The sequence below is a fragment of the Idiotropiscis lumnitzeri genome, chromosome 16 (genome assembly GCF_059441095.1).
Source record: "Idiotropiscis lumnitzeri isolate Australia: NSW breed Sydney's pygmy pipehorse chromosome 16, RoL_Ilum_1.0, whole genome shotgun sequence".
Taxonomy (NCBI): domain Eukaryota; kingdom Metazoa; phylum Chordata; class Actinopteri; order Syngnathiformes; family Syngnathidae; genus Idiotropiscis; species Idiotropiscis lumnitzeri.
The window spans coordinates 5,065,778-5,137,866 of record NC_142406.1 but is presented as its reverse complement, the minus strand read 5'-3'; the positions used below and the strand labels follow the sequence as shown (position 1 = coordinate 5,137,866).

Genomic DNA, 72,089 nt, shown 5'->3' with positions numbered 1-72,089 from the left:
TTTAATTATTAGATCAGACCTGTTTTGCCCCAAAATTGTGTTATTTTTTAACCCAACTGTTTTTAGAGTGTAAGTAAATCCCCTTTAAGCAATGTTTCAGATCTTTGGTGATACCTTGTAGAGTTGGGGGATCTCATGTGATCTTTGCATGCATATATTTCTGCTTCTTATGTTAATCCATTGCAAGAAACCACAGTACTGGTGAGAAGTGAGCAATTATCACAAAGCAAAGAGGGACTTTTTGCTGTCACAGGTTTTGCATGTGTTAATAAGACACCAGGGATCAACCAGATGAGTCCTTACTTTCTAATTTATTTTAATTAAAACACAGTTTGGCACTCGCTTTCGAAAAAAATTACAAAATGAATATTACATTTACATGGTCATTATAAATGTGAGGACACTCAAATATTGACTGGTTAGCCAGCATTAAGAACAGTCCAATAATGTCAGAGAATTTATATACTTTTATCTGAATAGTTCAATTCCAGACAGCGAAAAGTATGGCTAATTTTCTTAACTCGCTCACTGCCCTTGACGGTTATCAAAGCCAAAAAGTACATTCATTGAGTTAAGAAACAAAGTAGGTTGTTATGTCCGAAATGTGTGGTTGCCACATTTCCATTGGTATGGCTCATTTCTTGAAACACAAAGCTCATTCTCAAGCTAAGATTATTTGGCAAAACAAACTAATAGAAGCAAAGCGAGCGAAACACATGGCAAGCGCAAGACTGAACCGAAAAGTTTGGCCTGGAGGATACATTGCAGCTCCATTACGAATTGATCACGCGACGTAACGATGGAAACATGAAACATGAGCGAAATAACGCTAACGTTTAAAAGTAGAAAATGTACGGTGCGATGTTTTGCGTACACAAAAGTCGTCTTCCTCTGCTGCTATTTCCGCTAAAGTTGATCAATCTGCGCATGTCAAAATAATTTGTCATAATAAAATGTGACGCATGAACATGCATGCCCAAATCGGACCAATATTTTTAGTGTCCATGAAAACAGTGCATCTGATCATAATTTTAGTTTTTTAATTTTTTATGTTGTGGCCATTGACAATGATTATTGTACCATTTTTTGTCTGGCTACCAGAATATAATTGTGTACAAAAAAAAAAACTAAAAAGTGAAAAATTGGAAATGATGTAAATGTAGGCTCACTCTAGTTTACCTCTACTTAAATACTGAGACATTGAGACTAAGAAATACATGAGAAATTGTGAAGAATTGCCAAGTGGTTTGGAAGTTTGTTTGTTATTTTTGGAATGGAATTTCCTTTTCAAGAAAAGTGCCATACAACAGCGAAAAACTCTTTCTATCCTTCTTATTCTATATATACCTGAGGATATTTTCATCTATTTTTTTCTCAAGTCATTGAATCGATTACAACCGGACTGACTGCTCCGTTAATACTATATATAATGCATGACAATCAAAGAACCCAGGAGAGAAAATACATTTCTGGAGTAAATCCTTCAGATGCCGACAAAGCTGAAGTGTGGGTGTTTTTTAAATGCATTAAAATAAGGCAACACAGAACAAATGGAAAGCGCATGAAAATACTAACTCACCATAATGCTAAATCACAGCCGCTCGCCGAATATTGAGCAGAACTGGCTTAGAGCCTAGACTGTTTTTTACTAATTTTTATAGTCAAGAGTCCATCATAGGATGTCACGGAGACAAATCCTGTCATTTTTCTAAAATAAAATGACAGGATTTTCAAAATATTTTTCAGCCTTGTATCACAATATACGGGAAGTACGGTAAGTTTTTTAATATTTCATCTGCACGGTTCGGTCCAAAGTAGCCCACTGCCCGGTACCTGTCCTCGGCCCAGTGGTTGGAGACCATTGGTGTGTAGTGCATTTTCACATGAAGTGATTTTCTGCGCATGTGCACTGACCCAGAAAGTATGGTTGGGCTGGGCTGAAATGGGTCCTCAAGTAATTCCTGCTGTGTTTCCGTTTAAAACAAATCTGATTAGCGTCTCCATTCTACACAATCGCGCCGTCTCCAACACTTGAGACATGACACTCGCAAGGGTTATTGGCCTGTAGTTTGCAGAGCTGTTCAGCTTTATCTTTGATTGGTAATAGCACTACAGAGAATATTGATTCAGCGAACTCCCCATGAACCGAGAACCCTGTGGAACACAAAGGGCACACTTTCTCACTGGCATATTGAATATGCTCAACTGAAATATTGTCCAAAGCACAGGCCTTTTTATCTCTTATCTTCAGGATTGCTTTATGCAGTTCGTCAGGAGTAACAACAGCATCGTCAGTAAAGTCAATACTATCCACTGGAAACAAATGACTTTTTACTCAATTAGTAATGATTCCCAGATGGCAGTTCAATTTTATCAGGACCACTCACACCATCAATATTAGATGGAATGGATACTTTGCATTTGCTAATAGTTTTTATTTCTTTCCAAAAGTCATTGACGTGATTTTTATTTATTTTTATTTTTTTTTGCAGCTTCCTTGCCACAGAGTCTGCCCTAATAATATTTTCGTTTCTTTTGTGCAGAGTGCAGATTTTTTTCGCCTTCCTCAGTACATTTTTGAAAAGCATATCGGTCCTCTGCATGCAATCTTCAACATGATCCTTCCAACCTGGCTTCACATTTGATACTTTTTGTCCCATGCCACCGTAGTTTCAGACAGGAATTCAAATTCCAGTAAAGCATCTCTTGGGACCTGAATACAAATATAAATATGTTTTGGCAATAGCACTTTACTGCACAAAAATCAATCTATTGTCTGTATAAAACTGAATTAGAGAGTTGGCATCACATACGTCAGCATTCATATCACCATCAACAACGCTGCAGGTAGAAAGATTGTCATGAATAAATGCAAGTCCATTGAGGAAGTAGTCATCCTTCATTTTGAGAGCGCACATATTCAGCTCAATCCCAGTTGCCCAACCAAGTTCCAATATTAAAATATGAATCAACTGGTCCTACTTTTTATTCCACATCATGTCAATCCTCCCGCAGACAATTTTAGTATTTAAATCAGTAGTTGATTCACCTGCGCCATGAAATTCCCAATGAAGATCGTCTTCAATCCTGTTCCTCGAGGGCCGGTGTCCTGCCCGTTTTCCATCTCTCCCTGGTGCAACACACCTGACCGATCGTTAGCTAGCTTTTGCAGACCTTGCTGATTATCTGATCATTTGAATCAGCTGTGTTGCAGTAGGGAGAGTTGGAAAACCTGCAGGACACCGGCCCTCGAGGAACAGGTTTGAGGACCCCTAATTTAGACCTTCAAAGTCCTGTTTAGCCTGGACACAGAAAATGTCACATTTGTTCCTCAATTTGTCCACTATGACGCAATGTGATTTATCAGCTACACGATAGCCAGCACGCAGATTGTAAAACACGAAACAGATGTTTACATTGAGTAGGGTGACCAGACATGTCCATGTTTTAACACCGTGTCCACCAATTAGCATGTTATTAATTTGGCTATTGTTTTGCACGACAAATGAGAGGCAGATTGATTTAAAAAAATAAATAAATAAAATTATGAGAGGCGCAGTGCACCGTTACCGGCGTGTAGCATGTGTGACGCTGATACTGACGGTGGTGCGGGGTGGGCCGGGTTGAGAACCGGCAAGAGAAGGCAGTCACCGCCATGACGCCACAATAGTTTCTGACACTTACTATTATTTCGTGTTCGCCTTATGTCAGCCAACAATGCTCATGGCCAATGTTCAAGCCAAAGAACACAGCTCCACAGACCCGTCCACATCCAACTTCATATAAACACAATTCTATATAGGGAATTAATCTGTCAAATCCAAAACAAATCCATCGTGATAGACCCTTTATACCATTTCACACAAATTCTAATGACTTCCGCAATCCGATGTCCGTGTGTATGTCACTGCGTCAATTGCCTTCACACTCTTGCGCACCAACACGCGTTGTTTTGAAAATGCGCTGCAGTTTCACTCAGCCTCTTGATATGGGGAAGACAACCATGACATAAAATAATACAATGCAGAAATCCACCGCGCGCCGGCGTCTCCACCCTTCTCGCCAATTCTTTCATTTGAACTTCCACCTTCGCTGGCACTCCGACAATGGAGTTGGCTGCGATTTGGCCATCTTTATAAATGCTGGAGCTGGCATCATTGATGAATATATTGGCGCACCTCCTCGTACAGTCGCTCATCTACTTGGTCCATGTTTTCTTTGATCATGCCGTGTCTGTCGCATGGCCCACTGAAATATACAATGGATTAGCAAACATGGTGAAACTCAGACACGGCATAGAAACTCCCTTATGGGGTGAGGAGGAAGCGGACTACATTATAAGTGTACTCAAAGACATCAATATAATGTCTTTCACTGACGGTAAAGAGTAAAAAGCGGAAATGACATATTTGCATCATGACACTGTCCACGTGTCCTGGATTAGATTGGGATATTCCAATCAATAACGATTACCATGCATACAGGATTAACAGTCTGCTCACGCATGCAAATGAGAAATTAGTTATTTCGAATGTTTCAGAAACTGGAATTTTGACCTTCACTAATACTGATGGCGGGGCGGAATGGTTGGCAACTGGTTGGCACGATGACCTCACAGTGCAGAGGTCGTGGGTTAGATTCCAGCTCCAGACTTCCTGTGTGGAGTTTGCATGTTCTCCCTGTCCCTGCGTGGGTTTTCTCCGGTTTCCTTCCACATTCCAAAAACATGCATGGCAGGTTGATAGAACACACTAAATTGCCCCTTGGTATGAGTATGGTTGTTCCGTCTATGTGTGTCCCGCAATTGGCTGGCTACCAGTTCAGGATGTCTCCCACCTACTGCCCGAAGACACCTCCCACGACCCTTCTGAGGAGAAGCGGTACAGATAATGGCTGGATAATACTGATGGAAATGTAATCACAGTTAATTGAAGATTCTAAATTATCCAAAGGATCTGAGTGTGAATGGTTTGGTGTTGTATGTGCCCTGCCGAAAAGTCCTCTTGTCCGAAGTTATGAGACTCTACAACCCTAAAGAGGACAAGCAGTATAGAAAAAGGATGGAAAAATGTAACCAATATGATGAGCATGCAAATCTATGATTTTGTTGGCGGACACCCTTTAGTACAGTTTATGGCGCACTACTAATACAGAACAACCAATACAAATTTTCATTGGTGGATGACGGGAAATGGAATTCAAACAACAATAACCGGATCATGTTAATTTTGTATTGAGCTTTACTTGTGCACAGCTGTCGGTCCGTGAACAAACAAATAAGAATGTCTTTGGTGTTGTGCGTACAAGTATAATGTTTGCTGTGTGACAACATGACCTGCTTTCTGTGATAATTTGTTATGAAACCTCCTCCATCCGCATTATAAGTTCCCATCAAGGGTGTGAATGAGTAATCAACGTGAGTAACAATCATATCAACGCAATCATTTTGACTCAAGTAGGAAGAAAAAAAACACTAACATGTTTTGTCATAGTTTTGAGAATGTACTATAACACTTGAAACAGTGTGAGGCTTTGTTTATCTGTAATGTGGGTTGCTGGAGGGTGAACTGTGGCGTGAGCACCATGTCAATCTTGTGGCGACATGTTGAGATGAAATGTCATCCTCTTTTATGAGGGTGTCACTCAGCGTATTCTCTCTGCCGCCTCTTCATATTTGCCCTTATTCTGATCAATCCCTCCTTGTCTTGAGATAAAAATAAAACACTTATTGTCTGATGAGATGAAGAGGATTTACATAAATCAATCGAAATAAAAAACTATAACCATAAAACTAGGTCTCAATATCAAAAACCTATGCCAAGGTTGAATCACAATCTGTTCCGTGACGCTGGTCAGCCTCTCAGTTTGTTAGAATAGCAAAACAAATGTTCCCCTTACAACTAAGTGCGTCCCATTGATGGAAACCTTGAGTATACTATTGATTTATAGTGCCGCTTGACACTGCATTTTAACTGTCACAGAGAGTGTATGTGCAAGAACACAAATCAGTGTTTTATTTCAATTGCATGTCAATATGTTTATTTTTTTAACCGTATGGGTCTGGAGACAAGTTTGGGGCGTAAACTGCAGAGGGCAGATTCCGCAGCCATGGTGGCAGGCCCAACTTCAGTGGCACATCAATGTCCACATGAGTATGCTTGAAGTGGTCCATCATAATTCACTCTGGTTTATCTCCAATATCCACCACAAAGCCCCTTCCATTATGTCGGTGGTGACATCAAGAGACGAGTGAGGCAATGGCATTGTGTTCATCATTAAACATGGTGTCCTCTAGATTCAGTCTAGTTGCGGCCGTAAGCTTAAATGTCAGAGTCGGCAACCTAGTAGGGAGCCATGGCAGTTAATAATACTAAAAATATTAAAACTAATATTTTTTCCCGATTAATCGATCAACTATTTTTTACGATTAATCGAACGATTAATTTATTTGACGAATCTCGCAATTTTTTTTGGTTGACAATAATTACAGTCATTGACAAAACACTTCTGAATACTTGTTTGAAATCTTTGTTTATTAATGTAAAAAAAAAAAAAAAACTTTTGAAATTGAATGATCAGTCACATCTTATAGACAAGCATCATGACGTGGAACATGAACGATATCTATGCATTCCTGTGAAACAAACGTGCGAGCATATGATCAGTGGCCCAATTGAAAGACTACGAATAAATGACTAATAAAATAAATAACTCTCAAATCAACACAAAGTCCAATGAAGTCAAATACTGAAAACCAGTGCAAGTCAATACAAACTCAACTGTTTTCCAATAGGATTTAACACAATTTCACTTCTCTCATCTCTATATATTATTCTCTCTAGGTGTTGAAGTGAAGGAATGGGAGGATGTCTACATGGTCAGGTGTCAGGCTTACTCGTTTATTATTTATTTATTTACTTATTTTGGGTAACATTGTTCCCAGCAGCTGGGAAGAGAAGCTCAGATGGTGTTGAAGGTGCCGGGACAGTCAGGTATGAGCAGAGCCAGGTTGGGGAAGTAACTGTTGTCCTAAGTACATTTTTACCTCCTTCCACAACATTTCACCCTCATATTCTTGGCTATCTTCATTGCTGCTGTTATCTGAGTCAAAGTCCATCAGTGTGTCCAACAGAGACTTCTTAACCTTGATTGGCATCATTCCTCAAGGTTTATCACTTGCTGAGCTTGAGGCACCATGCCTCCCTGAAGCTGTTCCTTCCTTCTTCTTGCTTCACAAGCAAGAACCAAAAGCGCATCTTGCATTTTACTTGATGGCAGAAAACTAAGCTTGTAGTACCTTTGATTAAAAACAAATAACACAACATTCGTGGCCCATCCACAAAAAAAATGGGTTTGACACCCTTGCTTTAAAGGATATCCCCATCATCTCATTTTCGAGGGGATCTTTGCAAAACACACAATTTACAACATGTAAAATATCCATTCAAAATTAATCCAGAACACAATACAAAACATTAAAACACAAGACACTCACACCCAATCACTTCCACAAGCTCCCCAAAGCCTAGCCTCCTATAGTCCTTACAAGCACGTTTGTTGTTTCTCCTTGCTCTCTTTCCTCTCTCCCTCCCCTCTGTGCTGCACCTAGTCGGATAGTGCATTTAATTTTGGGTGGCGATTAATCATCATTTCAGACACTAAGTGACATCAGAATGTGACAAACCAAGCCAGGAAACATTACGCATGACAACGCTTGCTTCCCCGATATGACGTGGAAAGGCTGAGATGGAGATAAAAATAAATAGCTACGCACCAAAATGGGCAATGTCAATTTGTGGCTTTAGTCATCACATAAAATGTCCTAAAGTCACTATATCTCTTTTAGGGGAGGGGGGGTTAGAGCATAAATTATTTTTACATACAGACCTATTATATAGATACCAATGTTCAGCCCAGTCAAGAGTCCAGTGCAGTCCCAGAAGACAACAAGGTATCCTCCATATTTTACAATAGATTTACAGTATGTAGTTTTCTATTCTTTGTATAGATAATTATAGCAGTTGTACACAGAGAGCTGACGCGATGTAAAGTGCTCCAGTTTGGTCCTATCCATTGGATAATCTCCCAGGTGGTTTGTAGATTGTCAATTACATTATCATCATTTTAATAGATTTTTTTTTTTAAATCGCTCAACACAAGGTTTTTTATTTCCAATTGTTTTCATATCATCCAATATCATATGAAGAGTTTAAACGCAGAAGTCGTCAAGCGCCATTTAACAATAAACAGGTCCACCACGCACTACCTACTAACCCCGCTTTGTTTGATGGTGCATTTCCTAAGCGTATAAAACCAAACAATTACGACTAAAATTCTGACAATTATGTATTAATTACAGAAACCGCCAAGCGTGAAAGTGAATGCCAAATATGATATTTGCTTGAATAAGTCCACAACACATGTTGTCATAAAATTGAGTGGTGTAATGATTTTTTGGGTTGCTAACAACCCCATTGCGTGTCTTTACTTCAAATAGCGGAGTTTTTAATTTCCTCTTTCTCGTCTACAAACAACTTCACGCAAGTGTGGACTGTACAAGGGGGATCAAAACTCTGGAATTTCTGTTTTTTAACAGATAGAAGTTCTTTTAATAAAACGAAGCGCCGCAAATTAAGCCCGAAGTTCGTCCTCAGGATCTTTCCAAGTTGGATGCAGAATCTTCCATAGCAATGCCTACGACAAAGTCAGATCTTATCCTGTTCATTCGGTGCAGAGTCCCAAACAGCAGCCTCAAATTCTGTCATTGCCTCCAATTAGGAGAGAAGGTAGGGAGGGAAGAGAAGTGGTAGTAAAACAAGCACATGTGTAACTTAATCCTAAAGTTTTAAGTTAAAGTTTTATGTCTGGATTCACACGGCCATGGTTTACGGGGGTGAGTTTCCTCAGAGATCTCGACCAAGAAAGTGCTGAGCTTGTAATACACGTTTCGAGGTGATCTAGTACAATTTTATGAGTGACAGTATCATAGGCAACGCAGAGCGCGATTTATAATAAAATTGATTAGGTGTCGGGATCCATAGATAGTAAAAGAGGATGACTCACTTTTGCAAGGGTCGTTAAGGAGAGTAAAATGCCCTGAAACCTACTGAAAAAAAAGTTTGAATAGATTGCTAGAGGCCATGTAATAATTAACTCATTCAATCCATAAAACGTATATATGCGTTTTCAAAATTGTAGTCCCCGCCTCCCAAAGACGTATTTATACGTCTTAGCCTTTTGCGTCATAGCTCCGTGTTTTTATAGGATTGGAACACAATATTCTGTTGCAAAATGAGTCAACATCCAGAAAAACACTGGAATTGAAGGGTTTCCTCCAGTGAAAATGTCTGGGATTAAATGAGTTAAAGGTTCAAATCCGAGCTCCGGCCTTTCTGTGTGGAGTTTGTATGTTCTCCCCTCGTGCCTGCATGGGTTTTCTCCTGCATTCCAAAAACGTGCAAGGTAGGTTTATTGAACGCTTTAAATTGTCCCTTAGTGTGATTGTGAGTGTGAATGGTTGTTTGTCGAGGTGTGCCCCGCGATTGGCTGACGACCAAGACAGGCTCCAGCACTCCCGCAACCCTCGTGAGGCTACGCGGTTTACACGATAGATGGATGTTTGTGCTTATGTACATGATATCACAGCATTGTTTTCAGTGCTCTGTTAATAAAATTGAGTTGTATTTTACATTTTATTTATGATAACATTCCAACTATGTGAATGAATAAAGTAATATAAATAATGCATATATATATATATATATATATATATATATATATATATATATATATATATGTGTGTGTATATATAAAAATATATAATAATTTTTATTTATTTACATAAATATATATATATATATATATATAATTTTTATTATTATTATTTTTATTTATTTTGAAGCAACAAATAAATTGTGGTGCTTTTTAGCCCCTCCTGGAGAAAATGCCACCAGCCATCAGTGGTCACATAATGTTTCAAATCAAGTTTTTGTGAGGCCATTGATTTTCTTTCCCCTCGTGATTTACACACCAGCTGGATTATGGCAGAAGAAGCATTAAGGAGACTTGACCAGCTCCCGGTGTGGTGCTTTGACTTGTCCTGCTGTAACACCATTTCTCCTCACTTTCAGTGAGAATTCTCAGCAAGGTGATATAATTTGCCCTGGTTGTGTAACATTGATCTGGTTAACAAAAAAAAAATCAATGCTGAGTTCAACCTACTTTATATCTTGTGCATATTATTTGACAACTGATAAAATAATGTGTGACCATTGTCGGAGTACAGGTGTGCTCTGGAAACATTTTCTTGTATTAATAAAATACCATTAAAACAACCTTTACTGACATAACCTACAAAGATGCGGTCTTGGCAATATGATTACTGGTTAAAGTAGGGGGGGGGGGCGTTGAAAGCTGAGACTGCTGGTGCAATGCCGCCCCCCCCCCAGAAAAAAAAATTTACATTTGCCCCCAACACTCATTCAATGAGAAGAAGGGAAAGGAATGCTAAAAGTTAAAACTTGAAGTTTGTGTTAAAGTTCTGGGCTGTCAAGAGGTGACATGGACCATGTTATAATTTGACCTCGGTCCCCTCAGCCATTTTGCGTGTTATATCAGTCTTTCAAGTAAATCAGCATGGTGATTGCATTGTGACTTCTAGGGCAAGGAAATGACACCTCTACGGAATTTGCAGTACCCAAAAGAAAAGTACAATTTATTCTGTCTCGGTCCTTACAAATGAATTAGGAAAATTTGAGTTGGCATTCATCACAGTGGTCCTTGTGTAGAACACATCTGCATCTGGAATACGGGAATCGTTTTAAACATATCTACCAATCATCAACCCCATCCATTTTCGGCACATTTAGTTTAATCATTAAAACAATACCACCCCACCGACAAAATATTTTTCCATTCGCCACCACTAATTTCGTCATTCAGGAAACACACTGCAAAATTGAAGTAGTTGTTGAATTAATGTTATTTTCCTTCATTTTAATGGGGAAATGATTTGAGATAGGCGTGATTTGAGCATCAAGCATGGTCATGGAACAGTTAAACTCATATCTCAAGGCGCTACTGTATAATTAAAAAAAAAAAGTTAGCTAAACACCTTCAGTTTTCGTTTACTGCCATTTTAATGCATCAAATAGGTAATTTATTTACAATATGTATCTTTTTGTGCGCACGCAATTAGTCATGGATTTATTCACTGTTCAACATTCGCAAATTTGCCAACACGGAAGTGAGTATAGAGGTTTCATTTAGACCTAAGCGGTGCTTTGCATTTTGATACATCTCTAAAGGGATCATTCTGCCGTGATGGTCCATTTTTCAAGATTCAAGATTCTTTATTATCCCCCATTGGACAATTAGTGGTGCGTCCATCCAGACAGAGACTAACAGCAATCCTCAAATACAATCCATAATAATGATATAAAACCTCAAATGCAAGACATAATAGCTCCAATTAATTTGCAAAAATAAACAAGAAAACAGACTAAAACGATAACGTGAATGCAGTAAGTGCATTATGCCTTGAAAAATGCCGAAGTCCAAAGTAATTTATGGAGCTTAAAAAGGAAAGTTGCCCAACCACCGGGCCGTGGCCCAATACCGGTCCGCGGGAAGCGTTAGACTGGGCCGCACCGATGAAAGAAAAATAAATGAAGTACTTCCAGTTTATTTATTATTCAAGGCTGAAAAAATATTGTAATGTCTTCTTTAGATACAACATCTGACGTCAGTTTAATTATCTATTATTATCTATTCAGTACATGATATCTTTTTGGGAAAGTGACCGGCTTCTCTCTGTTACATCGGACACTTGATGCATGTCAAGATGCTAATTTCCTCAGTCGCATTATGCTAATATTAAACTCACAAGCTAGCAAAATCAGCACAAAACACACAATGTGCAGCAAACTCCCACACACCAAATCAAAAGCTGAGTAGTTTCTTTTTGGACAGGGGCTTTACAGCGATTATTTGAAGCCCCTGAGAAAATCACTCTTCAATTTGGTTGTCGCTCAGAGGAAAAGTTCCCTCAGCAAACCAGCATTTTACGAAGAGCAGTTCATTTTTGGAACACCATTCCTCCCATACACATTGACACTCCCATGCGTTTTTAAAAAAAAATGTTAAAATCGTGGTTATTTGAGAATCAAGTTTGCACCTGTGTGTACACTTTTCTGTGTTTCTGTAATAACTGATGATGTCATTTTGTTTTCAGCCGCCTGCTTTTGACACCTTGCACAGGAAACGAGCTTTTTCGCTAAAACTGACGCATTAACATGTATGTTGATTAATGTGCACAGTCCCTGTTTATAAATTAAAAAATAAAGTCAGTGAGTGTCGGCTAAGCAGTGCAAAAAAAGTGGTGTCACTCAATTTCAAAATAAGAGCATCATAAGAAAGTGCAGTGCAGATTACCTGAATGCCTTATCTTGTAAAGTGATTGTCTTGTTTTTGCCCATTTTAACTATTTATGTACTCATACTTGTTCAAATAAACGCCGATCTTGTATGCGCATTCAATTGTAAATTAGACTTTTGATCAAATGCAATATTATTATCGTTGGAGGGAAAAGTGGCTCAGATAATGGATGGAATTGTAAGCAATTTTATTTTAAAACACTAATAATTGTACATTAATTCATTAAAACGTGAACTTAAGCCTGCAGCTGTTGTGACAGCACTATACAAATAAAGTTGAGTTGAGAATATGAGTCGCACTCCAGCACTGGTCATGGTTTTCAGATGCGAGATGAGAGACGAATGCGACAAAGTAAGCCATGAAACAATTTTACAATGCCTGCCTCCTTCCTTCAATGACACAATCAGGCTGAGACGTACAACAAGCCTTTCCCACCCATAAATAATTGGCATCATTAAGACATGCAAATGTAGCTAGAAACGATGCATTAAATCACTATTGAGTGTTTCGGAGGGGGGATTTTTGGTGTTGAAATCCTTGTTGCAAACATATCTTATAGTGTGTATGATAGTCAGACAATTAGTCAAGGATAACGAGGCAGTTCATTGTGTTCAATTTGTTTTTCTTCAAAGTTTTGAGTCGCTTTTCATAGCAACTTCCACAAGAGGACAACCTTAAAAGGATGCCTCCTCAGTCATTTCCCGGGTGATAAAAAAAAAAAAAAGGAACATCAGCTGCAGTCCGGGATACTCTGGAGATAGTAGGCGTATAATTGCGTCTAAATAATCAAGTGGCATCTTCATTAAGTAAATACATAGAGCCATGGGTGTCCATTGTTTGACGATTGAACATGAACAATAAAAAAAAAATAGCCCTACACCTGAAGCTTTCAGGCTTTATCAAGAATAAACGCTGGGTAGTCATCAGACAATTGAAAGCACAACAAAAGATGAGTCAAGTCACAACTGAGGCAGCCAAGTCAGTGGGAGGTAGGACTCAAAGCGATTTCAGAGATGCAGAACAAATGCATTTGGTGACCATATGTACATTGGTTTGTTGCGCGGCTATTCATTTCGAGAATAATTATCATAATGTTTGAGCTCTGAAAATTATCAGTGCATAAACAATCATCACTTGACTTGGTAGAAGTGCTTGAGAACACTCATCTCTGTGGACAAAACAAATTCTTACTTCCACGTGAATAATCAGGGCTTTACTGGAAAAAAAAAAAAAAATGACATTCACCACTGAGGCTGAAAAGAAGCACTGCTATTATTTGTGACTTGACCAAACATAAGATTTCGGTGTATTTTCTTCACGTCCGTGACCTCCGAACCAAGATTAATTAGTGCCATCTTCATGCCTCTAATGGCTGCAAAAAAACATGAAGTACCTCCTATTTGTCACATATGAGTAAAAGAAAACTGAGAGCAATTTAATATAATTATAATATATTATATAATAATTATATAATATATATAATTATAATATATTCTTAAAAGCCTCTCAACTTGAGGTAATGTATATTTGGCAGTGAAAGACGATACAAATATTCTATATGACTATCAGACTTGGAACACACATATCATTGAATAAATTGGTACGGAGTAATCTTTGTTTTTTTTTTTTAATGTTTTTGTCTTTTCACACCAAATTGAGTTTAAATAAAGCAATCAAGATGTATAATATTGGTGTGGACTTCCAGCTTTAAAGATATTTACATAGGATGGCATTTACCATTGAGAAATGAAAACCCATTTTATGCAATGTGCATCCACTTTAGGAAATGCGCTATACAAATAGTTGAATTGTATTCTATTGTATTGTACTTGATTGAAAATATGCTAATTAATTATGGTCAACAACTCGGAAGTAATGGATCTGAAACTTCCACGTGGGGCGGCCTTTCCAGGGTCGAATTGACTGATTGCATCTCTTAACTCCGGATATTTTCATCAACACTGGGAGGAATTTAACTCAGTTTGTTGTTATAATAGCTCTGTGAGAGTCAATAATATTTGACACTGCATATTTAACACTGCAAAATTTGCTGTGTCGTTGCGTAGAAAGGAAAAAAAATGGCATTATTGAGTGCCCTTTTAAAAGTTCTTTGTCAAACAATCACATTACAGACACTCCAGTAAAGTTGTGACTTCATGCTTTTTTTTAAATTTTTTTTTTTATTGGTAAGCATTTGTCTGATGAAAATGCCAGCGCGCATGCTAAGTGAACCAGAACCAAAATTGTGTGTGAAGCGCAAGAGCTTTGGTCCAGATCAGAGCACTAAAAGCGTGAACAAATCTTTGGCGCTTGTTGGAATATAAAAATATAAAAATGGGCATGTGTACAGTATACACATAGATACAATTCTGGGGGGGAAAAAAAGTAAGACACCATCTCCCCGTCAACTCTAACTACAACAAAAAGCAGCCCCACACCATGATGCTGCCACCACCAAGATTACGTAACAGAAGGGATGGTGTTTTCAGGGTGATGTGCAGTGTCACTTTTACGCCAAACATAACGTTTTGAATTTAACACAAAAAGTTCCGTTTTAGTCTCATCTGACCAAGGGACCTTCTTCCTCATTATCCACATTGTTTTAATATTTTCAGAGATTGATGTGGGCATAGGTAGAGGCGTTCACATGCATTTTGGTGGTGATTAGTCTGAGTTTTCTAAAATTAATCGGAAAGTCTACTCAAAAATAAGTTCTATATGGCTCCATTAATCCTAACATTTTTTGCGTTTGAGGAATATAAGCAGCAAAATACACACACAAAAATTACAAGTTGGCTGATGTCAATACAGCTCTAAAACCTGCTTCTCTTTCTGGACGCTCCATTTTCTGGGAGCAGTCGAGTTTTCGCCGGTGTTTCCTCCTCATTCAGGACACTCTTGTGATCACTGAATTTCCTAATTATGGCTTTGTTAGAGTTCATCTCTTGGTTGTCGGTTGTGTCACGTCACAGTATAGATTGAAAAACTTACAATTCAAGACAAGGTAAAGACTGATGCCTCCTGTTCCCAATGACTGCAATGAAATTGTTGTCCCACGTTTTAATTTCACCACACACTTGGGGTGTGTGTGTGTGTGTTTGTTTAAAAACTTTGTTTGGCCCCGTGTCTGCTTATACATGCACATGAGTGTGACGTAATAAGTACGTTCTCAAAACCAATTGGCTGTCACCAAATGCAAAGTGGTCCAAAAGTTCACTTTATCTTACGCGGGCGCAATGGATGAAGGAGATAAATTCCTGCTGCAAACGTGCCGCCGGTGGCGCAACCGAGTGAACTGCATTGACTGTATATGGAAACGTATCGCCACCAACCCCGAGACGAGGGTCACGATTGGCTGACCACTGGAGACCTCTCATTCAAGTGAATGGGACATGGCGAGGAAGAATGCACTCCCTCACAATTTTTTTACCATTAATCATCGCAAATGAATTTATTATGCATAGATTTCCTGTATCTACTATATTTTTAGGACTTATGGGTGTGTGCGGCGGAGTTGCCGGGCTCGGCCCCGCTCGGCCACTGACAGCTGACGTTTTGGCACCACCTATGAAAAGGTCCTGTTGCCCTGAAAAAGTCTAATGCAAAAGCGAACATTCGGGGGCAAGCGAGGCTGCCTCGGTGTGGAGCGGGGCTAATTAAAAAGTGCCTTATGATAACCGGAACATTTCTGTTGCGATCGCGTCAATTCCCTGACAATTGAATGATTTGATGAATGAGAATTTTCAGAGGCATAAAACTCTCATTATGATGAAGTATAGTTCTACACAAATGCAAATTATGAATGTAATAATGAACTTATTATTAAAAGAATAAAAGAGGTGGTTCTGTCATTGTGACCGAGCAAACAAATCTTTGAATAATTTCACAATCTCAAGCGTGACGACATGTTGGAGGAATTTATTTACAATGAAGAGGTCAGCCCCGGGCGAGATGTTTTTGTCCTTGATAAAATGTTTAACATAATCACATTATGTGCTGAACAAAGCTTCATGGATATATGGCTCATTTGCGGCAATGGAGGGAGCATTCTTAGGCTGGATGACACAGCATGGTTCAAGTGACACAATTCAGATTTTTTTCCCCCTCAAGTGAGTTCAAGGGATGACAACATACAGTGAAATACAGTATAAGGATTCTCCTGCCTTTGGATTGGCATTTGCAAATGTGGGAAAAAAATCAGAGATCTATCAGATAATATTTGCATCATAAACGGCTTGACCGGATACACCCCGTCATCAGATTTCCTTTTTTTGTATTCCTTGGGCTGGCAAGTTTTATGCGTGTCACATGGTAAGGACCGTTGGACACAGTCCTTATAGAGATGAGAAAGACGAGCTAGCAAGCAAAAGATGTGTTTGCTTATTATGACGTGATTGTTCCTCAGTCAACTATACAGACATGCAATTGCTGTGTTTTGTTGAAAATAAACGTGAGTGTACTGACTTATCACACTCCCACAATCAGACAATGTATTTTTTTTCCAATTATAATATAATATTACTCAGGAAAATAAGTTATTAAAAGATATATTTGGTCCATTTAGGTATTTAGTTCCAAATAAAATACATTACAAATATTAAAAAAAAAAATAGTCAATTTAGGTATTTTGTTCCAAATAAGATACATTACTAATAATTTAAATTGGAACGTACATTAAACAGAAAAAAACTTTCTTACTCAAAGTAAGACACTCAAAATAGAGAGCCATACTAATTTGAGTGTACTGACTTATCACACTCCCACAATCAGACAATGTATTTTTTTCCAATTATAATATAATATCATTACTCAGGAAAATAAGTTATTAAAAGATATATTTGGTCCATTTAGGTATTTAGTTCCAAATAAAATACATTACAAATATTTAAAAAAAAAAATAGTCAATTTAGGTATTTTGTTCCAAATAAGATACATTACTAATAATTTAAATTGGAACGTACATTAAACAGAAAAAAACTTTCTTACTCAAAGTAAGACACTCAAAATAGAGAGCCATACTAATTTGACAGTTTCCTCCCTGATGATTCCTCAACTACCACAATGGCAAAGAGTCCCCATTGGGTCACAGTTGCAATCTATTTCATTAGAGTAACGACCTGCAGATGAGTGATTTTCCATTCATCAGCAGGATCTGATTGCGTTTGAAAACAGACTTTATGACCTGTTTATGAGTTCTCCTGGTATTGGAACAAGTTGTCAATAAACTGACAACACACACCGTTGATGCAGGTATGGGATTCCAATTCAGTCAACATAAAACCTCGGATCTGATCATATTACAGGTAAACTCATGTCTGCTGACTTGGTAATCCAAAGATTTACTTTACAGCCACTAACACACAAAGCTGATCACCACACTCATTTAAAAAGATGCAGCTCCTAAAACACTCAAGGATTGATGAAACCTACGAAAGGCAAGATAAATGATTAATTGTTTGTTGTCGAAGCTATACCTTTTCTATCCTCGAAAGCAGGGTTGTCAAACTCAGTTTTGTTGCGGGCAACATCGTAGCTGTGGTTTGCTACGGAGGGCCGTTATGACGGGGACCCCCCAAAAATGTGCTATTGCTGCATATTACATACGCACAACAAATTGCTGAATAGCTACTTTTGAAATCAGAGGGCAGTAAAACAGTCTATTCAAATATTACTGCGAATTTTAAAAGGGGGCTTGGTAACGAAAAAAAATGTGCAATACCTAAACATGACAATTTGTATTTTGGGTATCTTGGCAAGAAACATGAAGTCAATTACATAATTTGCTTTAGCGGGCCACATGGAATGATGTGACGGGCCAGATCTGGCCCTTGAGCCTTGAGTTTGACACTTGTGCTCAAAAGGCTTGTATACACTAGCTTTTATTTGCCTCCCTTTCTTACACTGGTGTTGCTAAAGCAGGACATCTGGCTTTAGCAGCTAAAGCGACATGACAGATGATTTATTTAAAAAAAATCCATAAGGGAAAGAGCCAATAATATGATGGAAAATAATGTCCTTTTTTTACCTTAAATTATGCTAAATTTATATTCAAGACGGTCTTGTGTGTTTGATTGCAGGGCGTTGAAAATATAAGGAAATATTTTTCACTTCCTGTACAGTAAGTGGCAGTATGCACAAAGAGCGTTTATCCGCCCATGAACCAAGAAGTAGAAGATAAAGATAAAGATGTCCTTTATTAGTCCCACAATGGGGAAATTTGAGGTGTTACAGCAGCAAAGATATAGATCACACAGAGTCGGCGGCGTAATGTCGCCGTTAATGTATAACATTAGCAGCAGACATTCATAAAAAGCATGCAAATATACACAGTATAAACGTATCTAAGTGTAAGGAAACACTCCTAATGCCTGTCCATTATACAGAGGGGGAAACGCTGTCATGATAAAAACTACTGAATGATTGAAAATACTGCAATCATAAAAATATTGCAATGATAAAAGTACTGAAATGGTAAAAAGTACTGCCCTCCCGTTTGTAGGCCTGACCCAATGTTCTCGTTAAAAAGTCTGACAGCAGTCGCTGCTCCTTCCTGCCGACTGCTGTCAGACTTTTTAACAAGAACATTGGGTCAGGCCTACAAACGGGAGGGCATTAGTGCAATTGTGCAGTCCTAGGATGCTATATACACTACTACTGTACTTTCAGCCAATGGTGTATTTAAATATTGACCAATGATGTATTTTGTTTACCATTACAGTATTCTTATAACAGTACTTCTATCACTGCAGCATTTCTACCATTGCAGGACGTTCACTAGACGTTCACAAGAAGAAGAAGAAGGAGAAGAAGCATTGATAAACAGAATTGAAGTCAGCTTCTTGGATCGAATTTGATTCTCCTTTCGTCATTTTGTAGCTTTAATCATGTAAGAAGTGCAACATGAAGTTCCTACAAGCATTTTGCGGCAAGCATCACAAAGGATCACTTCATCAAATGAATCATCATCAATGTTTGGAAAATTAATTAATCAAGTCCTGCCTATGTTGCAGTGAATGCCCACGATCCCAGCCACATTTGATCTGTTTCCATTTTATTTACTTTTACTTGATACTTCCTATTATTTGTAGTATTTTTTTCTTTTTCATCATACCCATATCAACTACACCTTCCAATGTCACAGCTGTCCACCAAGGACAGAAATGGCAACGGAGAACAGACCATTTATTCTACCTGATGTCCTTCAACATATTATTAAAGTGACTTTGGCCTAACATAACGTATAAAGTATTTAGTAGCGCCCTAGCGTCGTTTATGTCCTATTTGGTTGACTCCTCCATTGTCTTAAGGTGTTCCACAGGGTTCAATTTTGTGCTTCTGCTGCTTTCATTGTATCTGCGCCCTTTGGGTTCTATCATCAGGAAACATGGTATTTCCTGCCAGTGCAATGTGGATGACTGTCAAATCTATGTCCCGCTGAGCAAAAAAAGACACTTTCTAGTTGTGGCCCCTTTTGTCCTTTCTGGAGGAAATCAATAGCTGGATGGCACTGAATTTCTTGAATTTCAATGAAAAGAAAACACGTGTGATAATGTTTAGTCCCAGTTAGCCTTGTACATCTCATCCTGCTGACTTGGGTCCCATGGCTCCTTATCTAAAACAACAGTCTCGAACCTGGGTCCTTTGTGCTTTTGTTCATTCCAGCTTCTTTCATCTTGGGCAGCCGACTAAGGTAAAGTATCTATTTTCCGCAGCAGCACTTTGAAGCAGTAATTCATGCCTTTGTCACATCTCGGCTGGATTATTGGAATGTACTTTATTTTGGAGTCAATCAACCCTCCATCAAGAGTCTCCAGTTGGTCCAAAATGCTGCTGCCCGCCTCTTTACTGGCGCATTACTCCAACTCTGGCATTCCTTGCTCCCTGTGCATTTTAGAAATGTTTTTAAGATTCTATTATTCTTCTCAAATATTAAAATGGCCTCACCCGAGTTTACCCATCATCCCTATGCACCTGCCCCGGTGCCTTAGGTCTGTGAATCAAATGCTATTTGAGGTACAGAGGACTAAGCAAAGGCTCAGAGGGGATTAAGCCTTTCCCGGAATGACCTAAAATTTAGGCAAGCCTCCTCGCTTCCTGTCTTCTTCATTGTCCAAAAACTCAATTTTATTATTTGTCTTTTGACTCATCATGAGACTTCGTTTTGATTTTATGTATAGTGCTTTTTACTGTCTTCTGTCAGGTTCGACCGGTCGGCGAGGAGGAGGTGGACCCAGAATGCGAGGAAGCAGGGCAAAGGGTAAACTAAAGGGAATTTATTAAAGTAATCAAACGAGGACAAACAACGTGGCGTGAACAAACAAACGTGGCCGGGTGCAAAATAACAAAGACAAACTAAACGTGACTAAACAGAACAAAAACGACAAGGAACGAGGACAGGAACAAATACTAGGGATCAGGGCATGAACTAGAGCTAGAGCTAGAGCGAGAGCGAGAACATGAGCGTGAGCGGGATCAGGGAGCGGTCGTGACAGTCCGAATGGAGTAATGTTCCGACGCTGAGCTGTCGGCAAGGGGTGGTTAAATGGTCCATTGATTAGGGGAGCAGATGGGAGTCAGGTGTGTGCAGCTAACGGGGAACAGGTGTGTGGCTGGTGGGAATGAGTGCTGAGGGGAAACGCCCTACACAGCTGACAAAATAAACAAAGAGCACATGGCAGGAAGGTGACGAAAACAATAACAAAACCCTGCCATTACCGACACGGGTCATGACAGTACCCCCCCCTAAAGGGACGGATCCCAGACGTCCCAAAACAACCAAAAAAAATTGTCCAAAAACGAGGGTGGGCGGAAGGGGGCCGGAAGGCGGGACCACGACCCGCAATCAAAAGACTGGTCAGGCGGGCGTCCGGGAGGCCAGACCAGCGAGTCCAGTTGTGGTCATTCAGGCGGCCGACCGGGGGGCCAGACCAGCGAGTCCAGCTGTGGCCTTTCAGGCGGCCGACCGGGGGGCCAGACCAGCGAGTCCAGTTGTGGCCATTCAGGCGGCCGGCCGGGGCGCCAGACCAGGGAGTCCAGCTGTGGCCATTCAGGCGGACGTCCGGGAGGCCCTGGTCGCCATCTGGACTACGTCGCCGAGGCTGAGACGAGACGCGGCGACGGGTCACCAGGTGCAGCCGAGGCAGGAACTTGGAGCGGCGGCTGGTCGTCGAGCGTCGCCGAGACAGGGACGTGGGACGCCGCCGAGACGGCGACGAGACACGGTGGATCGCCGGACGCTGCCGGAGCAGGGACGAGACGCGGCGGTGGGTCGTCGGCCATCGTCGAATCAGGCACTTGGAGCGGCGGCCGATCGTCGAGCCCCGCCGAGACAGGAACGTGGAGCGGCGGCTGGTCGTCGAACCCCGCCGAGACTGGAACGTGGAGCGGCGGCCGGTCGTCGAACCCCGCCGAGACAGGAACGTGGAACGGCGGCTGGTCGTCGAACCCCGCCGAGACAGGAACGTGGAGCGGCGGCCGGTCGTCGAACGCCGCCGAGACTGGAACGTGGAGCGGTGGCCGGTCGTCGAACGCCGCCGAGACTGGAACGTGGAGCGGCGGCTGGTCGTCGAACCCCGCCGAGACAGGCACCGGGAGCGGCGGCGCTTCGTCGGGCGCCGCTGTGGCAGAGACGAGAAGCGACGGCGGGTCGTCGTCCACCGCCCAGACAGGAAACTGGAGCGCCGGCGGATCGTCGAGTCCCGCCGAAAAAGGAGCTTGGGGCGACGGCGGATCGTCGAGCACCGCCGAGGCAGCGACGGGAAGCAATGGCGTGTCCGCGGGCGCCGCCGAGGCAGGGATTTGGAACGGCGGCGGGCCGGGCGCACCAGAGACAGGGACTGGTGGCGGACGCAGAACGTGCTCCGCCGGAACAGGGACTTGTGGCGGACGCAGAACGTGCTCCGCCGGAACAGGGACTGGTGACGGACGCAGGGCGTGCTCCGCCGGAACAGGGACTGGTGGCGGACGTAGGGCGTGCTCCGCCGGAACAGGGACTTGTGGCGGACGCAGGGCGTGCTCCGCCGGAACAGGGACTTGTGGCGGACGCAGGGCGTGCTCCGCCGGAACAGGGACTTGTGGCGGACGCAGGGCGTGCTCCGCCGGAACAGGGACTTGTGGCGGACGCAGGGCGTGCTCCGCCGGAACAGGGACTCGTGGCGGACGCAGGGCGTGCTCCGCCGGAACAGGGACTCGTGGCGGACGCAGGGCGTGCTCCGCCGGAACAGGGACTCGTGGCGGACGCAGGGCGTGCTCCGCCGGAACAGGGACTCGTGGCGGACGCAGGGCGTGCTCCGCCGGAACAGGGACTCGTGGCGGACGCAGGGCGTGCTCCGCCGGAACAGGGACTCGTGGCGGACGCAGGGCGTGCTCCGCCGGAACAGGGACTCGTGGCGGACGCAGGGCGTGCTCCGCCGGAACAGGGACTCGTGGCGGACGCAGGGCGTGCTCCGCCGGAACAGGGACTCGTGGCGGACGCAGGGCGTGCTCCGCCGGAACAGGGACTCGTGGCGGACTCAGGGCGTGCTCCGCCGGAACAGGGACTCGTGGCGGTCGCAGGGCGTGCTCCGCCGGAACAGGGACTCGTGGCGGACGCAGGGCGTGCTCCGCCGGAACAGGGACTCGTGGCGGACGCAGGGCGTGCTCCGCCGGAACAGGGACTCGTGGCGGACGCAGGGCGTGCTCCGCCGGAACAGGGACTCGTGGCGGACGCAGGGCGTGCTCCGCCGGAACAGGGACTCGTGGCGGACGCAGGGCGTGCCCCGCCGGAACAGGGACTCGTGGCGGACGCAGGGCGTGCTCCGCCGGAACAGGGACTCGTGGCGGACGCAGGGCGTGCTCCGCCGGAACAGGGACTGGTGGCGGACGCAGGGCGTGTTCCGCCGGAACAGGGACTTGTGGCGCCGGAACGGGGCTCAGCAGCTGGCGGGGAGCCGGGACGGGGCTCAGCAGCTGGCGCGGAGCCGGGACGGGAGGCTGCAGCTGGCGCGGAGCCGGGACGGGACGCTGCAGCTGGCGAGGAGCCGGGACGGGACGCTGCAGCTGGCGAGGAGCCGGGACGGGACGCTGGAGCTGGCGAGGAGCCGGGACGGGACGCTGCAGCTCGCGAGGATCCGGGACGGGACGTTGCAGCTGGCGAGGAGCCGGGACGGGACGCTGCAGCTGGCGAGGAGCCGGGACGGGACGCTGCAGCTGGCGAGAAGCCGGAACAGGAGGCTGCAGCTGGCGAGGAGCCGGGACAGGAGGCTGCAGCTTGCAAGCAGCTGGGTCGGGAGGCTGCAGCTCGTGAGGAGCCGGGTCGGGGACCTGATCCCTATCAGCCTGCCGCCATAGGGATTCAGGGGAACGGGAGACGCGACGGACACGAGGGACCGGGACTACAGGGGCTGGTGAACGTGACCTATGAGATGCAAGGGGGACGTGACAAGGTGCGGAAACCGACAGTGGACGAGGTGAACGACGTGGCCGTGATTTACGTGACTTTCGGGATTTAGGGCGAGGTGAACAACGCGAGGTAACGTGGGAGGTGGTCTCAAAAGGGTCAAAAGAAAAAGGGGACAGAAATTGTTCGGGGGGAGGAAAGTGACTGGACCTAACAGAAACCGGGCCGCGCTGGGCGTCTAAAAGGTTGTATATATATTCAAAATCATACTCATGATCCGAGTCAACTAACACGTGAGGGGGTGAAATAGCAGGGTGCTCAAAATCATCTTCAAAATCAGAATCTAAGATATGGTGGGGAGGTTCGACAGGTGGGTAGTCATTATCGTGATCGTGGAACGAAGGGGGAAAAACAGACATAGAACGAAAAAAGGAACCTACGTGAAGGGGGCGGTGTTGGTCGGCAGGCTGAGGAGGGTGGTAGCTGGAGCGGCGACGTCAATGACGCCGCCGTGAGCTTCCCGCAGGGTCCGGATGTGGTCGGAACATTCTGTCAGGTTCGACCGGTCGGCGAGGAGGAGGTGGACCCAGAATGCGAGGAAGCAGGGCAAAGGGTAAACTAAAGGGAATTTATTAAAGTAATCAAACGAGGACAAACAACGTGGCGTGAACAAACAAACGTGGCCGGGTGCAAAATAACAAAGACAAACTAAACGTGACTAAACAGAACAAAAACGACGAGGAACGAGGACAGGAACAAATACTAGGGATCAGGGCATGAACTAGAGCGAGAGCGAGAGCGAGAGCGTGAGCGTGAGCGGGAGCGGGAGCGGGAGCGTGAGCGGGAGCGGGAGCGGGAGCGGGATCAGGGAGCGGTCGTGACAGTCCGAATGGAGTAATGTTCCGACGCTGAGCTCTCGGCAAGGGGTGGTTAAATGGTCCATTGATTAGGGGAGCAGATGGGAGTCAGGTGTGTGCAGCTAACGGGGAACAGGTGTGTGGCTGGTGGGAATGAGTGCTGAGGGGAAACGCCCTACACAGCTGACAAAATAAACAAAGAGCACATGGCAGGAAGGTGACGAAAACAATAACAAAACCCTGCCATGACCGAGACGGGTCATGACAGTCTTCATTGTTATTATTATTATCCATCCATCCATTATCTGTACCGCTTCTCCCACACAGGCAGGGGGAATACATGCAAGCTCCACACAGGAAGGCCGGAGCCGGAATCGAACCCACGACCTCTGCACTGTGAGGCCATTGTGCTAACCAGTCGTCCACCGTGCCGCCATATTATTAATATTATTTCTATTGTTTGTTGTTTTATGATTTACTTATGCTTCATGTACAGTCTTAAATGATTTTAATATATTGGTAATGAATTGACACCAGATGTACACTAGCTATTAATTCTCCATGTCGGATATTCTCCCCCCCCCAACAAAAGACATGATGTTGCACAGGAAAAAGGACAATTTGATAATATTCATACTTACTTGATGATAAACAAATATTTTGCAGGATGTTGATGTGCATAATTAAGTCTGGTTTTGCACTGGGTCAAATTCCAAATGAGTAAATACACCCTTTTGTACATTGGGTTGGAAATAGTCTCAGAGTGCGCAGTGGTTCACTGACCGTTGGGACACTAACGCCCGTTGCTCCACTTTGTTTATTCAGAATTAACTGAAAAAGGAGTGATGATGCATGCATGAGGCGCGCCAACTGGAGACACAGTACGCCAGTGCACATTTGGAAATGGAAGGTTTGCACTCTTTCACTCCGAACAACACCAATCCAGATTAGTGCATGGGTGTCAGAGAGAATTTATAAACGCGCCCTTTATTAAACCATCCAAACAGGAACACCCATGTGAGACAGAAGCTGGACAATATTGCAGCCAACGACACTTATGATCCCGACGCCTTCTAGCACATCACTGGAGACTGCAGTTTCGCTCTTTTGTGTCCTCTGCGCATTGACACATTTCTAATCTCACACAACATGCGCAACAAGAGGGAATAAAATAAACAATTACACGCCTGCATTAAATTTGTCAACGTAAAAGGAGCTCTTGAATATTTTCATTAGAAATTATTTAGAAATGTATTTATGTGTATGGGTATTATAATTATAATGTACAATTTTGTTTCGTGTTCATTATTTAAGTGCCGCATACAGTTAATATAAATATAAAATGTGTGAACTAAAATAAATGATAATTATTAGCAATTGTTTTAAATAATTAAAATGTATTTAAATACATCACAGAAATGCTTTATAACGTTTCCAGTACTATGAAATGTTCAAGGAGTCATATCACTTTTATTTATTTATTCTTTTTTTTTTAATTAAATAATTAAAATGCTATCAATGCTATGCTAATAAACATGCTACTGTCTAAATACACTTCTTGAATTCTACTTCTTAAATCAAATTAAACATCTGTGGAAGGCATGTGTCAGTGTCACTCTCTTTCTTTTATAATTCTGTTGCAAAATTTCGAATACATTCATTCAGCAAGAAAAAAAACTTTTTATCATTGAAGTTTTTTGTTGGGAGCGTGGTACTAGGGCAGCAGCAGTAGTATTGCGTCCGACTAGTTTCAGGATGAACAAACCGATGAAGAGAAAAACTCCACACAACCATTTATTCTTATTTGACAGTGTGGAGTAAGTGGAAATTTTAATACAAAGGAACACTCTCATGAAACAAACATACACGCAATGCTATAGCAAAACATCTGAGAGCACATCTTTCACAGTTTGGCTTTATTTTACAGAAATAACCAACAGGAAAACACGAAGGTGAACCAATTCCAAACCAATAGTCCAACAGACATTCATGACTGTATATTGTTTTTGTAATGATTTGCTGGAGCTGCTCTGCCATCTTGTGGCAACTACCGTGCACACTGCTGGCCACGCAGAAGATTTCAGCAAATTCTGTCTGAAGTGGAAACACACCAGAGAGCTACTCCTGAAAGGAGGTTATATAAAAACCCACATAAAGTTAACCTTGACGCGACTAAATTATTAAAACGTCCCGGTACTTGGACGGCCATTATGTTTGTGAACCCATAAAAATGTAAATTACTTAAAAACAACAAATTGATGGAAAATTCAGTTTTGAAATCACAAGGCAGTAAGTAATTGTTTGTTCAACAATTTTTGAATTTATTTTAAAAGGGGAGGATTAGTAACAAATAAATGTCAATATCTCATATCTCAATGTTGTTAAAAGTGAAGAAAATGCCCTAGAAAGAAGATGTTGATGCACATGATTTGCCCTTCACGGACCACATAAAATTAGGTCATGGGCCAGATCTGGCCCCGGGCCTTGAGTTTGACACCGGTGTACTAGAGGGCGACACTTTAGTGGAATTAATGTAAACAGAAGAAAATCCTGCCCTGAACCATAGGTAAAAAACAAGCACAAAAAAATCCTGTCCTAACCTGGTAAAAACAACTCCCAACCACAGCAGCATTAATAAATAACTAAGTTAGTTAGTAAAGATTGTTGGAAACGTAATAGGAACACACTTAACAAATGTGTGACCGTTAATTAGCAAGACTTGCAGCGGTCAGTGCAGGCTACAAAATAAATGTAAAATTTGTGACAGTATAACTGTATACCCCGGTATGAAGAGATTTTGTTTCATTATATTTTTACCTGAATTTGTTGTTTAGTTTCAATAAGTTGATAAATTACATATTTATTATGTTCGGTTTCAATGTGTTTCTGTTTCACATTTGCGCTGGTTCTGTACTGATTCCCGAGAATTTGGAATTGGTAATGGTAATCAGCGTTACCAATTTTTGGGTACCTTTTTGTGGGTGTTTGTTGTAACATGTGTTAATTTATTTAACAATAAACTTTCAACATTTTTCAATTGAACATTTATTTTTCAATGTATAAGCTCTGACACATAACAATGCAACATCATGGAGTCAAACTTAGGGGTGGGCCGAAAAACCCATTCAACCAGATAACCGTTCGTAAAGGCGAGCGATTCGAATGCGTCTGTAGTATACTCCTCTATCAATGCAAAATTCGCCAGGAGCCATCAATTGTAGAGCTGTTGTCCGGGTATTGTAAGGCTCGGAATCGGTTGTCTTAGGCATTACCCTGTTCTCAAATTTAAAACAATACGAGAGCTCACATAATGACCGAATAAATCAGCCGTTGCTATGGTTACTCAGTACTTGAGTAGTTTTTCACCAAGTACATACATTTTACTTTTACTGGTAATTATTTGGATGACTACTTTTTATTTCTACTTGAGTCATATTACACTGAAGTAACAGTACTTTTACTTTAGTACAATTTTTGTCTGCTCTACCCACCTCTGATTAAGGACAAGCGTGTTTAAACAATCTCACACTGGAAAAAATATAAGTACTCTGCTGGAAGAGGCTCGCATTGATTGGAACTTTTTTGATAACCATCCAGCTCTTATTACTAAAAAAAACTGAATATGGCGGTAGCTGGGGAGGAAGCCGAGATGACCCCTCACCTCATGTGCTTTGCACACACCATCAATCTTGCCACACAAAAATCTTTTCAAGTGAACACAGTTGCAAGGTTGTTGGAGCGAGTGAGGAGATTGTTTTTTTTCACCACACTGGTAGCTCAGCAGATATTCTACAAGAAAAACAAAAACAAATGGCCTTGCCTACCCACAAGCTCATTCAGGATGTTTCAACCCGATGGAAACAGCTCCTAGGATATGTCGGAACGCTTTTTGGAGGAACAGCCAGCCATTTCTGCTGCACTCTTGTCCAGAGATCTCAGAAAAGGAGACGTAATGGTGAAGACATTGTCAAACTGGCTCCGGTCAAATTGCTGACCACGACTAACCAAGTAAAATTTGTTTAAAAAAATTGTACTAAAATTAATCAAATTAATTGTAAAATCCACTTCCGGCCTTGCTTAGTTGAGCCCCTTTTTTAATTTGTCACCCTTCTTTCTTTATATCACCAATATACGTGTTTTACGTACATGTATTGCACATGCTGACAGTCTAATATAATATAATTAATGAATGTCTGTGACATATTCTTTTTGATCAGCGAGAAAAGCGTGAAAAGCGTGTCAAAGGGCACGGTGGAGCCCTGTAAGTACCCCGCCACAGCCTTCAGGTGGCAGTGCTACGCTTCATTGGCGCAATGTGTAGAACAGGAATGGGGAACTGAAACGATACAGGGGGCCACAATTTTTCATCAGGTCCCTCAGTTCGGCTGGCGACCTGTTCAGGGTGTGGCGTTCCTTTCGCCTGTAGTCAGGTGGGATAGGCTCCAGCACCCTCCCGCGACCCTATACAGGAGGCGTCCTCTATCCTGTTCCTCGAGGGCCAGTATCCTGCAGGTTTTCCATCTCACCCTGCTGCAACACAGCTGATTCAAATGATCAGATAATCACCAAGGTCGGCAAGAACTAGATCGTTCAGGTGTTGAAATATGGAAAACGGGCAGGACACCGGCACTCGAGGAACAGGAATGAAGACCCCTGTGGCAGTGGTCTTCAATCCTATTCCTCGAGGGCCGGTGTCCTGCCCGTTTTCCAGCTTTCCCTGCTGCAACACACCTGAACGATCGTTATCTACCTTTTGTAGACCTTGCTGATTATCTGATCATTTGAATCAGCTGTGTTGCAGTTGGGAGAATTGGAAAACCTACAGGATACCGGCCCTCGAGGAACAAGATTGAGGACCTCTGCAGCGGTGTGAATGACATGACACAGACGTCATCTCAAACAAAATCATTACGTGGTCTCTAGCGCCACCTGATGGATTATGGCTGTTAACACTCTCAGCATTAATTTGATATGTTCACAGTGTGACGTCATTGGTTTAGGAACGATTAATTGACTATTCATTGAAAATGGAACTATGCTCATCAGGTTTACAGTGTATCAAAAATCATGTTTATAATGGGAGTTAATGTGACAATATATGTTAAAAAAATATCTTTCAGTGTCTTTTATGTTGCGACCTGCTACCAGCCTTCACTCATGACAGTAATAATTTAGACTGAAACCATGGTGCCATTTTGATTTTGACATGTTCTAAACCATCTGGGTGACATATGAGCTCTCTAAGTGCTATTTTTTATGGTCGTTGATGTAAAGCCTTTATGATGTGAAATTGCAAAAAATGTGCCAATCTGGCATGAGGGTTAACCTGCTTCACAACAACACTGATACAGGAGGTTCTTGGGAAAGGGCGTTTTTTTTTTGCTTTCACATCTTCTACCGTGGTCATGACTTGCACAGGACTTGCACATGCCGTCAGAACTACATTTATAACGCAATAAAACAGTACACGCACAGCTTTGACAAAGTAAACAAGAAGCGTATCAAATAAATACCTCATTGGCTGCTTGCCGTGGTTAAATGTGCGGCAATCCACGAGGGAGCTCCTTTTGGTCTTCATTAGCGTCCTAACTTCAAGCATTAGCATTAGCATTAACAGGTTGGCATGTGCAGTTGCATTGCAGTTAATGTTCTTGACTCTAAATTTTTTCGTAATGCAAACATAAAAAAAATAAAAGTTTCGAACATGAAAACAATATAACTGTAATTAACATATTGACACGTTCCACTCATTCACTGCCCGCTCCAGGTAAAACGAATGGACTTTTATATCCGTCAATGGCAGTAAATGAGTTAAGTAACACATCACCTATAAATGCATAAAATTATGTAGTCATTTCCAACATAAAATTACGCAAGTTCTGACTTAACAAACTATGAATTATTATTTTCAAATCTAAGAGTTGCGAGCAACACTTACACTTACCATAGGCACACACCTGAAAGGGGTGTGTCGTTTTCACCCTTCATATCTGTGCTCAAGCACTTGTTGAGAGGTAAGTGAAGGAGGAGGCAGAGGTGCAAGGGGGAGGAGGAGAAGGAGTGGGAGGCAAAGTGGGCGCTTACTATGTGCGACGGCCATAGTCATAGTCACAGGAACTAACATATAGCAAAGCACACTCCACCGAGAGGATTTAAAAAAAAAAATCTTGATAAGTGAAGAAATAAATTGAGCTTGAACAGAAAGGGCACTTTTTTTTTCATCCAGGGCAAGAGGGCAAGTGCACTGTCTGTGCACGTGCCGGGACTCTTGGTTGAAAAATGAGATTGAGGTCAAATTCATTCTTCGTCACTGGATTGTTGATAGGATTTTTGTCCTGCGATTTCTTTTGGGAGTCAGACTTGCCCAAGAGCCAAGCACACGATGTCTGGCAAGAAGAACAATTTGAACGTAAAGGTAACCAGACATTTACTAATTGTTTAAATATTTGTTGGGTTGGGGCCGCTATTCTGACAAAGTGGCTCTTAGCACCGCTCTGTGCGTGTGCTTTTATGCATGATTTGTGGTTTTAAGTGTGTCTCTTTGAATATGGATTGCTTCAATGAACAGCTAAAAAAATAGCTTTGCTTGGCTTCTGGGTTGTTTTATTGTTTTAGGACAGGAAACAGACTTTTCGCCACAGCAGTTTAGCACCACCACACGTAGGCTCACGTAGGGCTGTGGAATTAATCGAAATTCAATTACGATTACGATTATTACACTCAACGATTACAAAATTGGCATAATTGTAAAACAAGATTATTATATGCAGTATATACTGTAACGTTGTATAATAAATCAGGCCAATTTGTCCGTCAGCGAACACTTTTATTTTTAAGCCAAAAACGGCTGCTGTTGGCCGCAACCACACGATCAAAACACAACGACAACAACATAACGTTCACTCCAGTCGCTCCCCCACTGCCTTCACAGCCTCCCCAGAAAACACAGAACCCTTGAACTATTTACAAAGTCGCTACAATACTATACATAAAACATTTGCTCATTTAAGAATGTCTAATACTATAGAGCACAGGTGTCAAACTCAAGGCCCCGGGGGCCAGATGTGGCCCGTGTCCTCATTTTATGTGGCTTGCGAAGAGCAAATTGTGTGTGTCAACTTCCTGTTTCTAGCACATTTTCTTCACTTTTAACAACATTGAGATATAAGAGATTGCCACTTATTTGTTACCAATCCTCCGCCTTTAAAATTAATGAAACAATTGTTGAGCAAACAATTACCAGTGCTTACTGGGTTCTGATTTCAAAACTGGCTCTTCATCAATTTGTTGTGTATATTTGATAATGTAAGGTGAATGCATTTATAGGGATTCACACGTCACAGTTATAAAGGCCCTCTGATGGAAACCATAACTGTGATGTGGCCCATCCGCAAAAATGAGTTTGATGCCCCATCTATACAGCATCAGGTGGGCATTAGTGGTTGCGTTCTAGAGTAGTTTGGATCCTATTTGGCTGGCAGGACCTTTTGTGTTTGCCGAGATTGCTCTGAGTCCCACTATGCCCCTTTGTCATATGGTGTTCCACAAGGTTCTGATTTGGGGACTTTGCCTTTTTTTTTTTTTCTCAAACATGACTGCCTCGTCATCTGCATTCAGTGGTTGGTTTTTACTTAGTTTTATGAGCATTAGCACTACTTGTTGATCAGACATGTACATTGCTTTGTCTTCGGTAGTAAGCAAAGTAATTAAGAGCGAGTTCCGCGTGCTGAACTTTATGAGACACATCTTGACTGAACTGAAAGAGTTGAATCAAAAGTTTTAAAGTAGTTTGAGTCCCTTAGCTAAAAATGTGCTATACAAGAAAAAGCCCATTTATCATTATAAATGTGACTGGCATTTAGACTGGTAATGATTGACAGCTTTTATTAATATAACAATATATAATTAATTAATATATCAAAAGAATCATTTTGATTATCTCTCCAGTACATTCATGATTTATTATTTGTTTTTACATCCAGATGTCAACTTGAGCACTACAACAAATTCTTCAAAAACAACCCGAATCTTGTGTTGGATCGCAACAGGGCCGATGAATATGGAGTCCCGGACCAAGCACATTAAGGAAACTTGGGCAAAACGCTGCAGCATAATGTTGTACATGAGTTCTGTTAATAGTGACTTCCCAACAGTAAAACTGAATGTCAGTGAAGGACGAGATCAATTATATTGGAAGACCATCCGTGCCTTTGAGCACATCCACCAACACCACCTGGACAATGCAGATTGGTTCCTAAAAGCAGATGATGACACATATATGATTGTAGAAAATCTACTCTACATGTTGTCTCACCTTGATCCCGAGAAGCCTTTGTACCTGGGAAGAAGATTTAAACAATTTATCAACCAAGGCTATATGAGTGGTGGGGCAGGATACGTCCTTAGTAAGGAAGCACTAAGGAGATTTATTCAAGGTTTCACCACAGGTGCATGCACCCACTTGTCTTCTATCGAGGACTTGGCTATGGGGAAGTGTTTGGAGACTATGAAAGTGGTGCCAGTAGATACCAGAGATGTGAAAGCAAGACAAACATTCCACCCTTTTCCTCCAGAGCGTCATTTGGTCAAACAGTTCCAAAGGAAACCTTCGCATCTGACTTATGATCACTATCCTCCAATTCAAGTAAGAACACACTGAATTGTAGGTGCCAGTTTTGCAACCATGGGACTGAGGCAAAGGTGTTTAACAGAGGCATGTTATGCATTTATCAGTGCAGAGTTGTCAGGGCTGCCTTTATCTACTCTTGGGCCCCAGGGAAAACGATCAAATACATGCTATTCTCCCCAACACAAAAGCCCCTATCCTACTCGGAGGGCGAACACTTCCAACTGTTGGTGAAGGTAGAAAAATGTGCATTTACGTCAGGGTTGGCTCAAGGACGCAAATGATCGCCAAATTGTCGTCAGATGTTTGTTCGCCTGTACTTTTCTTGTCACAAAGGAATTTTGAAAGTGCTTCAAATTTTCTTACAACAAGAGAAATCACTAAAACTGTTGGGCAAACGATGCAGCATTCGCTACCTTCGACACACTCGCAAGTGTTCGACGTTCAGCAAGATAGGGGCTTAACTGAGAAGCTCAACTAATTTTTTGAAAAACAGATCAGCACACATATTGTATTTCATAAAATTTAATAAATAGAACAGCTAACAAATCTAATGGTTCAACCGTTTTTCCCGTATATACAGGAAAATAATTTTAATGTTACTCAATATCAGTTCCGAGCTTTGTAAAAATTGCAATTGAAAAACACGATTAATTGTGATCAATTCTGTAAACTTTTGCGATTAATTAGGAAAACATTTTTAGTCGCTTGACAGCACTATTAAAAATACATAGAATAAATTGGTCATATACCGTATTTTACGGACGATAAGTCGTTACTGTTTTCCTAAATTTTGAACCATGCGGCTAAGACAGCGTTGCGGCTTTTCTGAGGATTTTTCTTTCATCGGTATAGTTCAGAAAATATGCTAAATAAATCGAGATTTTTTTTCTGTTGGATCTGTTCTGTTGTAATTAGTTAGCCTGGTGTGGCTTGTATATGTTTTTCTTTTTTAAAAAGGAGTTTCTGCAGCTAATATACAGGTGCGCTTTATAGTCCGGAAATTATGGTAATTAGAACAAACACAGAGTGCTTCACAAATAAATTTCACAGAATCTGGTGCACCTAATGGTATATATATATATATATATATATACCATTAAAAGTGCCACTAATTTAAATGTACTTGAACTTTTGCCATCGACTTTGAGGCTTCAAACTATGGAGCACTGAAAATTAAATAATTAAATAAATACACCATGAAATATTTCATTAAAATTGTCATTCATTAATTCATTATTTCATTTCATTTCATGAAATAAATCAGATCAATAAATACATATACCATTAAAAATTAAATAAAAGCGTCATTCATTCAATGTTTCATTTATTAATTAAATATGAAATTAAATAAATAAATGTGTCTTTCATTAAATTACCAATGATAATATTTGAAAAAAAAATCAGTGTCATTATTTCTGTATTTAATTCATTATCGACCCACGGTGCAGTGTTTCATAAATTGATTTTACATGTCAAACTCGTCTATCAAAGTTTGGTGGGAAAATCCTAACACCTGATTGCTTGGGCTGCTCATCATGTCAAGGCAAATCAATTCCAGAATAATGGATTGATGCCAACCGAGTGTCTAGTGACTCCGATACACTGACTGACGCTATTCACCTCTACTTTGGTTTGAATACTCAAGCAAAACAACTAAATACAAGCCTCGACCGCTCAGTCAAGGTCGCTCATGAAAGTCCTCCATCATAGCCGCCATATTTGAAACCACTTCAGGGCAAAGCAACTGTATAGACAAGATTTGAGAAAGTCAGTGTTTAGCACCGCCCACTAACTTTGATGGGCGAACTTGACATATAAAATAAACTCATGAAACACTGCAACGTGCTACCATGAAATAAATAATCCATCCATCCATTATCTATACCGCTTCTCCTCACTAGGGTCGCGGGGGGCGCTGGAGCCTATCCCAGCTATCTTCGGGCAGTAGACGGGGGACATCCTGAACTGGTTGCCAGCCAATTGAAAGGCACACAGAGACGAACTACCATTCGCGCTCACACTCATACCTAGCGGCAATTTAGAGTGTTCAATTGACCTGCCATGCATGTTTTTGGAATGTGGGAGGAAATTGGACTACCATGCTACATGCAAACTCCACACAGGAAGGCCGGAGCCGGGATTGAACCGACGACCGATGCTATCGCTCACTGTGAGGCCATCGTGCTAACCATTCGGGCCACTGTGCCGCCCTGAAATAAATAATTAAATGCAGAAATAATTATATCGATTTTATTACATATCGTTGGTAATTTAAAAGCAATTACAAGAATTATGTAATTCCGTATTTAATTAATAAATGAAACATTTAATGAATTACAATTAACCATTTCATGGAGTATTTATTTATATAATTTTGGCACCTTCAATCCTCCTTACCAAATATGTGGCACACGTCTGTGTGATATGCTCATCAAATAATTACACATTAATTGTCAGGATTTGTTGTATTTTCCCACAGATGTTATGCGTGCTTTATTTACCTGGTACTGCTGTCATTTTTTTTCGTTTCTCTCTACAGTGTAGTCTTTGAGGCTATTTTTGCAGTACTCGGAACTGCCACAGAACAAAATTTCTATCTTGTATGAGTCGCTTCACAGATATACAATACAACCAGTGGGCATTCCTGAGAAAGTCCCCAACACAGAATCTGACCTGAAACCTAAATAAAACCGTTGTGACAAAATGGCACAAGAATAAGGGAACGATTTTGATTTATAATTATTCTTTATACTGATATCACCATTTTTTTATATTTAAAATGTCTAGAGCATGTTTATATTTGAAATTTGTAAAACGTTTGACAGATATTTTCATATGAAGCAGCATGTTTTTATTAATTTATTTATTTTATTTTTGTGTCAATTGTTTTATTTTGAAGTTATGTCCTGCCTGTTTCGATTCACAAAAATATTTAGTTTTAGCACAAAAATATTTGTGATTTTTATGTGCGATTCAGTTTGCTACCCTTCTTAACAGGCGAGTTGGACTGTTCTCTCAACTGGTTGAGAAATTGAAATAACACATTTCTAATTCTCTTTCTCCAGGGTCCGGGATGCTGTTCAGATTTTGCTGTGTCCTTTCACTACATTTACAATGTCCAACTCTATGTTCTGGAGTATCTGGCGTACCATCTGCGGCCATATGGATATAAATACAGATTTAATTCCAGTGAACATAAATATTTTATGGGAACAACAAAACAATTGTGAAACATGCGATTTTGGTAACAGCCGCTCATTAATTTGCAAAAAACACGTTGTAGTAACAATCAAATCTGAAAACCGGTTCATTTATTTACCGTTTCACGACCATAGGGCACACCTAAAAGTCCCAAATTTTCTTCAAAACGTACATGACAACCTAAAATGCGGACGTAACCTCTTTAAAAGGCTGAAAATTAGACGGAATTTGAAAGAAAGATCAAAGCAGTTGACTTCCTGTTAGATTGAGCCACATGGCTTGAAAATACTGTTTTTTGGACTGTTACAATGAAACCTACAACTACAAGAAATTTTTAGGAGGCGCTAAGGACCCATTTGTGGCATAAACTAATAAAATATTGACTACTTTTCCATGCCTGATGTATGCGCGAAATCTTTAGACGTTCAAAATCAATGTTGTTTTCTTGACAAACGAAAATGTATCGAGAGCTATTTCTAAGAAACTGCACAATAAACCTCAAGAAATGGATGGATCTCTTGTGTGGCTTGAAAAAATAAAACGATATGAACTATGCCAGCCAGGATCATGTTTTGAAGCGGCCAGTACAATATGTTGCATTGTATGGCTTTTCAATGTTAAAATCGTGAATGTTAATATCTCAATAACAATACGATAAATCACTCTGCCCGAATCCCAATCATTAGCACACACATTCTTTGAATATGTAAGTTTCTGTACTGTATGTGTGATTCAAAAGGGCTCATAAGTATTGTAGCCAAATTTCTACAAGCACGAGTGTCTCCTCTTCCACTGCCGCTTTTTATGTATTAATTTTATCATCTGTAATTTGTGTCGAAAATTAGTGCTGTCAAGCGATTAAACATTTTCAACTAATTAATCACAAATAATTTCAGAATTTAACATGATTAGTCGTGTTTTTCAATTACCTGTTTTTTTTTTTTACAAATATTTACATGTATATTATATTTACTTCAGTAAAATCTTGGATTAGCGTGGAAAAAATAAAAAAGTATATTTGCACTCATACTATACTAATAGCTTTCATTGATCTTTGAATATGATTCTTTTCCTGTAAATTACAAGAAAAACAGTTGAACGATACATCAAAGGCATACAAATAATATGGCGTTTGAATTTGGCTTCGCAAAGTGTGCAAATTAATTTGGATTTCTCCAATGAGCCATCGAGCAATTTTTTAAAGTACAAATTATCTTTGCGACAGTCACTCTCGTCTAAGTTTGACTGCACAGTGAGCAGAGGTCAGCTGCTACAGGAAGTAAAAACAACTGAGTTAACTGAGTTCATTATTCTTAGTGCGTTATCAAATTGAAATTAATCTTCATAGTTAATGCTTTAACTTTGACAGCCCTAGTTAAATGATCTTACGTTCAAAACCACCTTAGTTGCTTCAGAAAAAGATATGACCTCACCAACCCAAATATCGGACATGATAAGAAACAAGGTCACAACCACGCAAAATACACACCATCTTCCGCTTTACTAGAGCGAGGGAATTGTCCTAAGGTGTGGCTTTGGTGCCTGGTTTCCAGCTGTTCAGAATGTTTACTTGCAACAGGTGAGCCACCACTGAGGTCATTGTTATTCTCTGTTCAAACATTATGCTAGGAGAGGCAACAATCCCATCTGGATATTTTTTTTTTACTATTTGGGAAACAAGGCTACAGTATAAAACAAAAAACTAGTTGAAAGGTGTTAGAGCTGGTTTTGTTGCTGGTTTCATTTTGGTAGCTTTTACACACCCTGCTTTTATTTCTCCCTTTGCTACCATCCCTTCCGTCATCACCGACCTGATGTGTTTTACCTCAATTCTGTAGTCTTCAAATATCTACAGTGGATATAAAAAGTTTATGCAATGCTATTTGAATACCAGGTTTTTGTGGCATATAAAATCAAACCCAGATAGATAAAAGACGTTCGCTAACCTGTTTTGGACATATGAGACATAACTTTCCATCTAAAGCAGATTATGTGAAATAATCATTAATGAAAGCTAACTACAGAATGCTAAAATGTACTTTACACATTTTTAAATGTAAATGAACCCTCTGTAGGTAGGTCATTAAATATTCAGCTTTAAAGTTTGTGTGTGATGTGCTCATTTAATAGCAGGTGTATTTGATTAAAATTGAAAAAGGTCGGAAGCTGGGCAAACTTTTTGATTGGTGGGCCACAATGGGTTCTAAAATTTGACAGAGGGGCCCGGACCAGGAGCAGATGGATGGAGTATTTTGGTAACCTCACCTCATCGGAGAAAACAAATACATTTAATTTGAAATGAAAATGAACACAAGCATTACAATAAAATATATGTGTTTGACACACCAGAGTATTTAGAAAATAAAACATTAACAAGTTTCATTCATTTAAATTTTTTCAAGTTTGGCGGGCTGTATTAAAACGTTTAACGGCCCGCATGTGGCCCCCTGGGCCATAGTTTGCCCACACCTGTCTATTGTAATACAGTGTGTAGAAAGAAAAGAAAAAGGAAAGAGAGAGAGAGAAAAAAAAAGTGAGCATTTATTCTTTTGCAATATCTGGTTTTTTTTTTTTGTTTTTGTTTTTTTAATTTTTATTTTATTATTAGAAACAGCAGCTCGTTGAAGGCAGAAACAGTGACGGGGGACAACTTTGAACTGTTATTGAGGTCAATTAAAGTTCCTCACATATACATTACGCGCATAAAAAGAGACCACTCCATCTTTGTTGCTTTGTTTACCCGAAAGTACAAAAACAAAAGATGTCTCCTTGGCCTTTTCATGGTGATGCAAATTTTAATTCGGCCGAGCAATCCTGCGAGCTGAGTGAGGGCGGACAGGTGGTTCAGAAAATGGGTGAACATCAGGGAAATATATTTTTCTTAATTAGGGTTAGAGCATCCTCATTCATCAGTCTTTGATTGGCATCACTGTTTGCTTAGCAAGCTCTGGAGAACTCGGCTACCCCCGTTACACAAGAAGATTTTTTTCTCGTAAATATTGAACACATCTAAGGCATAGATAATAAAAAAAGTGTTCTTCCTTTCTGTCACAATTTTCTTATCATTATTTTATAATATATTTTTCTAAAAGTTCTAAATCTAATTCACACATCTGCACAATTTTAGAACATTATTTTAATGTCCTTCTCTAAGTGATTACCCCCCCCCCCCCCATTGCATTGCCCAATTGTACAAACACGCAGAAGTTGAATCGGTGACAACAAGAGCATTAACGTTTCGAACCTGCTGCCGAGACGAGACGAGAGAGCGTTGCGACACGCAACAGCTTCCAAAGACTACCCGGGAATGAGGAACACAGACAAATCAGTCGGAGTAATTTGAAAAGACCACCTCAACTTTGTACATCTGCGCTTTTTTATTTTGTGGAGAAAGAGCATGTTGCAACAGTAGTATTAAACTTTGTGCTCATTTACTTGCATTGTGACAAGATATGCTGGGTGCCATGTGGGTTCGATTCCACTCCGGCCTTCCTGTGTAATATATATATATATATATATACATATATATATACATATATATATATATACATATATATATATATATATACATATATATATATATACATATATATATATATATATATATATATATATATATATATATATATATATATATATATATATATATATATATATATATATATATATATTTAAAATCACAAAAAATGTCCATTACTGGCGGCACGGTAGCCCGACTGGCTAGCACGATGGCCTCACAGGGAGAGACAGCAGCGGTCGTGGGTTCGATCCCGGGTAATCCGGTTTCCTCCCACATTCCAAAAGCATGCATGGCAGGCCGATTGAACACTTTAAATTGCCCCTAGGTATGAGTGTGAGTGCGGATGGTTGTTCGTCTCTGTGTGCCCTGCGATGGGCTGACAACCAGTTCAGGGTGTCCCCCGCCTACTGTCCGAAGATAGCTGGGATAGGCTCCAGCACCCCCCCGCGACCCTAGTGAGGAGAAGTGGTACAGAAGATGTATATATATATATATATATATACACACACACATAGAATCCATATTCATAGATTCGAATATTTCTGTTTTGTATCTCATTACCCTCGACTGCGACAGTTTAATTCACTTGTTTCAAATGCAGAGCCAAATTCAACATCCTGCCCCGAATTGGTTGCGAGCCAATCGCAGGGAACACTAAGATCGACAACCATTCACACTCACAACCACACCTTGGGACAATTTAGAGCAGAGGTATTCAATTAAAAGTCACAGAGGTCCACTACTAAAATATCTTCCAATTAAAAGGTCCGAACCAACTTGCCTTAAAGTCTAGCCTATGTTCACATTTTTATATCGTTTCAATATTTAGAGTCATTAGCAACAGAGCACACTTATTTACTAAAAATTTAGCAATGTTCCCATTAGGCAAATTTTCCAGTCAAACAAATATAAGGTGTTTATTTCACATTCAAGAAAATGTGGCTTAAGGGCGCCACTTCCAGAAAAAAAGTAAAATATCTCCTGCAGAAATATATCAAGTGCTAAGCATTGAGTTAACATATTTGACCTTTTTTTTCTTAAATCTAAGAGTTATCAGCCTAAAAAAACAGAAGGCCTGATTTTCCAAGTAAAACAGGTCAGCATGTTCAGTACACAATCAATAAAAATGGCTGTCCTCATGAAAAACTAATTTAAACTGAGCTTTGACACCACTTTTTCTTTAGAATATTTTTTAACTTCTCTTAATGAGAAAAATGAGTTTGTGACTGCCCTGCCAGTGACTTAAATCTGGGTTGGAACGAAGTCAGGGCCATTGGGATTTGGTTGATTTTCAACACATCTGGGCTTTGTGTTTTCCTTTAAATAACGTTTGTGCAACAGCATTTAAGCACTCCTTCACAACTCCACAAATTTTTTTTTTATGTTTTCCGAAAATCCATGATACTTTTAGTGAACATTGGTTTGCATGCCGCTGGGAAAAATCTGTTTTGCTGCACTCGGAGTTCGATGGTTTTGCGGTGCTGTTTCGTAGTCGCGCTTGGCAATGTTGCAACTGTTTCGGAGCATATGATGCACACTGGTTTTGAATCGGCTGCAGCCAGAACAAAAATAAATTTCTCCGTCCCTTCATTCAAAACAACAAGCATCGACCTTGCTAACTTTTTAGCAAGGCATGCTGTCAGCACCTCTCGCATCCAGTCTGCTTTCCTGCGCGACTGGCAGTGGATCGAAAACAAAAGATTCGATTGCCTCAAATCAGTGACGCCTTTTCCGTATTAACTAGAATAGTAGCGTCCTTTTTTGGGAAAAAATTCATCATAGATTGGTCAGGTGCAGATTTGGACCGAGGTCCACCATTTGGTGATGTCTGATTTCGAGTATTTGATTTACCTGCCATGCATGTTATTGGAATGTGGTAGGAAACTGGAGTACCGGGGAGAAAACCCACGCAGGCACGGGGAGAACATGCAAACTCCACACAGGAAGGCCAGAGCCGGAATCGAACCCGGCACCTCTGAACTGTGAGGTCAACCAACTTGCCGTCTGACAGTGCAAGTCATGTTTGAAAATGACAATGCAAGTCCTCCACCATTCAGAATGATTACAGAGAGTTTGTACATTGCCCTTTTACAACACACTAGTATTAAATCCTTTAGAATTCATCACATCACCATACATGGCACTTTCATTACACATTTTGTAATTGAGGCGCTTGTGATTCAGTTATTCAGTTGTCACTGTTAGCTTTGTAGACGGGTAATTTGTAGACTGACGGGTCATCGGCATCAATCCAGCGCGGCATCCAGAAATGGGGGAGCAATTCAACATGGCCAGGGTAGTATTTTTCAAACACCTGTCTGAAGTAGTAGGCTTCTTTGGTGGGGGGAGTGTTGTAAGGGAATCTCTTCTGAGCATTCAACATCTGCCCATCAGTCACCTGTCAAAAGACAGGAATTATTCAGAATGTGATGGTCTAGTACATATTTCAATAAATTTCTGTATTTGTCACAAAATTTTACGTCTAATTATATTATGCATCAAAGTGGGCATGCATTTTCTCTGGCAACTGTAGTTTCCTCCCACAACCCAAAACATGATTCTGAGGTTAAGTGAAGACCCGTGATGGGACAGTTACCTCAAAAAAATAATTTAGTTAGTTGTTATTTTACTTGGTTTTAAAAGTATTATATGCCTCTATCCCACTGAGCAGCGAACATTTGCGATGTTTGCGAGTGTCGCGTTCTAGTCAGAGTTTGCTCATAGTCACAAATATTTGTCAAACGGTCGCCGGACGTTCGTCAGACGTTCGCCAGTACTTTTTTTCGTCACAAAATAATTTTGTCCATGATCATGCAAATAGTAAAAATACTAAAAATGTTGGTGAACATTTTGGAATCACTTGTAGTCCAGTTTAAAGTTGACACACACACACACACACGAGATGTTTATCTCGTGACATGTTCAATAAACCCCTCCATGCGCTGTCACCTTATCATGGTGGAGGGGTTTGCGTGTCCCAATGATCCTAGGAGCTAAGTTGTCTGGGGCTTTTTTGCCCCTGGTAAGGTCACCCATGGCAAACAGGTCCTAGGTGAGGGTCCAGACAAAGCATGGCTCACAAGAACCCCCAATGATGACCACAATATATGGACCACAATTTCCCTTGCCCGGACGCGGGTCACCGGGGCCCCCCTCTGGATCCAGGCCTGGAGGTGGGGCTCGTCGGCGAGCGCCTGGTGGCTGGGCATGCACCCATGGAGCCCGGCCGGGCTCAGCCCGAAGAGGCAATGTGGGTCCCCCTTCACATGGGCTCACCACCTATGGGAAGGGCCAAAGGGGTTCGGTGCATTATGAGCTGGGCAGCGGCAAGAGGCAGAGACTTTGGCGCTCCGATCCCCGGCAACAGAAACTAGCTCTTGGGACATGGAATGTCACCTCTCTGGCAGGGAAGGAGCCTGAGCTGGTGTGTGTGAGGCAGAGAAGTTCCGACTTGACATAGTCTGACTCACCTCCACACACGGCTTGAGCTCTGCTACCAGTCATCTCGAGAGGGGTTGGATATTCCACCACTCTGGAGTTGCCCAAGGTGAGAGGCGCAGAGCAGGTGTGGGCATACTTATTGCCCCCCGGCTTGGCGCCTGTACAATGGGGTTCACCCCGGTGGACGAGAGGGTAGCCTCCTTCCGCCTTAAGGTGGGGGGACGAGTACTGACTGTTGTTTGTGCGTATGCACCAAACAGCAGTTCAGAGTACCCACCCTTTTTGGAGTCTTCAGAGGGTGTGCTGGAGAGCGCTTCCCCTGGAGACTCCCTCGTTCTGCTGCGGGACTTCAATGCTCACATGGGTAATGACAGTGCGACCTGGAAGGGTGTGATTGGGAGGAATGGCCCCCCCAATCTGAACCCGAGCGGTGTTCTGTTAGTGGACTTCGGTGCTCGTCATGGATTGTCCATAACGAACACCATGTTCAAACATAAGGGTGTCCATATGTGCACTTGGCACCAGGACACCCTAGGCCGCAGTTAGATGATCGACTTTGTAATCGTGTCATCGGATTGCGGCCGCATGTTTAGGACACTCGGGTGAAGAGAGGGGCGGAGCTGTCAACTGATCACCACCTGGTGGTGAATTGGCTCCGATGGTGGAGGAAAATGCCGGTCCGACCCGGCAGCCCCAAACGTATTGTGAGGGTCTGCTGGGAATGCTTGGCAGAATCGCCTGTCAGAAAGAGTTTCAACTCCCACCTCCAGCAGAACTTTGCCCACATACCAGAGGAGGCGGGGGGACATTGAGTCTGAGTGGACCATGTTTCGTGCCTCCATTGTTGAGGCAGCCGATCGAAGGTGTGGACGTAAGGTGGTCGGTGTCTGTCGTGGCGGCAACCTCCGAACTCGCTGGGGGACACCGACGATAAGGGATGCTGTCAGGCTGAGGAAGGAGTCCTGTCGGGCCTTTCTGGCCTGTAGGACTCCGGAGGCAGCTGACAGGTACCGACTGACCAAGCGGAAAACGGCTTCAGTGGTTGCTGAAGCAAAAACTTGGGCGTGGGAGGAGTTTGGTGAGGCCGTGGAAAACGACGTCCAGATGGCTTTGAAGAAATTCTGGTCCACCATCCGGCGTCTCAGGAGGGGGAAGCAGTGCACCATTGACACTGTTTATAGTGGTGATGGGGTGCTGCTGACCTCGACTCGGGACGTTTTGAGTCGGTGGGGAGAATACTTCGAAGACCTCCTCAATTCCACTAACACGCCTTCCATTGAAGAAGCAGAGCCTGGGGACTCAGAGGTGGACTAACCTATCTCTGGGGCTGAAACAAGGCCCTGGAGGTGGATGAGATCCGCCCAGAGTTCCTAAAGGCTCTGGATGTTGTGGGGCTGTCATGGTTGGTACGCCTCTACAACATCGCATGGACATTGGGGACAGTGCCTCTGGATTGGCAGACCGGGGTGGTGGTCCCCCTCTTTAAGAAGGGGGACCGGAGGGTGTGTTCCAACTACAGAGGAATTACACTCCTCAGCCTCCCTGGTAAGGTCTACTCAGGGGTAGTGGAGAGGAGGGTCCATCGGCAGGTCGATTTTCAGATCCAGGAGGAGCAGTTTTCGTGTGGACCAGCTCTACACTCTCTACAGGGTCCTTGAGGGTGCATGGGAGTTCGCCCAATCAGTCTACATGTGTTTTGTGGACTTGGAGAAGGCGTTCGACCGTGTCCCTCTGGGAATTCTGTGGAGTGTGCTTCAGGAATACAGGGTACCAAGCCCACTAATACGGGCCGTTCGGTCCCTGTTAGTTGGATTCGTTTCTAGTGAGGGTTGGACTCCGCCAAGGCTGCTCTTTTACACCAATTCTGTTCATAACCTTTGTGGACAGAATTTCTAGGCGCAGTCGAAGCAGTGAGGGCATCCGGCTTGGTGGCCTCAATATCGCATCTCTGCTTTTTGCAGATGATGAGGTACTGTTGGCTTCTTCAAGCCGTGATCTCCATCTCTCACTGGTGCGGTTCACAGCAGAGTGTAAAGCGGTTGGGATGAAAATCAGCACCTCCAAATCTGAGACCATGGTTCTCAGTCGGAAAAGGGTGGAGTGCCCTCTCCAGGTCGGGGAAGAGATCCTGCCCCAAGTGGAGGAGTTTGAGTATATTGGGGTCTTGTTCATGAGTGAGGGGAGGATGGAGCGAGAGATCGACAGGCGGATCAGGGCAGCGTCCGCATCACAGCGGTCTGTCGTGGTGAAGAGGAAGCTGAGCCAAAAGGCGAAGCTCTCGATTTACCGGTTGATCTACGTTCCTACCCTCACCTATGGTCACGAGCTGTGGGTCGTGACCGAAAGAACAAGATCTCGGATACAAGCGGCCGAAATGAGATAGGATGAGAAGCTCGGCCATCCGGGAGGGATTCAGTGTCGAGCCGCTGCTCCTCCACGTTGAGAGGAGCCAGCTGAGGTGGCTCAGGCATCTGATTAGGATGCCTCCTGGACGCCTCCCTGGTGAGGTGTTCCGGGCATGTTACACCGGCAGGAGGCCCTGAGGACGACTCAGGACACGCTGGAGAGACTATGTCTCCCGGCTGGCCTGGGAACGCCTGGGGTTCCCTCTGGATGAGCTGGAAGACGTGGCTGGGGAGAGGGAAGTCTGGGTTCCCCTGCTGAAGCTGCTGCCCCGCGACCCGACCCTGGATGAGCGGCAGAAAATGGATGGATGTTCAATGAACATGGCGGAAGGTATATCATTTTCTAAATTCTTTTTTAGATGATTAAATGTACATAAAAAATAAAGACAGTCTCAAATTAATTATAGTCAAATATTAACTTTTTGCTCCTGCGAATGGCATACGTATGTGAAGCATCGTGTACATATTTAATAGTGCATTCGTTATTCAACAGTGATGTTCTAGAATAAATACCTTTTTTTACTTTGAACAAATAATTATTTTTGTATAAAAAAAAAAAAAGCAAAGTCTTGGGATTTCATAGCAGCTGAGTGGATTAGTAGGTATGATCCCTGATTTCAGAAACAAGGCACTGGGAATCTCAAGGCAAATGGTGGCATCCAGCACGGTCCCTCCGCACGACCCTTTACGGCAGACTTGGTCAAAGTACGGCCCGGGGGCCACATCTGGCCCTCCCTATCGTCTCTGATCGGTCCTTACACTGACCATACACAGATACGAATCGTGGGATTTTATTTATCAGTGCAAAAAAATTGTAATCGTTTAAAGCTTTCCACTTAAAATCCAATCTGGAAACCTGAAAATGAAGGCACAGGGGATGAAATAGCAGCATTTTTTTCACAAAGCAAATAAGCTTTAATAAAAAAAGTTTGCACATACCACAGACTCAAGGTACTCCTCAAGAAATATATACCAGGACTTCTTAACAGACATTATGCCATCACTGAAGGCTTCTTTCCTCCTCCACAGGATCTCGTCAGGGATCAATTTCTGATCTTTGAACGTGTCCCTCAAAAGGTACTTCTCTACCCCATGCTGCAGATAAATATCAAACACATATTATTAGGAAGTTCTTTTTGACAAATCAGAGCAATTATTGATTTAAAAAAATGTTGCAAAAAAACCCTGGGATTTCGCATTTCCTCAGGCAGGGATAGGTAGTATGCTGATAATCTGTGGTCCAGGAAAGGCACTCTGAGCTCCAAGCTGAAAGGATAAACAACAAAAAATTAACAGCAGTAAACGTGCATTTGTTTTAATGGGGATGCGCAACCAGGTGCACCCAAGCCAAAAGTTACCCATGTGCAGAAGTGGTGCGATCGGCTCGGAGATTATCAAACAAGTAGAGTTGTTTCAGCAGTCGAACACTCTCATCTGCTCCTGCTTTGGCGCTTGGAGCCTACAGAAGGAGTATATCAATAAAACAATATTGCATGTTAATATATTAATATCATCACCAGTGCTAGGCCCTTGAGCCTTTTTTGCCAGTCAGTCCCCCGCCCGCCAGCCACGACCTAGTTATTGGTCCGGCCTCGACCGACCGTCCTTATTCGTAAAAATAGTCGGCCACGACCAAGTAAAAAAAAAAAAAAAAACTAATAAAAATCATCGGCGAGTGATGCCACCGCCGGAGAGATGCTTACTGCATCGGTTTATTTAAAGATAATTTTTTGTGTAAGAAGAGACGTGAGACAGCAGACACGTTCAAGTGTGCCTGTATTTCCTTATTCTGACATCATGTAACCCACACCTACCACCTGCTACTGGGGCATACCATTAAAAGAGGGGCGGGGGTGGGGCAATACCTCAATGGGTATTTACTAATCAAATCCGCTTACTTTATTATGGGCTTATTATGATGGTACGAGGGCCGGACTAAAATCCACCTCCGGCCTTGCTTAATTGAGCTATTTTCTATAATTTTTCACCCCCCACGTCCCACCCACAAAATTGGCGTCCGGACAGCTGAACGTTCCGCCCTGTTTTCCTGGTCACCCAACTAGCACCGCTCCTTCCTCGTTCTAATTTACAGTTTTTAATTCTTTCTATCATGTTGGGGTGTCACTTTGGCCTCACATCATAGTTGTTTGTAGTTTGCTTACTTTCCACCAAAATAAAGATGCATTAGTTTTTGTTACTATTTTTCCTTTGTCCATCGTCTGATGCGACTCCATTTTCTTCAACAATCTCATTTTCACCATCCAAGAGCTACGGGAATCTCACATTCCCCACCCATCCAGAATTGAATAAGGTATTTATTATTATTATTTATTTATTCATTCTCAGGACAAATGTTTAAGTAAATTAATGGCTGGGAAAGCTACCACCTGGGTTACGGCTGTAAACATTTCTCTGCCTAAAACATGCTCTTCTTCTTTTATTATTTTTTTAAATTTCTTTTATTTATTTATTTTTTTAAAGAAATTGGCAAGGTTTTTGATCACCCCATCAAAGGACAAAAGGCCGTACCGTATTTTTACGGCCATAAGACGCGCTGCATCAAAGGTTGAGGGGTGCTATTTCCGTATTTAATGCATATACTAGGCGCGCCGAACTACAAGGCGCTAGCTCCGCTGGCTCGCTCGGCTGGCTAGCTCGCGCTAGCTCAGGAGCTCGGCTGCTCGCGCAAGCTCGGCTGCTCGCGCAAGCTCGGCTAGCTGCTCGCGCAAGCTTGCCTGCTCACGCAAGCGGATGCCAGCTCACCAGGACTCAATCCCCTAAGGGCTCATTGCCAGTGGTATCATCCCATTTCAATGACAGATGTCATGAACCTATTGGGAATCACTGCCAAGAACAATGACTCTAACCAATTAGAAGTGTCTTGGCAATTGTCTACTAGCCAACGTCAGGGGAGGGACTTCACTGGTCACCACACTCCTGAGAGTCACGGTTTCAAATCAAAACCAAAAAAAAACTCAGCATACAAGCAAACAATGAAACAACGAAATAAGATTAACACAAAACATGTGTCTCTCATGCCATCTATATACCCAAAAGAAATAAAAATAACACAAAAAGATTATAGCAATGGTTTCTTGGGAGCCACTCAGCCTTAGCCAATTACAGCAATGGCTTCTTGGGAGCCACTCAGACTCAGCCAATCACATGGCTGTTTAGAGAGATGTGATGTTGTGCTTTGGGCTTTTTGCAGTCTGTTGTCTAAACCTGGGACGTTTCTTGCTTGCAATAACATAAATGATAAGACAGACTATACACATTGTGGACAGCTGCCCTTTTGTCCAGCTTTCTCACACACCATCACCCAAACACCATAGTCACATAATGTATAAGTCACGGTCAATTAGAAGCACAGATGACTCAGACTTTGACCAGCAGGGTGTGCTAACATGCACTCCAAAAAGCCCAATGAGTAAAAGGTAGTGATGGGTCCAGCGACACTGAGGCGTCGATGCGCGCGCCGGTGCGCGTACCGCTTTAAGAAAGTCACGTGACCACTACCAGAATCGTGTCGACACAGCGGTCGCGCGCCAAACTGTGTTCATAAGGAAGCGCATCTGTCAACAGGATGGACGCTCAAAACAAGCATCGAGTTATTGGCGCGTTACTTTGCGTTAAATATCCGCAAGATGGAAGACGTCACTGTTGATGCGCACTCAGAGGTGCAGCGCTATATGTCAGCAGGACACGTTACACGTACGGAAGACCCGCTCTTATACTGGACGTCCATGGAGGCAACGTTCCCTCACCTATTTATATTAGCCACACAGGCGTTGTGCACACCGGCCTCTTCAGTGCCTTGTGAGAGGATCTTCTCAAAGGCGGGGGAAATTGCCTCAAAAAAAGAAATAGACTGAATAACAAAACGCTGTAGAAACAAATTTTTTGGAATAAAAATCTTTAATTATAATGAGTCCATTGTCATTCACAACACTTTTACTTGGGCATTCAGACAGATGTTCTCTTAATTTATCAACTGCGTCTCGAATATCAAAGATTTTTTTTATGAAATTGCGCGTATGTAAAAATAATGTGAAAGCAAATGCCTAATCAGAATCAGAATCAGAAATCCCTTTGTCATTGTACTCAAGTGTGCAACGAGATTAGAGAGCTCCCCTCTCCAGTGCAATACAACAATAATTCAGTTAAATATATAAATTAGATAAATAAGAGAATAATTAATGTGATTGAAAGTAATACAAAATAGGATATATAAAAACACATCACGTCGCTAATCAATGGAATTGGATAAAATTAGTTTGACAGATCAGTGTCAGATGACCCTGTCAAGTGTTTCCTGCAAGTCCACCAGGTGTCAGTATTCAGCAACACAGTGTCAACACAGTGTCAATACATTGTGTCACTGTGTCGAAACGATACAATGCCTCATCTACCCATCACTAGTAAAAGGGTTGATGGTCGCGAGTGATGCTTAGTCCATATAATGCTTTACAAGGCACTTTGTTTGTTTTGGGCAAGATTAGGGACTTTAAAGAGCGCCCTATGGCCCGGAAAATACGGTAAATAGACTGTTAGGTCTGAAAGGAGCAAAGTTCTTGCCCAAAACAAGGCACCTCATCTCATTAGCATTTTTTTTGTTGGATTTTATTTATTTAGTTAGTTAACCTAAACCATTATTTAACCAGGAAACATCCCACTGAGTTATAATAACTCAATAATAATTATAATAACTCTCCTCACAGGAAGTCCTGGCCAAAACAGGCAACAGAAACTTGCATAACAGACATGAGACACAAAACCGCAGACGAAACAACTACACTACAATTCAAAAGACACTAATGAAAAAAAATACATATTATGAAACAATATTGTAAACTAAATGTTGGACTTGGCTTCCCTACTACCTCTTAAATGGTGTTTAAGATTAATTCTAAATCTTTGGGGGTAAAGTCGAGAAAGGTTAAACTGCCATTATTGGACAAAATAATCTGGCAATGGAGCTTTTGATTGTGCTTCTGTCATTGTTCCTCTTCGTTGATATGAATCCATTAAAGCTAGCGGCAAGCTGGGTTAGCCTCAAATCGTCAGCTTACGGCTAATGTTGGACTAGTCTGCTAGCGTCCAATACAAGCATGAGCGCAACACCACTGGAGCCGATACATATGAAGTCTTTTTCTTGGATTTCCACCATTTTTTGAGCAACCCAGGTTTTTTTTTAATACTATAACCATAACAATCAGTGTTAAGGGAGTAATAAGTTAGTAATCAGTGAATTAACAAAATCCAGACAAACCATGACAGGTGGAAGCTCTGAGACAAATTTACTATAAGATGTCAGATCACTGTAACAGATTTAAAAAGCGCTGAAAAATGCCGCGTCTACTTGAAGGGGTGGTAATCATGTCAATGACAAATACAGCTCAGGTCAATTTAAGTTTTTAATGTATTATTATTTATTTTTTGTATGCGCTTCATATGCTGTGCGCTGAAAGGGTGAAAGCCGAGCGCAATTGCTCACACGAGTATCTCAGAGGGATTATTCCTCCCAGGTTAGTCTGAGATTTTGGAGCTCAAACACATTCAGCATGTTTTTAGACCATACGATATAATATGATACAAAATGAATCAAATAAATAAATATATAAAATAATTTAAAATGTAAATCCATTTAAAAACTAAAGGACTTGCCTTGTGGAAGTACATGTAGCCTTGTGTGAGCTCATCGGAGCCTTCTCCAGAGAAGATCACCACACTATCAGTCTTCTCACGGATGTATTTAGAAACCAAGTACATTCCTACAGAGGAGAAAAAAATCTTAGTGAGTTGGAATATGTGACACTTGCTTCATCTGTGTTCTGAGACGCTGTTCCAGAAAGTTGTGTACAAGAAATGCTTTTTACAGAGAGTCTTCTAACCGGCAGATGCAGAGCATCTTGTATGTTTACAAATGCAAACAGAGTTTTCTTCTGACTTAAAGAAACTACTTTTTATCTATTTACGTCCTCTATGTATCTTACTACCTATGACTACATGAACATATCAAAACGATTAACCGCTCCATGGCTGATTTATATGAGAATGAGGAACTGTGGAAGTGAGCAGAGGTACATAGATGATGCTGTTAGGACGCGGCACATTGATTCTTTGCTGATCACTGTGAGGATGCACAGCATAAAAGCACCAGTTGGGATATTAATAGACTGAATCGGGAATGAGTAGACATGCACAATTATTTGGATGAGGATTGGCCCCAGTTTTTCGACTGTAGGCGACGTATCTACAACACGCCTTCTTATTCGTTGGAACGCGACAGCTCCAGGCAACGTGTATGCCACTTAATGTAACATTCCAATGCAGCCACCCTCGGCTGTGGAGTCGGCCTCATCATTGGAACTTTTTGTTCGCTGAACATTGACGCTCCCGAAGCGGCCCGACTAAAAGCACATGTCGCTCCGTGATGTGCGCCATTCAAGATGCCCACCATCAGGGTTCATCGAGGAGCTTATCCGAAATCGCCGCCGCATCTCTAATTTTCTGCTGCGTGTTTTGAGGAGAACTTACGGTAAATGTCTCTAGTGGTTAATTTGGGCAAGTTAACACCGTGTGAAGAATTAACACACATTTTCAAAACCCATGGAGCCCATTCTGCACTGCAACGTCACTCACTGTCACTCTGCTTACTTTTTGGCTTGGACGTTTTAATCTTTTTGTGTACTATTGCTTGAAAAGGGATCTTGGCCCAGTGTTGGGTATTACGTTTTACTACGTATTTTACAGGAATGCGACTAAATGACACAACTTGGATAAAAAAAAAAAAAATAGTCATGTACATTGTATAGAAATGAAGCAAGAAACATGGGCGGAATTTGCCAGTCGAAAGAGAAGGACTGACACATTTCCACTAAAGTTTTCACTCACCAACAGAGGCACGTATGTTCGAGACATCATAAGTCTCGAGGCTTTCAATGACTTTCTCAACAGCCTGAATGCCTTCTTCTGCAGTGAAGTTCACCTCGTGGTGTTCACTGCCAATGTAAGCTGCAACCTTGCACACACAACAATCACAGTTTGGACTGAAAGATACTGTATACATGACTAGCTTGAAGATATTTTTCTTTTTTAAGAATTGGCATTTATTTCTCTAACAGACATAAATTTGAAACCCTTACCTTACGGGCAGCTAAAATGTCCGGACTGTCCTCTGACCCGATTGAAAATGTTTGAATAGGATATTTCAGCCCCACTTCTTTCGCCAGTTTTATCAATGTAGCAGCAACCAAACTGGAATCCAGACCTCCTGAACAACAAAGTTAAGTAAAGCATATCTTCAAAACAACTCTCTCCTGAAGGTTCGGATTGATTTTGCACATGTATTGACCAGAAGAACTCAGATCATCTTCTGCATTTGTTCACGTAGACGTATAAGCAGATGTGTGTGCTAACTGCTTAAGTGTGGTTATTGGCAAGAATTGGGGAGCGTGTACACCACGATCTGGATTTGTATCTGTATTTACCCATCGAAATGATCTCTACACGTATCTGTACTCGGAATGGGCGGGGTATTAACCGGATGCGGGTGCGGTTTAACCAAGGTGGGGGCTTAAAATGGTACCTTATTTTAAGTCTGAAATTGACATGGATTGATCATAAGTTGCAATATTTATTGTTAATTTGAAAACTATTTACAGAACAGCCTCAACAGCCGTAGACTATCTATCTATCTATCTATCTATCTAGAGAGAGAGAGAGAGAGAGAGAGAGAGAGAGAGATAATGATTTTGTGCAGATGACATGGAACAGTTTTTGCATTTTGGGGGCTAGGCATGACAGCAGACTTTGGAGTGCCCAGCTCCCGCTTGCCACGTGTTTATACTAATTTAATTAGTAACAGTGTCATAAATTATATATAAAATGAATAAATATATTAAATTAGGGATTGAACATATTTTTGGGGTGGTATTGTGTTGATGTGAATGTGCAATGGCATATGATAGCAATATAATGTATAATACAATTTGAACAAAACGGTATGTGGGAACTCAAGCAAGATGGCATATTTTTAATTTCCAGAAAAGTTGGCAAAAAAAGTTTGAGTATTCTACCCATTAGCAACAATATATACTCACACATACACACATAAATATGTATGTACTATGTGGTTTAAAATCTTTTGTGTGGTAAATTTTGTGACATATAACAAATCATATATAACAAAACACTTCAAAGGTACCTGACAAAAGACAACCAATCCTCCTCGTGGTCATGAGACGTTTCTTAACTGCATTCTCAAACAGGCTTCTGATGTTGTACTTCACACTGTCTTCAAGAAAACCTAAGAAATTTTAATGACGACATTTAAGCCTTATTCTTGACTAAAGATCGACAAACTCAGTGATGAAGGCCAGTTCATACTTGTGAGCAGTCTCCCCACAGTATCATAGATGGCATGACTTGGCTCATTTGTGCATTCGTGGAACTGCTCCAACTGAATGGATTTCACTCTGCCATTGGGCTTCAAATCAAACACCTCAAAATGTCCCGGCAGAAAGGGGGCAATTTTGGCAAGATTGTCCGACGCAGGGATAATATCCATAAGACCTGAAAAAAAAAAAAACAACTTAGCTAATGAAAACAAACACACAATATATTCCTCTTAACTGCAAACTTTGGTGAACCCACACATACACATCTTAGGTTTGAGAATGGCAAATTGACCTATTTATAGATTTGTTTGGAACCTATCCTGCGTTATTTGCTGAATGACTCACCTGTTCACCAAAGCTCTGTCTTATGTAACATTGTAACTTAGGCACCATCTTGTGGCATTTTAGTGCAAAGGAAATATGTTGACTGACACTTTGCTGCCATCTTTAGGCATCTACTGGTAATGAAAAAACATTTTTGCAGCTGTTTGTCAACCATGGCTCGGTTCCGATCACCTCCAAATAGTGGGGGTTCACTATACGTATTCCATTACCTTTAGCCTCGGAGCTGACTCCAAGTAATCCGTTGTCAGTAAGAAGTCTAAACAAAGGGCGCACACCATATGTGTCCCTTCCAAGGTACACTTTTCTGTTGGTAGTATCCAACAGTACAAAAGCAAACGTGCCATCCAGGAGAGACACCGCTTTCTGAATGCCAAAGCAGTCATACAAATGGATCAAAACCTCACCGTCCACTTCTGTCTGGCAATCAAACTCAAATTGCTTCTTTAGCTAAAAGAACAGGTGAAGAGAAGGATATATGTTAGTTAAGGCAAGGCAGTTTTATTTATACAGCACATTCCACACACTAGGCAACTTAATGTGCTTCACACAAGGAAAGAAACAACACGTACAAACAATTATAAACTGTTAACAACATTCAACAGAAAAACAGAGACAAAAAAAAGACAAAAATTACAAAAACAAAATTTCAACACATTAACAGCTGCTCGAATGTTTGGCTCCTGAATACATGAACGAAATTATGATTGAATATAAAAACTGCAGGGCTCTGAAGTCTGCAGACTCAGGTAGGTCAGTCTCTGGAGCTCAGACTTCAAAGTAAACATGGTGAAGATGGATTTAGCCGTTATGCAGCACACAAAGAGAATAAGCTGCTAACAGGAGTGGAGTCAGCCCTGAGTGCTTTTAAATCCAAGTTCCAAACTATTTTCTCAAACCTTTGATTAAGGTCCTCTACATAATTTTAAACATTTTTTTCTTTTATATATTTTGGAAAACCACTTTTATTTCTTGACTTTACTTTTAAGTGTTTTTTTTACATTTTCTGTTAATCCATCTACCCATTATCTGAACCGTTTCTTCTCACGAGGATCATGGGAGTGTTGGAACCTATCTTGACCTCTTATTAATGATCAAACATTACCTGTTAAATTATCTATATTATATGTCTTTTCAGGCGTTTTTCGCCGGGTCCTCATTTACAATAGAAAATAAAATGATAAATATATATCGTTATTAACCGTTATGAATATACTTATATCGTGATATACATCTCAGTCATATTGCCCAATCCGGTTAACACTGCAATTTGCTTGTGACTAAGGTGTATCTTGTGCCCTAAATCAGACTCCAGCTTGTCTGTGACCCTAGTTAAGACAAACATGATAGAAAATGGATGGGTAGATTTATGTAATGGAATGTAATAAATGCAGGGCTTTCTGTTCTGGCAAGAAGCAGAGGCTAGGGTTGTCAGTGTAGTCCTTATACATCCACAAAAGAGCAAATAGCAAACAACATGTACATTCTTACTGTGAGATGGTTATAAATCTCTCCGTTGTAGCACAACCACAAAAAAGGAAGTTTCTCCACATGCAAGGGCTGCATGCCATGCAGTTCATCCAAAATGGCTAGACGATGGAAGCCAAAGCAGCAGTTGGTGTAGCCGGCGATATTCTCAAAGCGGAAGGTATCTGGGCCTCTGTGAGCTATCTTCAAGGCACTGGTGCACTGAGCTGACAGGCACTCATCACTTCCAAACATGGCCCAGATACCGCACATCTTGGATCTGTTGTAAGAAACATACCATGATAAATGGGCCAAATAGCAGGAAAATTACCAAACTATTTTAATGTTTTTTCCAATTTGACTTCCAATGAAAACAAAGTTCATAATTAGACTTGACACAAGGGGTGGGCTAACTTTTTGATTGGCGGGCCACAATGTGTACTAAAATTTGACAGAGGGACCGGACCAGGAGCAGATGGATGGACTGTTTTGGTAACCTCACCTCATCGGAAAAAAAAAGTACATTTAATTTTAAATGAAAATGAACCAAAGCATTACAACAAAATATATGTCTTTGACATACTACAGTATTTAGAAAATAAAACATTAACAAGGTTTATTCATGTAATTTTTATCAAGTTCGGCGGGCCGGATTAAAACATTTAACGGGCCGCATGTGGCCCCCGGGCCGTAGTTTGACCACACCTGCTTTACACCGATCTGATTGACTGGATTGAGATTGATTGATATTTTGTATTTTATGAAAAAATACTGATCAGCTGACTATAATGACATTTGGATGATATATCATTGATCGGATGCTCAAAATAAGACATTGGAGCGAACACGACATCGGAAAGCCTTTATGCTGGCAGGTGCAAGTTCAGCCTCCTCACAAAGTAATTTCGTTCGTGTGAGGATTTTTTTTAAAAAGTCAGAAAAGCATTTTATTTCCATCAAAAAAGAACTAGCTACGGAATGTGTAATTTATTTTTAACATCTCTTTAATTCAAAATAGCTTTTATCACTCACAAAGTTACGTGGACTTCCGTAACAGCCAACCAGCAATAAATACTGCGGTCATACTGAACGTGAGCTGAGCTTTTCTCGCATTACATAAAAACTCTATTGAGTTTGGGCAGGGCAGGGCAAAAAAAAAAAAGTTCAGATTTTTGTAATGTTACATGTGGAGTCCCACAGGGATCGGTACTTGGCCCTCTAATTTTTTTTTTAGCATTTCCACATTCCCCTTGGTGACATTCTACATAAATATAACAGTTTTTACTGTTATGCTGATGATATTCAATTATATATACCGCTAGAAATAATAAACCCGCTTAATTGCTGTAATCTAGAGGCATGGCTTGCTGAGAGTTTAGTATCAAAAGTCTGCTTATTAGACAACAGCAAACTGAATAGCATGCTAGCAAATAATGAAAAAATAAAATGAGGCCAATATGAATTTAATTTATGCAAAACATGCATTTTAAATTCTATTATTTACATGCAGCATGCTGGAAGCGCAGACTCTTGTTGTCACACAAGGCAAATACACAGATGCGCTCGGACCGGGGTCGCACTGTAGAGATGCCTGTGTTGAACGTTATCCCTTTGCTTAAACTTAAACGCAACTTAAGATGCTTTGTTTGACTCTCAATTGCTTCTTCCCTTCTCTGTCTCTTGCTCACTCGAGTGCGTACACATGAGAGACGGAAAGTGAGAGTGAGAGTGAGAAAGAGAGAGCCAGTGCATTTCAAGATTTTATCCTGCTTCGAGAGCAAATACTTGAACGTTATGCACGCGTGCCAGGGATGCAATCTCTGGTTATATAAATAAACTTGATTTTCTGTCTTTACAACACTTTCTTGACTGTTTTCTTACAGTTATGCCTTTTGGGTTGCGGAACGCTTCAGCCGGCGTCCATTGATTGATTAATCTGGTTGTGTCCGGCCTTGAACCACATAACATTCAAAATGACGCGTTTCGCTGACAACTGACGGAAACGCAACCGCCTGTATTGTGTGTATTTGTTCTGACTGCAGGCTTTTTTGAATAAACCCCATTGACTATGTATGTAGATGGTGCTATGCACCAACTAGAGAATCATGAGTTAGTCAGGCTGACAAGGTAGAAACTAAATGATGAATTAAGAGGTAATAAAATAGCTGTGTGCGTGTGCGTGCATGTGTGCGCGTGTGTGTGTGTGTGTGTAAAGCTTTTTGAGCAGAAATTATGTGGACAATCTTTTTTACCGTTAACCATTTTAATCAAATCGGTTCAGATAAATAAATGGAATTTTCATCCATTTAACTCCATTTTTTTTTTTTTTTTACAGATTGACAATTGACGGACTGGTGAGCCAACGAAAGTGATGGCAGAAGTAAAGGGCGGTTAAAATAACAATTGACTGGCAGGCTGACGATTACAGTTTCGTTCAGCTAGGACAAAAATGACGAGCTGATGATGAGAGATGGGTGCCCAGTCCGCTGACGAATGTCGCATGGGCAAAATTTTGAAAATTGTTCACCTCTACGCCTCCTGCTAACTGATATGAAATGATATGAATAAGGCGAGGGCGGACTCGAACAGTTTCATCGATCCAATTTGACGTATTTGGTCAATCGCCTATCTGTGTGTGCAGGTTTCTCTCTCACTCTCGAGCGTCTTTGCTCTCTCCAAGCTTTCCGCCAAGTATAGTTTTAAATGCACCGAGTACCCCAGTACCATATTAAAACTGGTACACCGTGCAAACCTAGGCCATAAATTTGTGTTTCCAAGTTCCAGTATTTTGTGGTTTGACACAGTATCAATACAGTATATTGTTGTACCTGGTTTTGACAATGGAAACTCATAAATAGTGAGTATAGTCTTCAGGCAACATTCTGGAGTTTGTTTGTGAGAATATTTGAATGTTCAACTACATCAGCATTTATTCAACACCAATGTCATCAAACCACACTTTTTTGTATACTTGGACACAGTATTGCTTTCGTGCAGGTATATTTTGGAAAATTCAAGAATTCTAATCATAATCATTCGCTCCTCAACCACCGCTGCGCTCTCTGAGCTACTCCCTTTAGCAACTCCTTCGTTTCCTAATTATATTGGTACGATTGATGATCTCTGTTAAGGATGTTTCTATCAAAACAAGCCTGAACAAATGAATCAACCAGCCAAGATTGTCTGTCATTTACGCGCGGGGCAGCCCTCGAACTCCGAGGCGAAGCCAGCGTGTTCGACTGCACACATGGTTTTTATTTGCATCAGCATAAGCAATTTGAATATGCAATACAGAATGGGAAACTTGACATTTGACTCCATCACACTCTTCCAGCCTATTCTAAGGGTTTCAGATTACAAGACATCTTTTGGTGTATGGTGTATTTTCACAAGGCCTGACACATCCAAGTTATCTTTCTGGCCATGACGATATTGTTGCTTTAGAGATACCAAGCCTTGTGCTGAACCTCCCTAATTCATAAGTTACGGCCTTAGAAGCGAGTGAGTCTCACTTTATCTGCTAAGGGTCAGCCATTTGAACAGGGGTCATCAACGCCCCAAGGGAGGTGTTTACAGAAAAGGGTTCTGGCGTTGGGGAGTCACATTCGCGAGGAGGCCGTACCTGGCACCCGTAGCTGTCCAATTTGAGGCCAGAAAGATACGAATGCATGTGCAACAAAGGGGGCCTGTAAGCTTAGTTATAGTTTGAAACTTGCTAAGATGACAAACTAAACAACAAAACTAACAGATGAACATACAAACTTAAATTTCTTTAACATATCCCTCCTGTTTATCAAGTTTCAAATCTCATCATCAAAGGCTGTCGCCTGAGGGGGGAGAAAAACTACCCAAAAACTCAAAAATTCTTGGAGAAAAGGGTAGAAACCCATGCCCCAAACGAGAAGCCCACAAAAAATAATATACAACAGTGTGATCAACAAGGGAGGGGCGAAAAACCTCTCATTAGGGCAAAAATTGCCCTGCTCCCTTCCAGCGTGGAACGAGATTCTCATGGTGCGTTGATCACTTGGGAATAAAACATATGTGTAAAAAAACATATTAATGCGCCTAGTGAAAAATAACAAAAGTGTTTTCACGCAGAATTAGCCTCTGTGAAAACTCGATGGAGACCCTTTTGCCTCGTGGCAGGAGAAGGCAGTATCTCCAAGATCTTCGTGTGTGGTGTATGTGTGCGCACTTGTTTGGGCAGGGCAGAAAGTCCATGTGTTTCTATGTTTCAGTGTCCAGTTCGTTTTTTCAGAGGCTGCAGGTTTTATTTGATGTGCGTGTAGTCAGCAGTCTGCGCCTGTGCAACTCGTCTGCGTTTGACGTTGTCCTGGTCTCGAGGTTGTGCGCTGACCAGGCACAGCCCTGCAAGGAAGTAGATGATGCATCTGGTCGACAGGGCCGTGCCCAGTTGCTGTTCGGCGGCTTGCTCCATCCTTCCGAGAGGGGTGTGTTTGCCACGGAAAACCCTCTTTCCAACTGTGGTCTTTTGTTGGTACATTGGAGTGTACGTGGTGGAGACCCTCTCCAAGGGACTTGCGTCGCTCAGCCTTCAGCAGGGACCGGAGAAGCTTGCACTGCGACTGATGGTTCCAGCCGCCACGCCCCTCGACCTTTGCTGCCGTCGGGGTCACTGCAATCACCTGATGAGGGCCGTCCCAGCGTTCACTGTCCCAACGAGGTCGTTTCAGCACCTTGAGGAAGAGTTGGTCTCCCACATGGACGTGGTTTATCTGTGGATCAAAACACACTGGCCAGTAATTGTGGTCAAACATGTCTTTCATGTGGACTGGGACAGATGTGCCAGTCGCTGGTGGTTCTGGTGAACCTGAGAGTCTATGTGTGAGGCCATATAGGATAAAAAGGGGATAATGTCCTTCCTTCGGCTGGCACTATCCTCATTGCTGTGATTGAAACACAGTCTGGCCATTGTCTCTTTTTTTTTCTTTGTCTTGATAAGTCAGTTCCATTCGTGCGTTCCACAAGTCCTGCAGACTGTATGCAAAATGACGCTTTGAGTCAATTTTGCAACAACTGTCCCACTTGTTACAAACATTATTCACAAAATGCATCATTTTCACTTGAAATCACTCTTGAAATTCCAAATGTCAGGATAATTCGATTACACAACACTTTTTCCAACAGTTTTAACATCATCATGTGTTGTTGGAAACAACGTGCACCTTTTTTCTCCCAATGTGTGCATTCAATTAGTGGTGTATTTTTCCCTGGCGTGAGATCAAATTGTCAAGTTGATTTGCTGCGTGTGTGTGTGTGCGTGCATTACCCCTTGCTGCATTGTCAGCGAGGCAGTATTCAATTGTAATCGTGTCATTTTCTGTTCAGAAAATTTTGCATTTACAAATACTTATTTAGACGTGCTTTATGCACAACTTTTCTTTCATCTTTTGTGATTTTTTCAAGCGCCGTTTGCCCAATGTCGACAGAACACATAAACATATATCTTGGCAGTCAGTCCAAATTGTAAAATGTTTTTTAGAAAACATCTTACAATTCTGGATCAGCACAGAAATTTCTGCTGCTTGTCCTGCACATACAGATTTTAATATCCCTTGACACAAAATGCTTTGTTAAAAAAAAAATTTCCACCCCTTTGCGGCCGTCAAAAAACTGTCTCTCCAGTCGGGAGAAAGGTTGTCCAAGAGGTCAGGTCGCTGTTTGGTGGTAATTTGGACTCGGCTTCCACAGTCGTGTGGTGTGCCTTCTACTGGTGCGGGAAAAAGTGACGCTGGACTGAGCGCACCTTATCAGTGTAATGTGACAATTAGGTCGCCGTGCAATGTGAATGTGGTGGGAAAAGGAATGTCATTTTTTGATTCCTTAAAGCAGCAGTGAAGACTGCTTGATCCAATTGTTGTGACTAATATGCAAGTGATTTCATGAGCCCTGCGCGTCTGCAGCCACACAAGGTCATGAAACCATTTTTTGCAGTCACTTTTTGCTCAAATGGCTCATAGTAATTTGGTAGTGCTAATACATCTTAATCAATGAGTTCACACTTGACAAGTTCAAAAGCTTGTCAGCCTCAAGTGTTCAAACATTTTTTTTTTCTTCTCAAATGTCATTGGCTTGTCATAAATGATGTCCAGCAATGGTCGTGTGATTTCTAAGTACTTTGCAATCCATGCCTGGCAATAATTGCATACACCTATAAGGGACATCATTTACTTCTTTGTTATTGGTTTTAGGGCTCGGGCAACGCCTTCTTTTTGCTTGTCACCAAAAATGCGCCCCTTTTCAGTCAAAATGCGGCCTAAATATGTGACTTCCTTTTTTAACAGCTGCATCTCATCGGTTCAGTTTGATGACGCATTAAGTAATTCTCGAGGTCAAACATATGTTTAATATCTTCCTCAATGTCCTCACTGTTGTCACTGTCAGAGGGGGAATCCAGAGGTTTGGATATCAACTCGCAGTCCGAAGCCCCACTGGGGTCCCGGCCTAGTCATTCATTTTCCCAATCGTACACGTCCTTAAAACAAGTTCTCAAACCCTTCATTCATTATGTAAATTACTCGTCTTCTCCTTGGCCGCCCTCGTGTGCAAGCCTATCCTAGACGCTCACAGCAGAAAAAGAAGGGAGGGGGGGGGCTCACTGTTCATACGCCAATCACGCGGTCCCCAGGCAACCAAGCTGCCAGGGGTTACGCCCCCTACCAAAGGCTCCAGTTTACCGGCCACTCCTCCCTGCCAATTTACGAGCAGGCAATCTCAAGCCAATGGCAACAGCTCCTTCCCCCTAAACTTTCCGCTCGTTCCAATTCACTTACGCTTTCCTTCTGGCATCTGCCCTACCTACTTTACCTCTCAGTCATCTCCAACCCCCTCTTAACTTTCCGCTCATCCTATTTCACTTACGCTTTTCCTTCTCAACCTACCAAATTCTGCCCCCGCACCTCAGGTTTGACACCGCTTAAAATTCAAAATCAGGAAACACCTATGCTTTTGCAAAGATTCCTCATGTTCACTTTCAAAACCTTCATTCCTCTTTCATAACACCTACTTCTCTCTTTCAATTCATGCAACCAACTCAGTGTCTTACATCCCTCAACCACATAGGTTCTAATTCTGTTACTCTATACAGTTTTCCACTTGCAAATCTGCCTATGACACCTTTCTCACTTGCCCTATCATTTGGACTTCATCAATCCTTTCTATGGAACATTAATTGTTCCTTTCCCTTTTCTACACATTCTTTTTCTTTCTTTACACATTCCTTTTCTTTTCTTATTAACTTCCAATCTCTACACTGCAAAGTTTCCCTGGACTTTACTAGACTACCTAATACCCCAATTTTTTGAAAATTGGACCAGTTTGTCAACACCTAGGGTGTTCTAAAAACTGGTTTCTCATCAGTAGGACAGCAACTCAATTTTCCTGTTGTGGCAATTCTCACTTCAACTTTTTCAGGTGGAGATTTCTTGTCTATTACATCCACAACAGTCTGCTGTTTATAATCCTACTGTATTACATGGGATAAAATACCAAATGGTATTTGTAATCCCCAATCACACCATTCACTCACTTTGCATACAGTTTTTTCGCAAACCTCAGCAAACAAAATGATCTACTCACCCCACACACTCGCACACACTCCAGCTCACTTTCTCTTCTTTGTTCTCACACACACACATAGTCAGACACAGACATATACACGGGCCCACAAAACAACACACACAGTTCTCAACATTGAACCGCTACAAACGAGAAGCTAATCAATATTTTTCAATTTCAGCTAACCTATATTTTTCCTTTATTTCAAATTCGGAAAGTTGACAGTTAACTTCCTTCATCAATTCTGCCGCCATTTCTGACAGTCTTAATTGTTATGGTGTCTAGTTATGGTTCCTCAGTGTTGAGAAAAATTCAAATTGCCTGACTTTGGGTTGAATACCAAGCTTCTACTCCCAATTTGGAGCGGGTATTCCTGGGTGTTTTTACTCACAACCCTCGGTCAGTTTTAGATTTCTCAAACGTTGGACATTCATACAATACACATACACACTCACAGATTGATCACTTCTGTGTCTGTGAAAATAGATAAACTATTTTCGTCTTCTATAAATAACAAACGTTGTACTATCACTTCCAAATATAGTAATAATTACATCTGTACTCTACCAGAAATAAGAACCCCTAAATCTGTCTTCCAGAAAAAACAACGGTTAATTCTGTACTATCCGAACAGATATAATCAACTACACTTGTACTCTCTACCAGACAAGGAATGCCTTAATCTGCCTTCCAGAAAAAAAAACAGTTAATTCTGTACTGTCTGAGTCTTCCAACAAGTCTTCCAAAATAGCAAAGTTAAATCTGTATTTCTTCCAGAAAATAGCTAAGCTAAGATGTACTATCTCTTCGGGTAAAGGAACTCCCTGAAACCCTACTATCCTTCAAAAACCCAAAAACTCAAGTTTTTTACTATCTGTTGTATACAACCACTGACCTGTGACAATCTCTCCGCTGGTCGAGACACTCGCGGTTCATGGATGAAGTCTGTGTTCTCCCCGGTGGAGGATGGCCGAGGACCGGCCTCCTGGAAGAGAGGACTTTTCACGATGGCGCCGTTTTCAGTCGTCGTCAATCGTCCACTGCAGATCACACGTTTTCATCCGGCATTCGAAGGACCAAGTAATGTTAAGGATGTTTCTATCAAAACAAGCCTGAACAAATGAATCAACCAGCCAAGATTGTCTGTCATTTACGCGCGGGGCAGCCCTCGAACTCCGAGGCGAAGCCAGCGTGTTCGACTGCACACATGTTTTTTATTTGCATCAGCATAAGCAATTTGAATATGCAATACAGAATGGGAAACTTGACATTTGACTCCATCACACTCTTCCAGCCTATTCTAATGGTTTCAGATTACAAGACATCTTTTGGTGTATGGTGTATTTTCACAAGGCCTGACACATACAAGTTTTCTTTCTGGCCATGACGATATTGTTGCTTTAGAGATACCAAGCCTTGTGCTGAACCTCCCTAATTCATAAGTTACGGCCTTAGAAGCGAGTGAGTCTCACTTTATCTGCTAAGGGTCAGCCATTTGAACAGGGGTCATCAACGCCCCAAGGGAGGTGTTTACAGAAAAGGGTTCTGGCGTTGGGGAGTCACATTCGCGAGGAGGCCGTACCTGGCACCCGTAGCTGTCCAATTTGAGGCCAGAAAGATACGAATGCATGTGCAACAAAGGGGGCCTGTAAGCTTAGTTATAGTTTGAAACTTGCTAAGATGACAAACTAAACAACAAAACTAACAGATGAACATACAAACTTAAATTTCTTTAACAATCTCACAAACAACTTTAATGTCGCTTTGATAAATGCGCTTGACTCCGTCGCACCTTTAAAAACTAAAACTCCAAAGAGGCTTACTCCGTGGTTTACAGAGGGAACACGCATACTGAAACGATCTTGTAGGAAGCTTGAGCGCAAATGGCGTGCGACCAAACTTGAGGTCTTCCGTCAGGCATGATGCGATAGTTTACTAATATACAAGGAAGCGCTTGATCTAGCCAAATTGTCCTACATAAAAACAACCCTAAATATTTATTTGATACCGTAGCAATGCTAACGCAACAACAACCAACCTTGGATAGCTCTTCCTGTTCAGCCCAGGATTTCATGCAATTCTTTACTCAGAAGATTGAGTGTATTCGTGATGAGATTAAAGTCATTGTTCTTAAAATTCCGTTGAATTCCGCGATAAATGGTGTTAATAGGGACGTTAGGGCTGATAACTGTCCGATAACCTTATCTAAATTTAAAAAAGTATCTCTTGAAAGCCTAACAAAATTGGTTAGTGCAGCAAAACCGACAACTTGTGTGCTCGATCCGCTTCCTGGCAAACTAAATAAAAACTGTTTACGACCCTAGGACCGTCTGTTTTCAATATAATTAATCTATCGCTTACCACGGGTATAGTACCAGCAGCTTTTAGGACCGCCGTTATCCGACCGCTACTTAAGCAACCAAACCTTGACCCAGAGAGTCTCAACAACTATAGGCCGGTTTCAAATCTTCTGTTTATTGCAAAAATTCTTGAAAAAGTCATAGCGCAACAACTTAATGAATATATGACTGCTAATAATCAATTTGAACCTTTCCAATCAGGTTTTAGAACCGACCACTCTACTGAGACGGCCCTTGCTAAAGTTACTAATGATCTTCTCATAGCTATGGACGCCGACACCTCATCAATATTACTCTTACTCGATCTTAGCGCCGCTTTCGACACCGTTGATCAAAACATATTATTAAAACGCCTTGAAATGTGTGTTGGCATTTCAGGTTCAGCGCTTTCTTGGTTTAATTCGTATCTGTCGGAGAGGACGCACCGTGTAATTCATGGCAATGCGACTTCGGATCTTTGTAAGATCACATGTGGAGTTCCGCAGGGATCGGTACTTGGACCTCTATTGTTTAGCATCTACATGCTACCACTTGGTGATATTATACGGAAATATAACATTAGTTTTCACTGTTATGCTGATGATACGCAATTATACATGCCGATGGATATAACGAATCCGCGTGATTGCTATAAATTAGAGGCATGCCTTGCCAAAATTAAACAATGAATGTCTTTCAATTTTTTGCGTCTTAACTCAGATAAAACCGAGATGCTGATCATTGGACCAGCGCGTCATCTGTACCTTTTCAAAGACACCACTCTGAATATCGATAAATGTAATATTGCCCAAAAGGATTCAACAAAAAATCTCTGTGTTATATTTGACGCAACTATGTCGTTTCAAATGCATATTAAAAATATTACTAGAACTGCGTTTTTTCATCTGCGTAACATTGCTAAAATTCGCCCAATTCTATCAATTTGTGACGCAGAAATCTTAATCCATGCGTTTGTTACGTCTCGCCTCGACTATTGTAACGTTTTGCTCTCGGGTCTCCCCATGTCTAGTATTAGAAGTCTGCAGTTAGTTCAAAATGCAGCAGCTAGACTCATGACTAGGACGAGAAAGTTTGATCATATTACCCCGATATTAGCCAATTTGCATTGGCTTCGGTCCACTTGAAATGTGATTTTAAAGTTTTGCTACTTACCTATAAAATATTGCACGGCTTAGCACCTTCTTATCTCGTTGACCTTGTGGTACCATATGTTCCGTCCCGAAACCTTCGCTCACAAAATGCTGGTCTTCTAGTGATCCCGCGAGCCAAAAAGAAGTCTGCAGGTTCTAGAGTGTTCTCTATTCGGGCACCAATGCTTTGGAATGCACTACCCTCAGATATTAGAGGCGCCACTTCAGTAGAAATGTTCAAAACACTATTAAAGACGCATTTATACTCTTGTGCATTTAGCTGAAATATTTGTTGGCCTGTTTACTGCCGCTTTTTTTTCTTTTGTTTTCTTTTCTGCCCCCTTTTCCCCCGGCTGGGGGATTAGGTGACGGTGACCCACTAGGAAGTTTAAGGCATTGACCAACTGGGCATGCACCTGTTCCAGTGATGTCGTCTTCCTGCAGCGCGACATTTGATCAATTTATTTATATACTTTAGCATCTAATTTAATTATTTTTTGGCCTGTTTACTGCCGCTTCTTCTCTTTTCTGCACCCTCTTCCCCTGCTTGGGAATTAGGTGATAGTGACCTTCTATGAAGATTACGGCACTGACCAACCGGGGAGGGACCTGCTCTGCCGAAGTCGTCTTCATGCAGCGCCTTTTCTGATTTCCTTATATTTCAGCACTTCATTGAACTACTTGTTGGCCTGTTTGCTATTTCTGTTCTTTCTTTTCTGTTCCCAATTCCCCGAATTAGGTGATGGCGATTCACTTGGAAGTGGCTGTACTGAATTTACACCAACTGACCGGTACAAGATCGAAGGCTCATCCTCGGATATGCTGCCATGGATATTACGGCCCTGGATGAGGACCCACTCCACTGAAGTCATCTTCCTGCAGCACTTCATTCAATTGACTCTCACATTATCTCATCTATTATTGTATAGCATCATTGTATGTGTTAAATGTTGCCCAGTTGGCATCCATTGCAGCCTGGTCATCCTGGAAGGGGGATTCCCCCATCTGTGGTCCTTTCTCAAGGTTTCTCACTTTTCCCCTAATGAGTTTTTTTTAGTTTTTCCTTGCCCTCCTGGGGGTTAAGATCGGGGATGTCGATTGTGGTTATGTAAAGCCCTTTGAGACTGTCTGTGATTAAGGGCTATACAAATAAAATTGACTTGACTTGACTAGAAGACCTAGGTAAACTGCTTCTCCAAACGTAAAATGTAACACAACTGATTTTTAAAAGAAAATCATTTCATTACTTCTTCTTAAATTGAGGATTTAATTTGCAGGCATTGTCATCATTGTGATTCTCATTTAACGAAAATATATGTGTTGCCTTCAAAATAAAAGTTAATAAGGCCAGGTTGTTTTCCATTTGAGCAGTTCCTGCTGCTAATATGAATTTAAAAACTTGAAATCAGAATTGGTAATAACGCTTGTACATTTACCACACACAAAATGGAGATACTTTGAATAAGTTTCCTTTACACAGCCATTTCAACTTTATATAAGGAATACAACACAACAATAATGCTGTATGTTAATGAAACACTTGAGCAAACACACACCTGTGCCACAGGTTAATGTCGACTCAAACAGATTATAACAGAGACATATGTTTATTGACGGGCTGTCAAATGACTCGGAGTATTTAGTTATCATCTTGGAAAGAAATGACTAAATGTTTCCAAGAATACCCTGCAAGGTGCTCACCCCCGGTTGGGAAACACACTGGCTTCAATAGCTGATTGAGTTGTGTGTATGCCAAGACAGAGTTTCCATAAATAGGGAGAACCAAAGAACAGTTAATTAAAACAGTGGTTCGTCTTCGAGTGATTGAAAGATAATGACAATCTGGGTTTTTAAAATAATTAAATTGAATAATCTGCTCAATATAACATGTGTTTTATGTGCTTCTATTTTCCTGAAAGATTTAATCAATTCAATGATTATTTTTAAAGGATTTATGCATGTTTATTTTATTTAAAATCTCTCATAACCCCTGGAGTTCCTTCAAGTACCTCCACAGGTATGCGTACCCCATTTTGAGAACCACTGACTTAAGAGATGTAAATCAGGGGCATACTTTTGAGTAATTAAGTACGTTCTTTAAAGGTGTCTTGTCAAAGTTGAAGTGTTTTCAAACTCAAAGCGAAAAATCCTCCTTTGGATCAGTTCCAAATTGTAACTCATCCGCACAGAACCTGCGTGACTTTGTCATTGAAGTCCACGCGTTTACTGAGAAGAAAAAAATAATAATAAACTCGAAACGCTGAACAAAATGTATCTAAATCACGTTGTACGACACTACGGAAAGTTCGTTTTCTTGAAACACAAACGACTATGATACACACATTTCTACGAGTGCACAAAAATCGGACGACTAATTGGACAAATGCGTAAATGAATTAAGATGCAGCAGCAAACACCTCTAATTGTGTTTCACGAAGTCATGCAAGTATTTTTTTAGGCGTTTGTCTAATATGACTTGCGCGTGAATGTAAAAACATAAATACGTATGTCTCATAACGGCTAAATTAATATTGCAGTTGAATAATTCGAAACACTGTGGAAGTTTAAGTATTATCTTATAAACACGCTAAAAACACAATATAGTGGTAATGGAAGACAGGCATTTGAATTAAACTTGTGGTCTTTACCTTACTCTTTCAAAGATTCTCAGGAAGATAATTTGCGTGCGCTGGGCTGATGTTGCTCCTGAGAACAAAAACGCCACCGTTCGCGTCGCTTTACGTCAAACAGGGCGTTCCAAACTACACTGCCAGGCCCAATTTCAAAATAAAAACCTCCCGATCAATCATGTAGAATGGACTTCACCCATATGGCGTTTCATTTAAGTATATAATCGAATATAGTCATATAAAATATTATAAAATGGAGTGAATGTACGGGGGGTGCGGGGGGGGGGGGGGGCTGGTCGCCATGGAGACGGAGGCAGATTACGGCTACGTGCTACATCTGCGTCTGGAAGCGAGAGCCCGCAGCTGCAGGTGATTTGGGAAGCCAACTGATAAGAATGGAACAGATGTAGGAGCCGGGACACACCACCATCTTAAAGGGGCCCTTGATTTACCTCAAAGGGACAGTTGGTTGGCATTAATATTGGCAGGTAAATAATAGGTTTGCATGTAAAAATGAAATCAGTACTAAAACACTCTGTAGTGATTTAACTTAAATCAAAAGAAAAGACGTTAAATAATTATTTCTTGTGATGAGATTTACACAAATTGGCACGCCGCCTTTTGGGGGCTCGTCTTATTTTTTCCTGGTATCTGCTGTCTACGTTCCAGCAGGGGTGCAAGCATTTAAATATTGCTTGCTTTGTCAGTTATGTTGTCTAAAACAGCCACTAAAATGCAAATGTGCATTACTACTCTTGTCCACTTCAACCTGTGGAAGTATAAAAGCATTCAGTGTGGATTTATTGACAGCAATTATGTGATCACCTCCACAAAATCAAACCTTCTACACTTACACAGATTGAAGCGGACAAGAACATGAATACGCACATGAACCCTGAGTGGTTATATTTCGGACATTCAGCTACGCTATAATTTTGTCAAGTCACAGAAGGCAACCGGCATGTGGCACCAGGTAACGTGAATCTGGGCGGCAACAACCTGCAAATACAAAAAAAATAAGAAAAGCCAAACACCTATGAGAGATACGTGGGGGGGGGGCAAACCAAGGATCCAAAAGGGTTCGGGGTATTTGTGGCTTAAGTCATCAGAAAAAAGCCCTTACAGATTCTTTTAGGAGGGTGAATTCTAGTGCTGACATCATTTTTACAGCCCTATTATACAACACTTGAATACACAACAAAGACAAGATATTCAATGCACAAACTGATAAACTCATTTTGGCAAATAATCATTAACTTATAATTTTATGGCTGCAAAAATTGAGGAATGCTCATCAAAAACCCATTTTGAACATCACACAGGTGAACAGGCAAACTGCGAATGATTGATATGATTGGGAATAAAAGGACCTGAATTGCTCAGTCATTCACAAGCAAACATGGGGTGAGGTTCACTTCTTTGTGAACAACTGTGAAGGAAGGACAATGGTCCTCAACGTATAAATAAAAGTAACTTCGGGATTTTATTCCATGATATCTTTAAAAGGTTCAGAGAATCTGGAGAAATCACTGCATCTAATTGACAAGGCCAAAAACCAACACTGAATACTCGTGACCTTCGATCCCTCAGGCAGCACCGCTTAAAAAACCGACATCAACAGGCTTCTCTGGGCTCAAACTCTTCTTAGACATACTGATAAAAAGTGGAAAAGTGTTCTGTGGTCTGACGAGTCCACATTTCATATTGTTTTTTGGAAATTGCAGATGTCGTGTCTTTCGGGCCAAAGAGGAAAAGAACCATCCGGAATGCTAAAATGTACATACATGTTTTTGGAGATGCAAATAATGTTTGATTGTGAGGTATTGACTACATATCGACATGCATTGCAATCAAATAGCTGTAGTGCGCCTATGAACCAAGAAGGAGAGGGGGAAGAAGATAAGTATTCATAAACATAAGTTGGAGTGTGATAATTGGATTGGATTTTATTTACCCTTGATCACAATATGGATCTGGATTCTGGTTAAGTTAACTCATTCGCAACCATTGACGGATATAGACGTACTTTCATTTGAATGAGTTAAGGCATTTTATCAGTTAAAACAGCTGGAGGCAGCCACCAGTCCAATAGACTGGCAAATAATGAAATAATATAACCTGAAAAAAGGAATAGGCTGAAGCACCAGGCTTATTATTGCCTATTCTCTATTCTATACTGTCCCATGAATCACCAAAAATTTCAATAGAGCGAAAGAGAGAAAGAAAAACATTCAAATCTGTTTTACCTTTTACCAATGGCACTATAAGCAGGAATTATTTTACAGTTTTCTTAAACCCCAACAAAGAATGAC

General features: G+C 41.5%; 2 protein-coding genes across 7 annotated transcripts; one reads left to right on the top strand and one right to left on the bottom strand.

The window, feature by feature from the left end:
- The first annotated feature begins 30,948 nt into the window (after nt 1–30,948).
- On the top strand, nt 30,949–36,528 carry LOC148321045 (glycoprotein-N-acetylgalactosamine 3-beta-galactosyltransferase 1-like). The gene is made up of 3 exons (XM_088319464.1): nt 30,949–31,084; nt 32,652–33,313; nt 36,364–36,528. The coding sequence occupies exons 1-3, from the start codon at nt 30,949–30,951 to the stop codon at nt 36,526–36,528; spliced, it is 963 nt and encodes a 320-aa protein (XP_088175590.1).
- Nucleotides 36,529–40,639: 4,111 nt separating this feature from the next.
- On the bottom strand, nt 40,640–69,904 carry LOC148321044 (asparagine synthetase [glutamine-hydrolyzing]-like). 6 transcript variants are annotated; one of them, XM_088278632.1, is made up of 13 exons: nt 67,170–67,364; nt 64,553–64,642; nt 56,101–56,356; nt 54,822–55,059; nt 54,257–54,442; nt 54,075–54,176; nt 53,014–53,141; nt 52,763–52,889; nt 51,533–51,639; nt 47,224–47,324; nt 47,050–47,131; nt 46,805–46,960; nt 40,640–42,417 (listed from the first exon to the last, which is right to left on the bottom strand). In XM_088278632.1, exons 1-13 carry the CDS (start codon nt 67,223–67,225, stop codon nt 42,208–42,210), a joined length of 1,839 nt encoding a protein of 612 aa, XP_088134758.1. In that variant the 5' UTR covers nt 67,226–67,364; the 3' UTR covers nt 40,640–42,207. The 6 variants fall into 6 exon arrangements, with proteins under 6 accessions (XP_088134758.1, XP_088134756.1, XP_088134754.1 ...); XM_088278630.1 differs by lacking the exon at nt 40,640–42,417 and adding an exon at nt 45,604–46,147 and having other exon boundaries at nt 64,553–64,755; XM_088278628.1 differs by lacking the exon at nt 40,640–42,417 and adding an exon at nt 45,604–46,147.
- Nucleotides 69,905–72,089: the final 2,185 nt, after the last annotated feature.

Excerpts from the sequence above, each read along its gene's own strand:
- LOC148321045 (XM_088319464.1), top strand. The coding sequence starts at position 30,949 with ATGAGATTGAGGTCAAATTCATTCTTCGTCACTGGATTGTTGATAGGA. Across the intron at positions 31,085-32,651 it reads AGAACAATTTGAACGTAAAG|ATGTCAACTTGAGCACTACA; the intron begins GTAACCAGACAT and ends TTTTACATCCAG. Across the intron at positions 33,314-36,363 it reads ATCACTATCCTCCAATTCAA|GGTCCGGGATGCTGTTCAGA; the intron begins GTAAGAACACAC and ends CTCTTTCTCCAG.
- LOC148321044 (XM_088278628.1), bottom strand. The coding sequence starts at position 67,225 with ATGGTACCACAAGGTCAACGAGATAAGAAGGTGCTAAGCCGTGCAATA. Across the intron at positions 54,177-54,256 it reads TGTGGGGAGACTGCTCACAA|GTTTTCTTGAAGACAGTGTG; the intron begins GTATGAACTGGC and ends AAAATTTCTTAG. Across the intron at positions 46,148-46,804 it reads AGGAGTACCTTGAGTCTGTG|GGTCGGGTCGCGGGGCAGCA; the intron begins GTATGTGCAAAC and ends CCGCTCATCCAG.